Raw genomic sequence first — 71,834 nt, 5'->3', positions numbered from 1 at the left:
GTCCAACCGTCTCCCCACCTGCTTCCACGTGCCTGGAACAGCCACCTCCCCCCACCCCCCGACAAAGGCGCGCACCGGCTGCATTCTCGCAACTTTAATTGGAGGGGAAAAAAAATTACATGAACAAAGAAATCCTCATGCAAGAAGGAAAAAAGGAGCAAATTGGGTGTCCAGGCCCGCGGGACGGGGGTCCGCTTCCTCAGAGGAGGCAGAAGAGCAAAGGAGTAAGGCACTGCTGCCTCGGCCCCGGCCCCTCGGGCAGGCCCAGGACCAGGACGGGACAGGGCAGCGGAGGGGGAGGGTCTGGGCGCGCGCAGACCACACGGAGGGATGTGGAGGTAGGGCCCGGAGAAGGAGGGGCAGGCCCCGGACGGACGAGCCTGGTTACAGCTCCCGAGGCGCTCAGGGAGAACAGGGCCCTGGGAGGAGTTTCCAGTCCCATCCCCGAGAGGCTCGGAGGGGCTTCCTCGCCCCCCCCCCTTGGCACAGCCACCGTCGGAGGGCAGCTTCGGGGTCATCACCCACCCGGAGTGCTGCTGGTGCCCAGGCCCCCTCTCGGAGTGGGTGGGGGCAGCCTCGGCCAGGGTGAGGGGCCAGAGGCCAGGCCAAGGCTGACTGTCACAGGGGAGCCAGGGGGCGCACGGAGAGGAGGTGCGTGTATCTTGGAGCATCCCCGGGGAGGGCGTTGGGGGCGGGGATTCACAGATGGAGATGGTGAGGAGAGATAAATTAAATAAATAGGTGGTCGGGGTATAAATAGTAAAGGGGTCAGGGGCCGTCACGACGCCTGCGCACGAGGGCGGGGGGTATTGCTGCTGCCGGGGTGGGGGGCTTAGTCCTGTCACCCCTCCCCACACAGGGCCCAAGGCAAGGCACTAATGAAGGGGACCCGGGGCGCCGGGGGCATCTTGGCCCGATGTCCTTTCCTGCGCCCCGGGCCCAGGGCTCAGCCCGAGACCCAGGCGTGGGACGCCCCCTTCCCGGGAGGGACGCGAAGACGGCTCAGGACTGAGAAGCCCCCTCCTCACCGGTTCCGCCACCCTTAGCTGTTGCCGGACACGAGGCTGATGATCTGTTCCAGCTTCTGGCGCAACTTATGCTTCCGACAAGAGGCATCTCGGTCCAGAGCGGTGAGCACCTGGGGGAGGAGGGCCCGAGCTGGGCTCTCGAGGAGGGGTTGCCCCTCTCGGCCCAGCCCCCCCACTCCCCAGCAGGAGTGCTGTCCCCCTCTGCCTCCCTCTCCCCACCGGGGCCCTGGGCACGTGGGCGGGGCTGCAACCTCTCTGAAGCCTCAGCAGACATCCTCCCGCTGCTCCTCAACCCCAAATCCTCCCCCAGTGCAGCACTTTCTCCTCCTGGCCACAGCCCGAGCGCAGCCCTGGGGGCCCTCCCAACCCCCTCGGACTCCGCTCCGCTGCCGGCTGCCCCTCTTCTCTGCCCCCTCTGAGTGTCCCAGGGCTCTCAGTGCTGGCGCCGCTTCTCCCTCTACAGTGGCCCATGGCCCCCACCCCTAGCCTGGTTCGCTCATCTGGGCTCAGTGTTTTCAGGGCCCTGTCCTGACTCACACGTTCTTCCCTCCATCCCAGACGTGTCCCCACACTCCAGACTCATATCCCGCTGCCAGACAGACATCTCCACTTGGATGTGAAATAGATGTGTCAAGATGAGGTCCTCCACTGCAGCGTTCAGCCACGTAATAACAGTACCGAGTGAAATAGCCCAACACAGCTACAGAAACCAGAGAAGAAACCTTACATGTACGTTTGTCAAATGTTTTTATAAATACATCTGTGTTCTCTACATGTATAGAATATCAAATCTTTGTCACAATTGGAAAACACTTTTATTTTCCTTCACGTTGCTTCATTTTACCTTTGTTCATGGTCCTGCTCTATGTACAAGTTTAAAATTTTTAAATATGATTAAATGATCATTTTTTTAATAACTTCTGGATTTTGTTTCCCATGAAAACCTCTGCCCATTATAAAATTATGAAAATGTTCATCTGCAGCATCTTGTACCGCTTTAAGTGTTTAATCTCCTGGGAATGTATTTTGGTGAGAAATGACATTGGGATCTAACTTTGTTTTCCCTCCAAAGTGCTAGTCGGCTGTCCCAGCACCGCTTAGTGGATAATCCAGATTTCCCCACCAAATCCTAAACCCCCATCTGGGGTTATTCTTGCACATTTGTCCAACCAGCGGATATGGGTTGGGTGATTCCAGGATGGCCTCTGTGGAAATGAGCTGGAGAATCCTGTAGGGAAGGTAGGGAACGGGGTTGGGAGACAGAGGGAGAGTCAGAGACAGAGTCAGAGAGCCTGTTGCAAAGGAAACCTTCTGGAATGCTGGGAGGGAAGGTCACAGACCGTCAGCTGGGTGACATTTTGGATGTGTCTGTGGTCCTCTGGGCCTTCCAAATCATCTCCAATATCCCCATGACAACTGTGAGGAACCCACTCCTTGCTAACTGGTGTCTTACACTCATGACAGAGCCTTGGTGGGGCGGGAATCCGACTACCACTGTAATTGAGTGGTTTCAGGGTTCTTTTCTAAGTTGGGTTTTCTTGGCATCGCCACACGCTGGCTCCATGCACTAAGCGACCCCACTGGCCAGCTTGCGGGGAGGCTGTAAGGTTCCCTCTGGGTCGGGAGGCAATAAAGTCAAGACTGGGGCTGTGCCTCCCAGGCTCTAGGTTACCTGAGACCATCAGAAGTGCCTGTCCACTGGGGTCACAGTTACAAATGGCTTCATGGCAGCGTCTACCCAAACCCCTGAGTTTCCCCTCCGAGAACAGGCTGCCCCATCGCCCACTGGAAACAGCGGGCTTCACTGCCCCCTCCCCTCCAGTGTGCACGGGGGAGTCGCTCGGCCTTCCCCAACCTGACCCAGTAATAAGTGCAAGTCACCCAAATCACCCTGCATTTCCCGAGTCTGTTGCTTGAAACCCACCTGTGCTAGTCTGCATAGTTGGAGCACCTTGGCTGTTAAGAGACGGAACGCAGCTGGGACTAGGTGAGGGGGCTCACTGCAGGGACAGGGAGGGGCGCACAGAATTGACTGAGGGGCTGACAGGACCCAGAGCACCCCTGGGGGCATCTCGTGGCAGGAACTCAGACTGGCTCTGCAAGGAGCTGCTCTCAGAGACTCAGCTCCAACCACTTTCCATCTCTGTGTGGCTCTGCCTCCACTTCCAACTCCCCGAGAGACTCTGATGGGCGCAGTGTGGGTGACCTTCCCAAGGCTGCAGGGAGAGGACCAGAGGAGGACGCCAGAGAGGAGTTGGGGTCAACGGATTACAGTGGCTTAGCGGTCTGCCACGGGGACACTAAAGTCTCTGGATGAGGTGGGAGTGGGACAGAGAAGGGACTGAGAGCCTGTAGCAGCGTCCCCATAAATGCAAGAGTGGAGAATGGTTCGTTTCCGAGACAGCAATGAGCAAGGGGGCTGGACAGGAGCCTCAGTGGGCAGAGTGTTCTAATTTTTTCCATGAGTTTGTTTTTTTACTGCAGTGAAATTCACATAACGTAAATTAACCATTCTAAAGTGTACATTGCAGTGATATTTAGTACAGTGTTGGGCAACTACCTCCTCTGCATGGTTCCAAACGTTTTCATCAGTTCCAAGAAGACCCTGTACCCATTAAGCAGTCACTCTCTATTCCCCCATCCTTGCCTCTGGCCGCCACTAATCTGCTTTGTGTCGCTGGATTTGCCTCTTCTGCACATCAGTGGAATCATACAGTATATGGATATGGCCTCTTGTGTCTGGCTTCCTTCACTGAGCATGATGTTTCCAACATTTGCTTCCGTGTTTCAGCATGTGTGAATAGTCCATTAGTTTTCGTGCCTGAATAACATTCCATTGTACGGCTATACCACATTTTGTTTATCCGTTCTTCAGCTGATGCACTCGTGACTTGTGCTGGCTATTATGAGTAGTGCTGCTATTCATGTGCAAGTTTTTATTTGAACACCTGTTTTTCATTCTTTTAGTTATATACCTAGGAGTAGAATTACTGACTGGTTCATATAATAATGTTCTGTATACTTATTCAAGAATCAGAATTATATTTAATGCCAAAGCCTGCTACACTCTTAGCCATACGTGTCTAAGTAAATGACGTGCACAACTGCTCTAGCTTTTTCAAGATCCTGTGGTTATTTGGGGTCCTGTGCAGTTCCCTGTGAATTTTTGGATCAGCTTTTCCATTTCCACAAAAAGTGCTGCTGAGATTCTCCTGAGGATGGCATTGAGTCTGTAGACCACGTGGTGAGTATTGCCATGTTAACAGTATGAAGTCTTCCGACCCATGTACATGGGAAGTTTTTTCATTTAATTTCCATCTTCTTTAATTTCTTTGAACAATGTTTTGTAGTTTTCAGTGTACACGTCTTGCACCCCTTCGGTTACATTTACTCTAAATGTTTTCATCTTTTTGTTGCTATTATAGATGCTATTATTTCCTCGATTTCATTTTTGAAGCGTTCATTGTTAGCATGTAGAATTTCAACTGATTTTTGTGTGTTGATCTCATGTCCTGCAACTTTGCTGAATTAGATAAATAGGTCTAGTAGTTGTGTGTGTGCGTGTGCGCGCGTGTGTGTGTATTCTTTAGGGTTTCATAGGTAAGAGCAAATCATCTGTGAATAGAGATAATCATGCTTCTGACATTCCCATTTAGATACTTATTCTTGCCTAATTGCTCTGGCTAGAAATTCCAGTACAATGTTGAATAGAAATGAGGAAAGTGGGCATCCTTGTCTTCTGCCTGATCTTTTTTAAGGCAGGTGTTTACAGCCATAAATTTCCCTCTGAGCACTGCTTTCACTGCCTCCCGTCAGTTTTGGTATGTCATTTTTTCTCTCGTTTTCACTCATCCCAATGTGTTTTCCAACTTACCTGTGGTTTCTTCTTTGACCCCTTGTTTGTTTGAGAGCGAGTCACTTAATTTTCACGCGTTTGTGACTTTGCCAGTTCTCCTCCTGGGACTGATTTCTAGTCTCGTTCTATTGTGGCTGCGGAGCGTGCTATGTATGGTTTCAGTCTTTTAAGCTTTACTGAGACTTGCTTTGTGGCCTGTTCTGGAAAACATTCCACATATTCTGCTGCTGTTGGGTGGTGTATTCTGTACACGTGTGTTAGGTTTGGTTGGTTTATATGTTGTTCAAGTCCTCTGTTTCTTCACTGATCTGCTGTCTGGGTGTTCTATCCGTGATTGAAGGTAGAGTATTGAAGTCACCAACTATTATTGTGGAACTGGCTCTCTCCCTTCAACTCTGTCAGTGCTTGCTTCATGTATTTTGGGACTTATTGTTAGGTGTGTATACGTTTACACTAGTTATATCTTCTTGACAAATTGACCTTTTAATCATTATATGATTTTTGTCTCATGACAGCTTTTGGCTTAAAGTCTATTTTATCTGATATTAATGTAGTCGCCCCAGCTCCCTTTTGGTTATTATTTGCATGGAATATTTTTTTCATCCCTTAACTTTCGACCTGTCTGTGCTTTTGGCTCTAAAGTGAGTCTCTTGTACACAGCCTGTAGTTGGGTTGTGTTTTGTAGGTGCATTTTGCCAGCCTGCTTTCATCTGGAGCATGTGATCCACCTACATGTAAAGTAGTCATTGATGAGAGAGCACTTCCTTTTGCCACTGTGCTTCCCCCGTGTGTCTCATATCTTTTTTGTCTGTCAGTTCCTCCATTAGTGCCTAATTTGGGTTAGATAGGTAGTTTCCAGATACCATCTTTATTCCCTTCTCTTTTATTTCACTGTATATTTTCTTAGTGGTTTCCCTGGGGATTACAATGAACATCTTTTACTTATACAATCTAGGTTGAATCAGTGCCGACTTTGCTTCAAGAGTATACAAAAAGTATGCTCCTCTACAGCTCCACCTCCCCCTCTTATGTGTTTATTGTTGCAATTTACATCTTGATACACTGTGTGCCCATTAGCATTGTTTTATGCTTTTGGTTTTTTAATCATTTATGAAAAGAGAGGAGTTAAAAACCCAAAATACATTAAGATTGACTCTTATATTCGCCTCTGTGTTTACTCTTACTTACGGTCTTTATTTCTTTGTATGACTTCAAGTTACTGTCTAGTGTCCTGTCACTTCAGCCTGAAACACTCCCTTCAGCACTGCTCGCAGGGTTGATCTACTAGCAGTGAATTCTCTCAGATTTCGTTTGTCAGGGAATGCCCTAAGTTCTTCTTCATTTCTGGAGGGAAGTTTTGCCAGATAGAGAATCCTTGGTTGACAATTTTGTTTTCTTTCAGAACTTCCAATATGTCACCCCACTGCCTTCTGATCTCCATGGATTTTGATGATAAATCGTCAGTCTGACTGAGGATCCCTTGTACATAACAAAGTGCTCCTCTCTTCTGCTTTCAAGATTCTCTATTTGTCTTTTGAGTTTGAGTATAATATGTTTTGGCATGGATCTCTTGGTTTTTATCATATTTGGGATTCATTGAGCTTTTTCTTTTTCTTTTTAAACATTTTTTTTTAATTGAGTTATAGTCATTTTACAATGTTGTGTCAAATTCCAGTGTAGAGCACAATTTTTCAGTTATACATGAACATGCATATATTCATTGTCACATTTTTTTCTCTGCCAGCCACCACAAGATCTTGTACATATTTCCCTGTGCTATACAGTATAGTCTTGTTTATCTATTCTACATTTTGAACTCCCAGTCTGTCCCTTCCCACCCCCCGCCCCCTGGGCTCATTGAGCTTTTTCGATGCGTAGATTCACGCTCTCATCAGTTTGGGGCATTTTTTGGCCATTGGTTATTCAAATAGCGTTTTGGGCCCTCTCTCTCTTTCCTTCTCCTGGGACCCCCACAAGGCATATGTTGGCCTGCGTGATAGTGTTCCACAGTGCTCTTAGGCTCCGTTCATTTTTCTTCATTCTGTTTCCCTTTCTGCTCCTCAGACTAAGTAATTTCACTTTTTATCTATCGTCCAGTTTACCGATTCTGTCTTCTGCCTGCTCATATCTGCTACTGAAGCCTTATCATGAATTATTCATTTCAGTTTTTGTACTATTCAGTTTCACATCTTCTGTTGGGTTCCTGTTTATAATTTCTGTCACTCTATTAATATTCTCTACTTGTTGAGACAGTGTTCTCCTCATTTCCTTTAGCTTTTTGAACGTATTTAAGAAAATCAACTTAGCCTTTCTCTAGTAAGTCCAATGTCTGTGTCTCTTCATGACGAGTTTCTGCTAATTTATTTTCCTCCTATGAATGGGCCATATTTACTTGTTTCTCTGCATGCCTCATAATTTTTCATTAAAAACTGGACATCTTGAGTATTACAATGTAGTAACTCTGGAAATTGGATTCTTCCCCATCCTCAGAGTCTGTTTTGTTGCTTTCTGTGGGTTGTGGTTGCGTATTGGTTGGGTGACTTTCCTAAACTATCTTCCAAAAACTATGTTTTATCATGTGTGGTCTCTGAAGTATCTGTTCCTTAAGCTTTTGGTCAGCTGGTGGATTGGCAGAGATTTCCTTAAACACCTGGAGAGGGGGAAAAGGAACGGAAATGAAGAATAAAATACTCTCCTGGTCTCTGCAGATTGGCTCTGTGTTGGGGCACTCCTTCAATGCTTAGCCAGTCTGTTTACAACTCTGCCTTTGTCTCCATTTCTTATGTATGTTTTTCTGAGCCTAAATATCAACTGGAGGAGGTGACAGCTTACAGTACTCTCAAGTCCCTTCTGAGCATGAATCCGGCCCTAGGCATGCACATGACTTTCTAGATTCCACATTATAAGCAGGAGCTTTTCAAAGCCAATATTCCCGAAGGTAACTTTACCCAATGTTTCTTCCAAAGGTTTGCTGTGTCTTTTGTTTGTCCCAGCTATAATCTTTTGCCCCAAGAGGCAGTGGCGTGTTCGTTGTTTTCAAGAAACACTCTCTTAGCTGCTTTTCTGCCCTGAGAGAGTTGAGTTGGGTGAACCAAGGCCAGTGTCTTGAGTCAGTTCTTCAGCGAATCCCCAGATAGGTCCAAACAGACAGAAACAATTCCTTGGGAACAAAGTCTGCTCTTTGCTCCTGCCTCCTGAGCCAAGTATCACATTGGGAACGTAGGCTGCCGTCTTCAAGACTGCTGCTGTACTGGGAAGGGATGTTGGGGGAAGGCTAAAGTTAAGACACCGGGAAGTTCTACTGCTTTTAAGTCACCCTTTCTTGCTTGGTTGCTGGGAACACTTGACGAGTTTTATGAGTTCTGACAGCATTGACTCTGACCATCTTTGCTAACTTTTTCACTGTCTCTGTGGAGGGACAGGCCCTTGGAGCTCCCAACTTCTGCTGCTTTTGCTGAAGTCCTTCTTGGGCTTTCTTTTTCAAGAGGAGAGGAAAGACTGTGCTGAAGAGTAGCCCTGGGAGCGAGGAGAGGCCACTGACCCTGCCTTCGGACCCTGAGGTACATGGGGGGCGAGAAGAAAAGACAGCCTACCTTGGAGAGAACTGCGAGAAGGTAGTGTCCTCAGGGTACAGAGCCAAGCCTCCTTTATGGTGGAAGGTAGAGGGACTGCTTTGAGAAGAGACCGATTACAAATTAAGAGTTCCAGAGGGCCCAGTGAAGGTTGCGGTCTGAGGGGAGAGGCCAGGATGAGGCAGCTGGGTTGGGGGGAAGGATGTCCAGGCTCTGGTGCTTTGAGATGAGGCTTTGATTCCAGTCTCACTAAGGGTTTTAAATATCAAGTAGGAATGCCAGATTTGACAAGTGCCATTTTAGCATCCATTACATGTATTACAAAGTCTTGTCTTTCTGTCAGCTTGTGTGATTGTTTGCCTTGATAGATGTCATAATGTCAATTATTCATAGATTCCTATTTGATGCCTTAACCCTTCAATATACTGCTGGGCTGGATTTGAATGTAGTGAAGATTTTTGCCTCATTATTCTTTTGTGTGTATGCTGCTGTTACCCAATTTTAATTTCAGAGTTATGCTAGCTTGAGGCCATGCTGACTCAGTGGTGAGCCAGAGAAATGTCATTCCTTCCCTTGTAAACTTTTACTATTTGAGTAAGGGGTTAGCGGGTTGACAATCTGACAAATTAAAAGAATTTCCTCTTAAAGTCATCTGGGTTAAAAGCATGTGGTTTATTTTTGGTGGAGGTCCATAGAATCTTCTTCAGTTTCTTCCAGGAATGTTTATCTATTCATCATCACCTCTTCTCGGGTCAATCTTTTAAAATCAGATTTTACTACGTTTTCTGCCTCATCTGAATTTGAGATTTTTGAGTGTAGATCTGTCTATCTAGTGGAATCCTACTAGCCTTTGTGGATTCCATGACGTGAGCTTGAGAAGGAGAGACAGACACAGGGACATGACGCCTTAGATGAGCCCTCACGTGAGAAGGCCTCATGAGCCTTGAACCCTAACTGTGCTTGTGCCTCAAACTCAGCCCATCACGGAGGCCTCCTGAAAGACACATTAACGTCCATGGATTATCATTTGGGAAACTGACACGTGTTTATCGTTGAAAAAGGATGCAGGTATAGACGTCACGCCCCAGAGATAGCCACTGTTGGTTAGCGTTTTCGTGACCATCTTTTCGTGCGTCTTTCTGTGCATATGTACATGTGAGCACGTATGTCTCTGTCTATGTCTACGAAGTAGATGTGTCTAAGTGCGCGCGCACACACACAGAATTTTGCCTAATGGTCTTCGCCGAGACTCTCACGCGGATGAAATTAAAAGGCCCACAGGGGTCCAACCAATGCACAAGTCAACCCACTTCCACCCACTCTCCCCAAACCAGGCCCTATCTTTTCAGTTCTCTTGGTCTTCTCTGCCTGGTGTTCCTTTCCTCCTGGGGAAGCAGGCGGGGCTCCCACCCTGAGGGAGAGCTTCCACTCCGCCCTCCTGCACTCTGTGGTGACCAGGCAGAGCCACAAGTCAGTCTTGTCCTTCCTACCCCAGGTTGGCGTTCCGCCCCGAAACGTCACAAAGGACGATTTCAGCGGTGCTGAAGGTCCCCAGGTTGCCCCTGTCTTGCTGGCACACGTGTTTCCAGTGCCTGTTTGCAGAAGCCAGCAGCATGGTGAAAGGCAACCTGAGTGTCACCCCAGAGTTTCTCCTCCTGGGACTGTCAGAGGTGCCTGAACACCAGCCCTTCCTCTTCTGTCTGTTCCTGACCATGTACCTGGTCGCCGTAGTGGGGAACCTGCTCATTGTCCTGGCCATCAGCGCCACCTCCACCCTCCACATCCCCATGTACTTCCTCATAGCCAGCCTGTCCTGCGTTGATGTCTGCTTCACCTCTGTCACTGTACCAAAGATGCTGCTAAACATGCACGCCCAGAGCCAATCCATCTCCTACGGCCGGTGCCTCGCCCAGATGTATTTTCTCATCTTGTTTCTAGAACTGGACAATGTCCTCTTGGCACTGATGGCGTATGACCGATTTCTGGCCATATGTCACCCTCTTCACTACACCACCACCATGAGCCCCAAGTTCTGCATCATGTCAGTGTCCGTGGCTCTGATTGTCACAAATGTCTATCCCCTGGTCCACACCCTCCTGATGAGTACGCTGTCATTCTGTGCAAGTGTCAGAATCCACCACATTTTCTGTGAGCTCTACGCACTGCTGAAGCTCTCCTGCTCAGATACCCACACCAGTGAGCTGGTCGTCTACACCATGGGGAGCTTTCTTTTTGTCTGTCCCTTCCTCTTTCTCTCTCTCTCTCCTACGTACGCATTTTCTCAGCCATCCAAAGGCTGCGTTCTTCCCGGGGCAAGCTGAAAGCCTTTTCCACGTGCAGTTCCCACCTGGCTGTGGTGTCACTATTCTATGGGACCCTCTTCGGGGTGTATCTGCGCCCTTCCTCCTCCTACACAGCCGAGGACTCGGCGGCCACGGTGCTTGCTGTACGTGCTCGTGGCCCCCATGCTCAACCCCTTCATTTACAGTCTCAGGAATAAAGACATGAAGGGGGCCCTGAGGCACCTCCTGAGCTGGAGGAAGGGCTGGTCTTGGTGACGGTGGGACAGAGATGCCCTGTCTCCTCCTTGCCTTCGGGTTGGAGGGGACTGTCCCTGAGACGGAAGTCTCAGGTGTCCAGCGCCCCCCGAGTCTCTGCTGTCCTCACGTGCATCTGCTCACCAACCAGCCCTCCCTGCGTGACTCTGCTGTGCCAGGCCATGGTGGGGGGTGGGGGAGGGGGCAGCTCGCTTGCGCGAAGACTCGGTTTTCAATTCACTCTATACGTCTTTCTAGATCTATCCAAACCCCGACTGCCCCGTGCAGTTTTACTGCGAGTGGAATGAAACACAAGTAACGCGGCATGTTTTGTGCCGGGCACCGCTTTCAGGGGGCGTATGCAATTATTCAGTGTCCCAAACATTCTGTGATGGAGACGCTGCCATCGTCCGCGTCTTCTAGATGAGGGACGTCGTCAGAGAAGTGGCAGCATTCTCGCTTCGGCTTGGGTGGGACTGGTTTGTTGGATGGAACTGAAGAGGTTCCTGTCGCTCTCAAGAGAACAAAATCTGCAATTGGAGGCTGTCGCCAGTAGGTGGCAGTACATGCACGGGCACGGGCTGTGACGCCCCCAGGAGGCTTGGGAGCTGCGGGGAGAGAGATGGGTGGGGTGCCCCTTCCGACTCCGGCGTGGGTCGTGGTGGGTCAACACACTGCCCGGGCCACAGACATCCCCGCCGACGTCACAGAGTACACTCCCAGTGCAGGCGAAGGCACTGCGTTCACCGCCATTTCTCGACTGGTGCGGGTGACAAGAACTGCAACTGTGTGGCCGAGAGTCTTTTCCAGGATGGACACAGCCATCGTCCGTCCCACGTGCTCTGCTACAAGATGGGCTTTTCCCGCCTCCTCTTGAGAGGTGGGGGTCTGTATCCCCGACGCCCGAATCTGGGCTGGCCTGTGCCTGCTTGCTCCCGTGGAGTAGAGAGGAAGAGATGCCGTGTGACTTCCAAGGCTGAGTCATGGAAGGCGGTGCAGCTTCAGGACTGTTCCCTGGACGAGGTGCTCTGGGATCCCTGAGCTGCCTGTAAGAGGAGGCAGCGTCCGAAGGTCGCAATGATGCGAGGAAACCAAGCTCCTTGGAGGGGCCACGTGGAGGTGCGCTGGTCCACAGAGCCCAGCCTTCCAGTTGTCCCAGCCAGATGGGGGACAGGTGGGTGAGGGGGCCCTCGGAGGATTCTGGCCCCCACCTGCTTGAGTCTTCCCAGCCGAGGCCCCAGACATCACCGAGCGGAGAAACCAGGTGCCTAGTTTGCCCTGTCCCAACTCCTGACCCGCAGGGTCTGTGTGCACAATAAATTGGTGTGGTTATGATACAAAGATACAATAAAAATCAATACGGTTTAGGCATGAGAGAGAGGGTGAAAACTAAATATTTAAAAAGCAAATCAATTTTGACTCCAGATAAAATGAGACAATTTCTAGGAGTATCTTAATTTCCAAAATTGACTTAAGAAGAGATAGATAGCTTCTTGACGCCAGTACTAAAGGGAAAATTTGAAAGGTGGCCAAAGATTTAATCCAAGGAGAAAGAGAGATCGAGTCCAGTTTATTTGATCAAAACTTCAAGAAGCAAAATATTCCCATGTTATTGAAAAGGTTAAAGAACATGGAAAAGATATCAAGTATACCAATTTAATCTTTAAAATCAATATGACTGACATCAATCTGGAAACGAACATTGCACATGTGCTTGCACACACATTCACATACAGAGAGAAAAAGAATCAGAGACCAAAAAAATCACCTGTTAAAAGACTATCACACCACGACTTACTACTCACTTTGCCTTTTTTTAGCACTTACCAATACTTGAAATTTATATATATATATATAAATATAATGTTTTTAATATATATATATATAATTTTAAGCTCTTTTTTCCTTTATCCATGAGTCCGGAGATTTTTTTCTGTCCTATTCATGTGACATTAGTAGGTGTTCAGTAAATATGGTTTGAATGAAGGACTGAAAGAATGTAATTCACTACACCGATATGTTGATTAATACGTATGTGAGGTGGTTACATATTTATCTTAACTGATTTTTCATTGATAATGATAATCAATCATTAATTGATTCTCTTTGTAAATTATCAACAGCAATGCAATAGAAAGTGGACAAGGAAGTGAACAGAAACTCACAGAAAAAGAAATACAAGTGGTTTTTAAACATAAGAAGAGAGAATCAATGTCATTCATAATTTGAGAAATACAAATTAAACTCACACTGAAATTCCCCTTTTCAACTCTCAGACACCAAAATCCAAAAAGATATAAAAATAATTTCCTGAAAAAAGACTCCAGACTTGCAGCGTTTTATGGGAAAGTTCTACTTTTTAATGTTCATGGAATATACACATACCATAATATGGTGTAGTCCAAAGATGGAAAACTCACACATTTTTAAGAAGCTGCTATGACCCTGATCCCGAATCATCTTCCAACAAACAGAGAGGAAACCTATGAGATGTGGCCAAAGTCATATTCATAGGAGAAATAACAACCTTAAAAGGACTCAGTATAAATTGGTGTAGTATGGCAATTCTTGGCGGCTCCTAGGTATCTTCATTGGTGAGATCTGGCTTATAATAGCCTTTATAATAAACAAGGAATTGTAAGTGTGTTCCTAAGTTCTGTGAGCCATTCTAGCGAAATATGGAAACTGGGAAGGGGATCATGGGAACCACCTACTGACAGCCAGTTTGTCAGAAGCATAGAGGGCCCCTGAGACTTGCAAGTGGCATCTAAAGTGGGGGACAGCCTTGTGGGACTGAGCTTTTAACATGTAAGGTCTGAGCCTCTGGTAATCTAGGCTTCTATGAGAAAAATCTTCAAAATCTGCACATATATTTATCAGTTTCAGCCCTCTTCTTTATTTGTAGATCCAAATCCATATCTGGTATGTATTACTTTACTTCAACCTGAAGAACTTCCAGTAACATTTCTTAAGGTTAAGTTCAGTTGGTGAAAACTCTCTGATTTTGTTTTCTGTTTCTGAAAATGTCTGTGTTCCTTCTTTATTTCTGAAATATATTTTCACAGGATGTAAAACTCTAGATTGACAGTTTTGTCTGTTTCAGCACTGTACAAATTTTATTAGTATCTTCTGGTTTTCATAATTTCTGGCAAAAAGACTATAGTAATTCTTTTTTTAAGCTGTGCAATTTTTTATTAAGATATAATTGACAGCTAACATTATATTAGTTTCAGGTGCCAACATAATGATTCAATATCTGTATATATTGTGAAACTTTCTAATATACAATACAGTACTATTAACTCTAGCCACCACGCTGCACATTAGGTCCCTAGGTCTTATTTATTTTATAGCTGGAAGTCTGTACCTTTGGACCACCTTTGCCCATTTTGCCCACCCTCCATCCCCTGCCTTTGGCAACCACCAATCTGTACCTATGAATTCAGTTTTTGTTTGTTTGTTTTAAGATTCCAGGTGTAAGTCAGATCATATGGCATTTATCTTTCTCTGTCTGATTTAGTGGGGATAAATACCCAGAGGTGGGATTGCTGGATCATGTGGTAGTCCTATTTTTGCTTTTTTTAGGAACCTCCATACTGTTTTCCATAGTGGCTGCACCAATTTACATTTCCACGAACAATGCACGAGAGTTCCCTTTTCTCCACACCCTCACTAATCTTTGTTATTTCTTGTCTCTTTGATAATTGCCATTCTAATAGGGATGAAGTGATGTCTCATTGTGCTTTTGATCTGCATGTCCAGGGTAATTAGTGATGCTGAGCATCTTTTGTATGTCCCCGTTGGCCATTTACACGTATTCCTTGGAAAGATGTCTATTCAGGTCCTCTGCCCATTTAAAAAAATCAGACTGTTGTCTCGCTATTGAGCTGTAGGAATTCCTTCTGTATTTTGTACGTGAACCCCTTATCAGATTTGCAAGTGTCGTCTCCCACTCAGTAGGTTGCCTTTTCACTTTGGTGATGCTTCCTTTGCCATGCAGAAGCTTTTAATTTAACACAGTCCCAGTTTATGTTTGCTTTTGTTGTCTTTGGTTTTGGTGTCAAATCTAAAAGAAAAAAAAAAAACTATTTCACCAAGGCTGATGTCAAGGAGCTTACTGCCTATGTTTTCTTCTAGGAGTTTCATGGTTTTAAGTCCTACATGCAAGTCTCAATCCATTTTGAGTTAGAAAGAATTTAAATGTAGCTAGTGTTCTACAGCCCTTGTATATCATGAGGGAGAGAAAAGATACTGGTTATCTTTAGACTTAGAAAAGTGAAATATGCATGTAATAATCTCTAGGGAAAGAAACTTAAAACTAGGAGGGAAAACTGTGTACTTACAAACTAATTAAAAAAATGAAAATATAAAACATACTACATCCAGGAACATCCATGTTGCTGCAAATGGCGTTATGTTGTCGGGTTTTATGGCTGAGTAGTATTCCACTGTATAAATACACCACTTCTTCTTTATCCAGTCATCCGTCGATGGACATTTAGGCTGTTTCCATGTCTTGGCTACTGTAAATAGTGCTGCTATGAACATTGGGGTGCAGGTGTCATCCTGAAGTAGGGTTCCTTCTGGATATATGCCCAGGAGCGGGACTCCTGGGTCGTACGGTAAGTCTATTCCTAGTCTTTTGAGGAATCTCCATACTGTTTTCCACAGTGGCTGCACCAAACTGCATTCCCACCAGCAGTGTAGGAGGGTTCCCCTTTCTCCACAGCCTCTCCAGCACTTGTCATTTGTGGACTTTCGAATGATGGCCATTCTGACTGGTGCGAGGTGGTACCTCATTGTAGTTTTGATGTGCATTTCTCCGATAGTTAGTGATCTTGAGCATTTTTTCATGTGCCTATTGGTCATTTGTATTTCTTCCTTGGAGAATTGCTTGTTTAGGTCTTCTGCCCATTTTTGGATTGGGTTGTTTGTTCTTTTCTTATTATGTCGTATGAGCTGCTTATATATTCTGGAGATCAAGCCTTTGTCGGTTTCACCGTTTGCAAAACTTTTCTCCCATTCTGTAGGTTGTTGTTTTGTTTTGCTTATGGTTGGTTTCCTTTGCTGTGCAGAAGCTTGTAAGTTTCATTAGGTCCCATTTGTTTATTCTTGCTTTTATTTCTATTGCTGTGGTAGACTGCCCTAGGAGAACATCCAAAAGAAATGTAGAACAGTTGTGACAAATAGAAAACCAAAATAAGGTGGTAAGATGCAAATGCAAATATGTCAGTAATTATGTTAATTGTATGGTCTCATTCATCTAGTTGAAAGGCAAATATTGCTATTCAGGATTAAAAATTCCAACCACATGCTCTTTACCAGAAATGTCTAAAATATAAATAAATTTTGAAAGCAGAGGGATTGAAAAAACAAAGAAATTCTAACCAAAAGAAAAATAATAGAATGATAATATATCAAACAAACTAGATTTCAAGGCAAAAAGCAGTAGATGGCGCATCTCTGACTCTAAGGTCCATGAGGACAGACTTGTTTTCTGCTTGTTTCACTGCACCTAGAGCAGTGCCTGGCGTGTAATACATGCTCAATAAATACCTGTGCCTAAATGAACGGATGACCTTCATCCTGATAAAGTATTAATTCACCAGGAGGACATGACTGTCTGAAATGAGTGTGTGCCTAATAACACACCTTCAAAATATGTAAAACAAAAATTGACAGAACTATAGACAGAAAAAGATAAATCCACTATTAGAGTGAGAGATTTACCACCTCTATCTGGTGGTCCACGAAAGGATCAGACTGGGGGGAGGGTGTAGCTCAAGTGGTAAAGTGCGTGCTCAGCATGCATAAGGTCCTGGGCTCAATCCCCAGGACCTCTTCCAATAATAAAGAAATAAATAAACCTAATTACCTCCCCCCCCCAAACCTAAATAAATAAATCACTCTACAAAAAAATTTTTAAAAATTAATTAAAAAAAAAAGATCAGACAAAACAATCAATAGGATACAGGTTCCTGAGAAGAGACCATAAGAGGCAAGGCTGAAAATAGGAAGAACAGTTGGGATGCTTTACAAAAGTCCAGATGAAAGATGGTGATGTCTTGGGCTGTGGTGGTAATAGTAGAGATGGTAATAAGTGTGGAAATTCTGGCTATGTTTTAAAGATAGAAAAAACAGAATTTGCTGGTGGCTTAGATGGATTCTGGGAGAAAGAAAGGATTGAAACATAATTTCAGGGATTTAGACCTGAGCAACTAGGTGACTGGTATTGCATTTATTGAGACTGAGGTAAATGAGGAATCAGGAGGTTTTGACAAGGGCTGTGCTGGTAGGTCAAGAGATGGGTTTTGGGCACATCTCAAGATTGACGTGTCTATGAGCTATCCCAAGCAGGGATGTGAAGCCACAAGTTGGCTATTTAAACCTGGAATTCAGAGAAGAGTCTGGGAACCAAGATATAAAGGTGGGAGTCATCACCATGTAGACGGCATTTGAAGTCATGGGAGTGGATGAGAGAAGATGGAGAAGCGAGACAAAGACTGCCAACTTTGTGAGGGGAATTCAGTGAGGGGAGGTCTTTATGACAGGGGGGAGAAGCAATCGTGTTCTGAGGCAAGGTGCAGTATGGAAGCCCTTTGTTAGCGGAGGTGAGGGAAACAAGGCGTTTGTGAGGGGACAGATGGAAGTAAAGAACACTGGGAGCAGTGTAAGGGGCGTAGTTTGGTGAAGTGAGGCGAGAGAGAGAAGACCACTGTGAAGAGAGAAGGAGCAAAGGTCTCTGTGAAGGGAGCTGATGGAACAAAGGATTTTGTCAGGCGAGATGAGAAATAGAAGGATGTTCTGAGGGAAAGTGAGGGGTGTTATTTCTTTGTGAGTGGAGAGGAGGGAGGGAAGTCCTTTGTGAGGCGAGGGGAGATGGAAAGAATGTTTGAGGTAGATTCAGGATGATGCCTATGAGAGAGGAGGTGAAGGAAAGAAGGTCTTTGTGAGAGAGGTGAGGGATCCAGTCTAAGAGAGCTGGACACCTTATGTCTTATTTCACTGATAAAAAAAAAAAAAAAAAGAAAAAGACAAGCAATAAGAACAGACTATGCAGCTCCAATCAAAAGACTAAAGTTGCATCCAAAAAAATAAAATGCTTAAATCTGACCGAGGAAGTGAAAGACTTATACATGGAAAACTACAAAACATTGACTAAGGAAATTAAAGATGACTTAAAGAAATGGAAAGACACCCCATGTTCTTGGATTGGAAGAATTAGTATTGTTTTTTAAAAAATTATTGAGTTATAGTTGATTTACAATGTTGTGTCAATTTCTGGTGTACAGCACAATTCTTCAGTCATACGTGAATATACATAAATTCATTTTCGTATTCTTTTCCACCATGAGCAACTGCAAGATATTGAATACACTTCCCTGTGCTACACAGTATAAACTTTTAAAATCTATTTTCAGTATCTGCAAATCTCAAACTCCAAGTTTATCCCTTCCCACCCCCCTCCCTCCTGGCAACCACAAGTTTGTATTCTATGTCTGTGAGTCTGTTTCTGTTTTATATGTAAGTTCATTTATCTCATTTTTTTTAGATTCCACATATGAGTGATATCATATGGTATTTTTCTTTCTCTTTCTGGCTTACTAAACTTAGAATGACATTCTCCACGGCATCCATGTTGCTGCAAATGGCATTATGTTGGGGTTTTTTTTTAATGGCTGAGTAGTATTCCATTGCATAAATATACCACAACTTCTTTATCCAGTCATCGGTCGATGGACATTTAGGTTGTTTCCATGTCTTGGCTATTGTAAATAGTGTTGCTATGAGTTAATACTGTTAAAATGGCCATACTACCCAAAGCAAGCTACAGATTTAATGTGCTCCTTATCAAATTACCCATGACATTTTTCACAGAACTAGAACAAATAATCCTAAAATTTATATGGAATCACAAAAGGCCCAGAATTGCCAAAGCATTACTGAAGAAAAAGAATAAAGCTGGGGGAATAACCCTCCCAGACTTCAGACACTACTACAGAGCTACAGTAATCAAAACAGCATTGTACTGGTACAGAAACAGACTTTTGGATCAATGGAACAGAATAAGGGCCCCAGAAATAAATCTACAGACTTTTGGTCAGTGAGTCTTTGACAAAGGAGGCAAGAATATACAATGGAGTAAAGACAATCTCTTCAGCAAATGGTGTTGGGAAAACTGGATAGCAGCATGTAGATCAATGAAGTTAGAACACTCCCTCACACCCTACACAAAAATGAACTAAAAATGGTTTAAAGACTTAAATATAGGACATGATAAACCTCCTAGAAGAAAACACAGGCAAAACATTCTCTGTCATAAATCTTAGCAATGTTCTCCTACGACAATCTACCCAGACAATAGAAATAAAAGCAAAAATAAACAAATGAGACATAATTAAACTTATAAGCTTTCGCACAGTAAAGAAAATCATAAGCAAAACAAAAAGACAACCTACAGAATGGGAGAAATTTTTGCAAAAGATATGAGACTGACAAGGGCTTAATTTCCAGAATATATGAACAGCTCGTACAACTTAATTAGAAAAAAACAAACAACCCAATCCAAAAATGGACAGAAGATCTAAACAAGCTATTCTCCAATGAAGACATACAAATGACCAATAGGCACATGAAAAAATGATCAATATTGCTAATTATCAAAGAAATGCAAATCAAAACTACAATGAGGTATCACCTCACACCAGTCAGAATGGCCGTCATTCAGAAGTCCACAAATGATAACTGCTGGAGAGGGTGTGGAGAAAGGGGAACCCTCCTACACTGCTGGTGGGAATGCAGTTTGGTGCAGCCGTTATGGAAAACAGAATGGGGATTCCTCGAAAAACTAAAAATAGACTTAACCATATGATCCAGCAATCCCATCCCTGGGCATATATCCAAAAGGAACTCTAATTCGAAAAGATACATGCACCCCAACATTCATAGAAGCACTATTTACGATAGCCAAGACATGGAAACAACCTACATGTCCATCGACGGATGACTGGATGAAGAAGATGTGGTATATTTATGCAATGGAATACTACTCAGCCATAAAAATTAGTAAAATAAAATAATGCCATTTGCAGAAACATGGATGGATCTGGAGGTCGTCATTCTAAGTGAAGTAAGCCGGAAAGAGAAAGGAAATACCATATGAGATCACTTACATGTGGAATCTAAGAAAAAGACAAATGAACTTATTTATAAAACAGAAACAGACTTACACAGAAAACAAACCTACGGTTTCCAAAGGGGAAAGGTGGGGGGAGGGATAAATTAGGAGTTTGGGATTAACAGACACACTCTACTATATATAAAATAGATAAACAACAAGGACCTACTGTCTAGCACAGGGAACTATCTTCAATATCTTGCAATAACCCATAACGGAAAAGAATCTGAAAAAAAACGTATGTATATATATGTATAACTGAATGACTTTACTGTACACCAGAAACTAACATTGTAAATCAACTGTACTTCAATAAAAAAAGGGAAAAAACCTCACTCAGAATCTATTCTAACAAAGTTAGATAGACGTACATAAGCACACAACTATATCCGTGGTTTAATTTCTACTTCAAAGGCTACCACCGAGTTCTTCGAGGCCTAGTGCAAATCTCTTTGTGTTTCTTTATACTCGTTCCCTAAGGTACAAAACGGGGATTGTAGCACCTACTACCGATGAGAACAGCAAAATAAATGGCCTCCTTATGTATGTTCAAAATACGGTCATTATCAAATTGGGTGGGAAAAAAACCTGAGAAGGGGGTATGTTGTGTCAGTTAAAAGAGTGGTTCAGGGTGTGCCAGCGTTGGTCATAAACAATAATGAATGGTTATTTACTCCTTAGAGCTTATGGAAGGTAGCAGAAGCAAACTGGCCTGCAGTTACCTATGGCAGCTACATTATACAAACACTGAAGTCACCTTTAAAAAAAGTCTAAATAAGAATCTGCATTTCCAAAACGCTCCTCTAACCTGGCCCAGTAAATTAAGTCAAAACCGATGGTATGAAGTAATGTTGGTCACACCCTCCTCCCCCCTACCCTAAATCCAACTGTTTCATTTTAAGAGAAACATTTGGCCTAGGTTGACTCAAATCTTTGAAAACAATGATTAAAGATTTCTAGAACGTACACTCTGTCTTCCATGAAAAGAATCACTCTAAAATGTGTACTACTTTTAAACAATTTATTCCCTTCCTTGTTGAATTGAAAATAAACAGTGGACACAATTATGTACTCGAACTTGATAGAAATTGTTCTGCCCTTTTTTCCTTCAAAATCACCAGTGTCTCCTCTTGATCTGAATGTTCATTTTCTTTATCAGACTTGTAATTAAAATTTTTTTTTGTTTTTGAAGGGAAGTAATTAGGTTCATTTACTTATTTATTTAATGGAGGTGCCAGGGCTTGAACCCAGGACCTCCTGCGTGCCAAGCACGTGCTCTACCACTGAGCTATACCCTGCCCCCGGAATGTTCATTTTACTATCTAGCCTAAAGTCCATCAGATGCAAGTTAAGTATAAAATTACAGAAGCTCAGCATTAGAAAGGATTTTAAGGGTCATCTAGTCCTGTCTCTTCTATGATTTACACCTCTCTCTTGAACATTCCTGCAAAGCGGTGTTGGAACGATGCCAATAGCCCACAGGAAGTCCATCCCAACTTCAACCAGGCCCTGACTGTTTGCCGTCAGCCTTTTCTGGGGGCATGGCACCCAGAACTGAACACGAGATTCCAGATGCAGTCCAACCAAGAGAAGGAGACTCTGGGGCTGGAAGTATTGAAGGACAGATTGCTTAGAACATATGCCAGCCAAGCCGGCTACACTCCCACAGCTCTAAAGCGCTCAGGAGGTGAGTATCGCAGCCCACTGGCAATGCGTTTCACTCACGACCCTGCACACGCTACTTGCAGTCTTCATTTCCTCATCTTTAAATGAGGTTGGGACGTTGTTGTGAAGATGCATAATGAAATATGTAAAGTTTGGTGTCTGGCCCAAACAAGGTGCACACTGAATGGTCAGCAGCATAATTCTTACCTCAGTTTCAGGAATTGCCAATCTTTAAAGACAGCATCGTGAAATATACTAAGAGGAAAAAGCATGCTTAAAACAATGCACTGCTCTTTGTTGACGTTGAAGTGCTTTTGAGTGATCAAAAACACCAGTTCTTACTTTTCTAGGCCTGTACTTGTTGACAATACGGGAGATCGAACTGAATCCATGCTGGCCTTTGGACATACTGGGGAGGGTTTTCTTTCAGAATAAAAATCTGATATCAGCCCTTTTAGCTGTAATTTGTCTTATAAAGCAGGATGTTAAAATCAACCGGCTATTTGAGCTTGCAAGCCTTTTAGAATCAGATATGTGCAAATTCAGTGCAGTTGCAAGAGTCTTGGCGTTCATACCATAAACCATCGCCTATTCAGAATGATAGAGACATAATTTAAGCCCAAAAGGAAGAATCTTTTTTTTAACTGAGAAGAAGTTAACATAAAATCCACCATTCTAAAGTGAACCATTCAGTGGCATTAAGTACATTCAAAATGTGGTACAGCCATCACCGCTACCTAGCTCCAAAGTATTGGGGGAGGGTGTAGCTCAGTGGTAGAGCCTATGCTTAGCATGCACAAGGTCCTGGGTTCAATCCCCACTACCTCCACTAAAAAGGGTTAATTAAAACATAAATAAGTAAACCTAATTACCCTCCTCCAAAAAAAACTAAAAAAAAAAAAAAGAGAGAGAGAAACAAAAGGTTTTCATCACCACAAAAGACCAAACTAACAAGCAAACAAACCCATTAAGCTGTCACACCCTTTTAGCAGTCATAATCCCTTCCCCCCTGCCCCCAGCCCCTGGCAAACACCAATCAGCTTTCTGACACTATAGTTTTACCTATTTGGGGATATTTCGTATAATGGAATCACACAATATGTGATGTTTTCTGTCTGGTTTCAGTCACTTAGCATAATTTAAAATTTCTTGTATGCTTCTTCTTTGTCCATTCATGTGTTGATGTGCACTTGGGATGCTTCCATGTCTTGGCGATTTTAAGTGGTGCTGCTGTTGATAGCACGGTGTATGTATGTTTTGAATTAACGTTTTTGTTTTTCTCAGATGTATGCCCAGGAGTGGAACTGCTGGGCCATGCGGTGGTTCTGGTTTTGGGTTTTTGAGAAACCTCCATATTGTTTTCCATAGTGGCTGCACACTTACATTCCCACCAACAGTGCACAGGGGTTCCCTTTTCTGCACGTCCTTGCCAACATTTGTTATTTGTGTTCTTTTTGATGATGGCCGTTCTGACAGGTATGAGATGACATCTCATTGTGATTTTGATTTGAATTTTCCTGGTATTAGTGATGTTGAGCAACTTTTCATGTTCCCGTTGACCATCTGCATCTCCTCTTTTCGAAAAATGTCTGTGCAGTTCTTCTGCCCATGTTTTAAATGGGTTGTTTGTTTGCTTTTTAATGGAAGTACAGTTGATTTAAAGTGTTGTATTAGCTTCTGGTGCACAGCATGGGTGGACCTGGAGGGCGTTGTGCTGAGTGACATGAGTCAGACAGAGACAGACAAATACTGTAAGAGATCACATACACGTGGAATCTTAAAAAAAACATACGACAAACTAGTGAGTATAACAGAAAAGAAAGAGACTGACAGATGTGGAGAAGGAACTAGTGGCGACCAGTGGGGAGAGGGGAGGGGGAGGGGCAAGACGGAGGTGGAGGAGCAAGAGGTACAAGCTCTCAGGTATAAACTAAGCTACCAGGATGGACTGTACAGCACGGGGAACACAGCCAGCATTGCATAATAACTATAAATGGGGTACAACCTTTAAAAATTGTGAATTGCTGTATTGTATACCTGTGCCATATGATATTGCACATCAGCTATACTTCAGTTTTAAAAATATGGTATTATAGTATAAATAAATAAATAAAAATGGTTTGAATAAATAGATAAAGTTTTTAAAATAAATAAATAAATAAACCTAATTGCCCCAGCCCCCCAAAAAAGAAAAAAATGTAACAGGAAAAAAAATTGTAACAGGATTTACTAATCATTCCTCACATTCCATTCATCCCCTATTTTTAGGTGCCAAATTTTAAATGCCTACATGAACTTCCAGCTAAGGATAGTAATTCTTAGTATTCTAACAGTTCAGTGAGGCCAAGGGACTTTCACCAGTGGAATGTGAATGGTAATGATGTGGTTTATTTCCAGGTCAGCATAATGTGTTTGAGGTTTTTTCCCATGTTGTCACATGTATTGGTACTTCACTCCTTTTCATGACTGCTTAATATTTCACTGTTTGGAATAGACCACATTCTGTTTATCTGTTCATCCACTGATGGACATTTATGTTGTTTCCACCTTTTGGTAGTGTGAATAGTGCTGCTATGAACATTGCTGTACACGTTTGTTTGAGTACGTGTTTTTAATTCTTTGGGATCTACAGCTAGGAGTGGAGTTGCTGGGTCAGACGGCAATTCTGCGCTTCAGCTATTGTGGAACCACCACACTGTCCTCCACGGTGGCTGTACCATTTGTATTTCCACCTTGAATGTAGGAGGGTTCCAATCTCTCCACATCCTTGTTATTTTCCTTGGTGCTTTGTTTTGTTTGTATGCTTTTTTGCTTTTTTTAATATATATTTTTATCGAAGTATAGTCAGTTTACAATGTTGTGTCAATTTCTGGTGCACAACACAGTGCTTCAGCCATACGTGAACATACATATATTCGTTTTCATATTCTTTTTCACCATAAGTTACTACAAGAAATTGAACATAGTTCCTTGCAGTATACAATATAAGCTTGTTTATCCTTGTGTGTTGATCTTGTACTCTGCTACTTTGCTGATTTTGTTTAATAGGTCTACTGGCATTCCTGTGAATTCTTTGGAAATTTCTCTATAAAGGACCATGTGGTCTGCGAACGGTGGTAGCTTTACTTCTCCCTTTCCAATTTGGGCGTGTTTTCTTTCTTGTTTAATTGCTCTGGCTAGGTCTTCCAATACAAGGTTGAACAGAAGTAGTAGATCTTAAATGTTCTTAACACACAGACAATGGTAATTCTGTGAGGTAATGGAGTTGTTAACTAATTTTTTGTGGTAAGCATTGTTGACATATATGTGGGGGGGGGGTGTGTGTGTATGTGTGTGTGTTAAATCATGACTTTGTATACCTTACATTTACACAATGTGGTGAGCCAACTATATTGCAGTAAAGCTGGGGGAGGAAAGGGGCGGTGAGTGTGGGCATCAATGTCTTGTTCCCGTTCTTAGGAGAAAACTTGTCAGTCTTTTCACGATTGAGTATAATGTTATTTGTGGAATTTTCGTAAATGATCCTTATCATGTGAGGAAGTTCCCTTTATTCTAGTTTTCTGAGAACTTTTATCATGAAATATATTTTCATGATAACTGTTAACAAAGATTCTGGTGTGCTGTGTGAACTTTCAGTCTATGGCTTATTCACAGTCCATGGCGGTGTCAAGCCGCCTATTTTTGTGGGTAATCTCTTATGCAGCCACAGTAGCTGGAATGGACAGCTATGGTTACTGCAGCCAAACAGCAAAATAATGTCCGCTCTTCTTTCCTGCAAACTGACTGTGTACGGCTCCTTCTTCCATTCACTTTACTCATGTTCGCTCCAGTTTCTTCTCATGACAACCCAGCCAGGTAGGAACTCTTCCCGCCTCTAGTCTCCAGACCACAAAGTCTAGGTCCAGAGCTGGTAGGCTGTTGGTCAAAGGTCACACAGTTCTCCAGGGAAGGGGCTACGACTGGATCCCTGCAGCTGAGCTCCAGAGCTTGCGTCCTGCGTGGAGCCCACCCCTGATTCTTCTTCCAGGACCCCACCCGTACTGGGTGCACAGTGAGGCCCAGGGCCCGGAGCACAACAGCAGAGGATGGTCTTATCAGATTTTAGTAGTTATCTAGGACATGTGCTGAGGGACCTTAAAGAGGTCTACAGTGTTTGAATTATTTTCCTTGAAGTAAGATTACTTTGGGAATCATAAAAAAAAAAAAAAAAAAAAAGAATCAAGTTGCAGACTATTGAAAGGACGCCAGCCATGTCTGCCTCCTGAGCCCAGGCCCTGACCGAGGTCAAACATTATGAGAGAACTTCAACCTGAAATGGAACTGAAGGAGAGAAAATGGAAAATCTGACGCACACGCCCTCAGGAAAACAAAACTCAAGCCCTGAGAGACTGATTCCCCATAAATGCCTGATTTACAGAAAATGATAATATTGGAATTTTCTTAAAGGAAAGGTCAGGGGTTGCCTCCTATCAACCTTGGCAAGTTTTGCTAGTGGTTTCTAGAGGCTTGAACAGGAAGTGACCCAGGTCAGGCTGGTTTCACCATATAAGGCAAATTGAGTTTTGTGTGTATGACTGGACTGGTTTTGTCAGCTTGGGAAATTTCAGTGCTAGTCTCCATTTGTTTTTCCTTTTAACAGACTATAACTGAATTGTCCCCTCTTTCCATTTCCTACCCATAAATACAGCCTACCTCAAACCCTCAGTGGACTCACCATTAGCTTGCCTGTAGTTTGCGTGTCCCAAATTGCAATTTTTCTGCTATTTCCGAATAAACTCATCTCTTTTTTTTTTTTTTTGAAAATTTTGAGTTTGCCTCCGTTGACCTCTTTATTTGCATTAGTAACACAAAGCTCCAGCCTCCCAAACTGAAAGGATGCTTGCGTCTCTTCTCGCTGGTGCCAAGAGAAGGCCGGGATTGACATGACCTTATTTTCTTAGAGTCTGGAGCACCTTTCAGACATTCAAGCACAAGTACTCGGACCTGAGATTCTGAGCAAGCGACAATGCATCTCAGGGCAGCAACAGAACAGATCAGCAAAAACATTAGAAGCATTAAATGAAAACAGCAGTTCTTATTTCAAACAGTTTTCACGAGGTTCGAGCTCTTACTGTGAGCAAGTGCCAGCCCCAGCGGTGAACTCTCACCATCCTGCATGCCCGACATGAACAGGGCAGCAAAAGAGATGGTGACAAGGCCAGGTCTGGAGTGCCAGGGAGAAGGACAGAATTTGTTCAGGACAGGAGAGACCAAGACAGGAGGAATAGGAAATACGGTATAGCCCACCTGAAACCTATCAGTCTTTCCTCATCCCCACCTGCCACCGTTCAATGGCTACTTACTGCCAAGATTCCTCACATGTATGTGGATACATATGTGTTTTTACCTTCGTTGGCTTTTCATTTTAAAACTGACAACTGCTCACCATAAAAATCCCATGATACAAAAGCATAAAAGGCGGAAAATGTAATTCCAGACATCCCCTTCCCGCAGTCTTTTCCTGTGGCAGGAAGCATTTGAAGATGTCCGCGTAGACTCGCATCCCTGCTGTGCACACCCAGTACCAGCTCCTGCCCTTGAGGACAGGACTGTGAGTGGGACGGCGCGAGCAGCCCGCCACGTGTGTGGCTGTCAAGTGATGTCAGCAACTCTCCTCTCACAAACCAGCAACTTCTTCCTTCATCAAGCTTTTCTCTAGTGGGACATTTTTTACTTGTTTCTGGAGTCCTGTACGTGTTGATTCCGACAGTTTTTGCCAGCTCATTGGTTGCATTTGGGGAGGAATGGAGCCCTTTGTTAGCAACATCATCCAGAACATCCATGCATTATATTTTAATCACTAAATAGCCAAACTGCCAGAAATGAACAGAATTGAACAGAAGCATGATGGAAGAATGAGGAGCGGAAGCAGGGTGGATAGTGCACAGAAGAGCTGAATTCTATTCATCAGTAATTAATCTCTAACAAATAAAAGTCAAGACAGAAAGACAAAAAGAGGACAAAGGAGCAAAAAAGAGAGAGGGAGAAAGGGAAAGGGTCAGTGAGAAGGAAGAATAATGGTGGGAAGGAAGGAAGAAAAGGAGAAGGGAAGGAAGGGGAAAGAAAGAAGAGAGAGAGAAAGAAGGAGGAGGAGGAGGAAGGAAGGAAAGAAAACAAACAGATCCCTGTTGTAGTCACTACAGCTGCCACATGCTTGTCAGGTGAGATTTTTCATCATCAGTCTTCATCGTCATCATCATCACGACCACCACCACCATCCCCACCGACAGCACCTCCCTCCCTCCAGCCCACAACGTCGGAGCTCTCCAAGTCCCACAGTGGCAGACTGTATGTAAAGGCATATGGAGTACCAGGACCCGGACTTCCCTCCCAGTTGAAACACTCCCAAAACCCAGACAACAGATATAAACTACAGGTTAGGAGACGTTGGCCATCAGGTGGTGAAGGACAGTGATCTCTGGGAGCTGGGAACAAATGAGTAAGTCCTGCCATTGCCCCAGCTCACTGTCAGGAGAGGGAGTTTCCTGGTAGAGCCCCACAGACACCCTGAGTTTAGGAGGTGGAGCTGAAATTCTGAGCCCTAGCGCTGGCGAGGCAGAGGGCCGGAGAGGAGAGAGCAGCAGACGGAGAGAGCCCTGCGTGCGGGTACACGGTCTGCTACGATTCTCAGACCACCGATCAGCACAAGTGTATGAGGAAGCTATGTGGGGACTCTCAGAAAGGATAAAAGGTAACGATGCCCAGCGCTCAAGCAGGACAGGGACTAGTGGCTGTCCCCACTGGTCAGAATGGCAAACCTCATAATTTCAGGAAGCATCAGGCAAGAGTTCAGCGCCCTCTGCCTCAATAGTGTGGGGAAAAAATGAATCCTATACTGCAGCAAATCTTCAAAGCAAGGATCAGGAGGTTCAAACTGTTTCCATGTCACTTAACAGCATCCCGGAGCAAAGCTATGACTATATTTAGGAACATAAAAAGTAACCAGCACCCAAAGTAAGATCATACTGTCTGGCATCCAATCTAAATTTATCATCATGCAGAGAAGTGGGAAAATCCAACCCATAATGAGAAGAGAAATCAAGCAATAAAAGGCTTCCAGATGGGAAAGAAAGAAAAACTGCCTTTATTTGCAGACATGATCACCTAAATAGAAAATCTGATGGATTCTACGAAAGAGCTACTAGGTAATCAAGGAATTTAGCAAATTTGCAGGAACACCACATTTTAGGGCTACTGTAAGAATGCATACAAATTAAAAACCGGAGGCTTAATTCTCCCTGTTAAAAATAAGGGAAGAAGTGCCCCCCTTTTTTTCTTGAAGCATTTACTTTAGAAAACTTGCAAATTCTTTCTGTGTCTCTTTGAATGTATGCCTATATTTTAAAGGCTAAAAAAAGCCTCTTTTCAGCTTTATGACCCAGGAATGTCTTTTAAAGACCTAGGAAACATCTTTTTGGAATGTAAACGTCAAGTAAGATAATACTCCTTTCTCCCAGTTTCTGTGGGAGGGTAGAAGCCTGACTTCAGTGGGGATCTGGTTCCAGATTGTAAAATTAGCTCCTGTTATAAAGATATGAGATGTTTATCCTTCCCTTGGATAAAGCCAATTGTAGTAGTATGCCCAAGCTACTACAAGAGAATACTGATCCCTCGACCCATGCTGAGCGGGCTAAACAACAGGAATTTATTTTCTCACAGTTCTGGAGGCTACAAGTCCACGATTGAGTGCCAGCAAATTCAGCTTCCGGTGAGAACTCTCTTTCTGGCTGGCAGACGGCCACCTTCTGTCATTGCCTTTCCTCAGTGTACATGCAGAGAGAGAGAGATGAGAGAGCGAGAGAGCGAGAAAGAGAGAGAGAGAACACTCTCAGGCATCCTCCTATAAGAACAGTAATCTTTATTGGACCAGGGCCTCATTCTTATGACCTCATTAACCTTAATCATGTCCTTGAAGGCCCCATCTCCAAATACAGCCATACTGCCATACCAGGGTTAGGGCTTCAACTATGGATTTGGAAGGGGCAGGGGTGGGGTGGGGCACATTCAGTCCAAAACACCAAGTAACTAAACATACAGTTGCCACAGTTTCCAGGCAAACTTAGGATGAATTCTATGTGAGACTTAGTGGTGTCAAGTCCTCTTACTTGAGGACATGTGTGTAATGAGTGGTAGCTGTTTGGTTATAAACAAAAAAGGCGAGACTTGTCTTTGGAATCTCTTAGCAGATTGCCTGTGCCGTGCGTCACATCCTATGCAACGCCTACTCAGTAATAAAACTAGCTTTCTTCTACTTTTGTGGAGACACTTTCTGGGTTGGCAGAAGATTTTGTTCTATTATTTATTTCTTAGCTACTAAAAGTACCTGAAATGCGCCCTCTTCATAGTTGAGGAGAGAGGGCAGAGTGGCAGGGAAACAGGTATTGTACATACCATTGTACATCCATTTCAAAGAGGCTCCAACAAAGGTTTCAAGATACAAAAGGACCTGGGAGTATAGAGAAGCCACTGGAAAGCCAAGATTGGGTTTCTTTTTTTGTTTTGTTTTTTTGGTGAGGGATTGAACCCAGGACCTCACACATGCTATGCAGGCACTCTGCCACTGAGTTAGACCCCTACCCCCAAGACTGGGTTTCTTATCAACCTTCTCTTCTCAATTCCTGGAGTCAACTTTTCCTGCGCTTGTCCATTGCTGCATTTTTCATTAGTCACATAGACATTCATTCCCTGGAGTGATCAGAAGGAAAACACTATCCCAGCATCCTGGTGGCTCCACGTGGCAGTGCTGAGGTGGGTGTGATACCATGGCTAAGAAGAGTGGGTGCTTGAATCAAATAGACCTAGATTCAAATCCAGCCTCCACCACTTCCTAACAGAGTGATCTGGAGAAAGTTACTTAGTCTCCGAGCCTCAATTCCTCACCTACAAAAGGTATAAGGTTAACACTGAGCTTACCAGGTTGTTGTGAGAATTATATGTACACAAGGGGATTTAGGGTTTTAATTACATTTTCCCAAGATTATACTACACTGCCTTCCCCTCACCCCTGAAACACTTAACCAAGTGTCCCAGCACTTTTATTCTCCGATCTGAAACAAGGCTGGTAAAGCACAAAATCCTTATTCTAGTGTTTCTGGAGTCTTTCTTCTGCTCATACAAACTGAGGTGAGTTTTTTTTTTGTTTTTTGTTTGTTTGTTTTTTATCGTGGCAGGAAACAGATCCTGCAGTGAGAGGGATGTGAGAAAACCAGCATTTTGGTGGGGGTAAGCACATTTTCTGGAGAGCAATTTTGTATTGTAGATATACCTCGCAGAATCTATATTAAGAAAACAACCATTCATGCAGAGACTTATGTACAAGAATTCCGTTGAAACATTATGTACAATGGGGGAAAAGTGAGAACAATTTAAGTGTTGAGCAATTACATTATAATGCATCTTTTATGCATCCATTCTTCAGATGTTTCTGAAGAATTTTTAGAAAGAGGTCAAGCCAAGATGTTGGATGAAAAAACTTCAGGAAAAAAAGTAATGCCAAACTTGAAAAACCCTACTTCTTTATATGATTGTCATACATTTACTGCATACCTACAACTCTAAAACTATAAAAGTATTCCGAAATGCCGACAGTAGTCAATGACAAACAACAGGCCCGAAATAATTTTCAGTGTCTTCCATTTCCTAAATTGTCAATTGTTTTGTACTACTTGAATATCTGAACCCGAGAACCTCCCCTCCCACCCCAGGACAAAGGCGAGAAAATCTGGATGCTGAAAAGAAACACAGACATGAAATATTAGCTCAGTTTTATTATTTATGATTAGCAGTATTTAAGCACCAATCAAAACAACTGGGCACAGAGTGCCCAAGTACCCATACAGGAAACAGCTAGGGGGTGGCAACTACTGGAAAGATCATGGCTCTCGGGAAGGATGCACTGCCTAGGACAGGACACTCTTGTGATCTCAACCCCCTTTTCCGGGCTGAGTCTTAGCAAAAAATGGAGGCACAAAGTGCTGCATGGTCTGCACCACTATGGAAAGCCGGTTGAGCAAGGAGGCGACGGAAATTTGCAAGATGCCAGAGTCTTCAGCAGTTAATCGGCTAAAAGCGAAGGGAAAAGAAAATCACTCTAAAGGTGATGGCTCCTGGCCTTCCTCACTCCAACCCCTACACCCCACAGGTGGCCATTCGCCATGCTCTTCCGTGTCTCCCTGAGCAAGGCCCTCAGGCTGCGACAGACCCAGTGCCCCACGCCCCTCCTTGGACCAAGCCTACAGTCTCCCCATCTCTAATAGAGCTCCCTTCAGCAGAGATGGGCCCAGCTTCCCGCTCCCCACCCCCTCGCCCGTCTAGACAACTTACATAACCAGGTCACTACCGATCACCGTGAGCTCCCTCTGAACATCCCCGAGGTAGGGTTCAGCACCCGGGGTCAGGTACCTGCGGGCCACCTCCGCATCCATGCAGGACAGGAAAGGCACCATGAGGGTGCTGATGGAGATTCGGTTCAGGTGCCATCCACATGGACTTCATGGTTCGGGGCCCCTGTCCCGTCTGAGGCCCGCCTTCTTCCCCGCCTCCCCTCAGGTAACCCCCGAACCCTCAGGCCACCCCCCTCCGTCCAGGCAACTCCGCTTCTCCCACAGGCTGCTTGGTCCAGCCACCTTTGGTCCCCCTACTCCCTTCTGTCCCTCGTGGTGCAGCCCAACCTCTGAACCCTCTCCTGCTCACTCTCCGGCACCGCTGCCCCTCACGCTGCCCATCCTCCAGCCCCTACCGACCCCGGGGGCACCTCGTAAAGGATACAACTCGAGCATCGGGCTTCGCGGGGCTCCACTCAAGGCGGAGGCCTCTTCACCCTGCGCTGCGGCCAGCGACGCCCCCTCGACCTGGGGGGCTCCCGCGGCCGCAGCGCCCTCCTCTCCTGCGCCGTCCCAGCCTCCATGGCCTGTGGGGCCTCCAGGGCCACTGGGCGTCCCTGCACCGCCCGCCGCTCCGCCCGCGCCGTCGTGTGGGGCCTGCATGGCTGCCGCGCCGTCCCCCTCAGACACCCGACGCGGAGACACCGCTCTCTCCGCCCACTGCTGGCCGACTGAGGCTCCTCGCGAAGCTCCGCCCCTTCGTGCGCAAAGATACCCAGTGCGCCTGCGCAAACTCACCTCAGGCGCGCCTCCTGGCGTGTGATTGGTTGCCGCCCAGCCCGCCCCACCGCCCACGGGCCGCCCCGGAGACCCCGTCGGCTCGGCGGCGCTGGAGAGGCTGCGCTCCCTCACGAAGCCCCGCTCCCGAGCACTGCGCGCTCCCCCGAGTGCGCCTGCGCAAACACAGCTTCGCGAGGAAGCCGAGGGGTGTGGGCGGGGGTACATGTCAAACGCGCGTCAGTGAAGTGGTTTAGAAAATAAAATAAAATAAATTCTAATAATGGCCGCATTGAACACTGCTCCCAGATTTCTGGCAACTTAACACTCAGCTCCCCAGAGCCCGCATGAGGCAGCTCCCGCTCAGCACTGCTGGTCGGGTCCCTTCCCCTCCTCGCACATCTCCAGACAGTCCTTTCGTTAAACGCCCCTCGGTTCAACACTTTTAATCTTCCTGCTGGTGCCCCGACTAGCACTCCAAGGGTAGATGCGGGCATCTGAGCATTACTTGGGGCACCTCGTGTATCAGTCAGGGCTCATTTGCAGATACCTCAAACCTGTCCGGCGGGTTTTACCCAGGGAATCGAACACCGAACCAGGCGCTGGCTTTACACGGGGAATTGAACACACAGAACCAGGTGCTTACAGAATCATTTAAAGAGCGCCAAGAATGGAATGTAGGCTGAGCTCTGGGGACGACCCAGAGCGCCACAGAACTGACCTCTCAAGGGAGCTGGTACCCAGGCCACAAGGAAGGAGGAGAATCGGCAAGCTGCTGACCCCACCCGTGGTTCTGGGAACCCCTGCCTCTGGCGATGGTCCAAGTCCCAGGACGTTGGCTGGCTTCCAGAGCCACACTGCGGCGGCTAGACCCGCACGGGCCACAAGGCAGGAAGCCTTGGACCCAGGGGCGTGCTGCCGAACCTCTAACAATGGGCTCCCCAGAGGCTTCACGGACCTCCGTGGTGTACACACTCCCACCGCGGCCGATTTCGGGCTACCAACGTGACGTCACCGAATGCCGAGCTGCAAAGAGATGCCACCCGTCGGCTGTCCGAGGTGGCGAAGCGCACCACTGCTCTCACCCTGCCTCTCACCCCACACAGACACTCTGATGCTCACACGGAAACCCACGTCTCCGTGACTCCCGGCAAGAGCACCCAGAAGCAGATTTCCGTCTCACGTGGCCTTCCAGACCACATGTGAGTGCGACGAGCTGGCCAAACTTGACCGCATCCAGAATGCCAGTTCCAAAAGGGCCCAGGGAGATGCAGCTTTTATTTCTCCAACGTGTGCAGCAGAAGGAGGCTCACCACACGAAGGCTGGACCAGAAGCTGAGGGGCCAGGCCACAGAATCCACCACAGTGCTCCCTTTGACTCCTCCACATCTATACCTCTGCTTTTAATACGTAGTAACAGCAAACACTCACTACGTTCCAGATGCTGTTTCAAGGGCTTTAACGTGTGTTAATCCATCATGCAAGCTTTCCGACAACAATGCCAAAGTCAGTCTCCTGTCTACCACGATGCGTCTCTCCTCCAAACAAACACAAACACACCCACTGTCTCCCCGACACCAGCGGCTCACAGTCTTACCCTTCTCAGTGGGGCGCGCCTGCCACCTCTAGTTCATTCATCGTATCGTGGGGACAGCCTATAGGCCGTGGATTGAACTATGAAGTTAACTTCCACCAACTCATCCGCTATAAAACAGCAGAGGGAAGTTAGGGAGAGGAGGAGGAGACCGGCTAACGCAAACTTTTATAACGTATGAAACAAGAAATAAAATGGGCACAAGCATTACAGTCCTCGTTTCTGCAATTAGGCATGAGGCCAGAGGTGGTATTTTTCCATTTCTGCCGTGGACTATCCATTCCCTTGTACCTATTGCCCTCAGCCAGCATCCAGCTGATCAGCATGGGGTGCGCCAAGCCGTCATTCCTGAGGGGCTGAGCCCTTGCGGGTCCCGTCCAGAAGGACTTGCCCCCACCTTCCGCCAAATGTTACTGTCCTACGTAGTGGTACTAGGAGGGACTCCCCCAAATTCTCTGGGTCCCAGGCACGCCTTTCCCCAGCCCTGCTCCGTAGCAGCAGGGCTCTCCTCTTGGTCATCAGGCTCCGTCACCCCAGCCAACACCACGACGCCCTGGCTCGTTGGTTCAGTAGCGCACGGAGCCCCAGATGGCCAGGGAAATGCCTCAGATCTAGGTCTGTGGAGCCTCTGTGTGCAGACTGCGATGGTGACTAGGTCTTGAGTAGGTCCATGGACGGTAGCGTGCCGTGCTGGAAGCCATGGCGGGAGGGAGGGCAGGTCCATACACAGAAAAGGAGTCTATTCCAGAGAGAAACACTTGCCGCCCCCCTGCATGAGGAAGGGGTCTAATATAAGCAACCTTCTACCAGGTAGCTGGCTGGTCCCTCTGCAGAGAGACGCTCCTAGGGCCTTGCTGTCATTAAGCGGGGTAAGCATCACGAGAAGTGCCCAGAGCAGCCTTACTGAGCTGAAGCCCAGGTTACATCATCCTTCCCCGAAGTGCTTTCCCAATTATGCTGCCACTTGCTTCCCTAAAGTCACAAGCGTCATTGAGGAACAGAAAAGAGAGCTGGTTTCCCTTTAGTGGGAAGGAGAGATGAAGTAGACCTTCCTTCTGTCTTCCTTTGAAACATGCCCTTATTTCATGTGCCAGTGGGGCTGCGCACAGATTTAGGGGTTGGGGGGGCGTGAAGCCCTGGTGCAGACGCCCCAAAAGTTGAGTCCCTGAGATGGAGAGAGGAGGAAGGAAGCATTCCCTGAGGGAGAGTCAGCACTGTTCACAGAGAGATGCTGAGCTTCTAGAAGTCTGTGCCTCTAGGTTTCTGAGTTGGTACCCACATACGTGCCTACAAAGACGTCTGCCGGAAGAAATCGGAAAATGACAGGCAAACCTATCTGTCTTGTCGGTGAGGATGGTGTGGAAGCAAGTGGGTGACTGGCGGCCCGAATGGCTTGTGTCTTGAGGAAGCATCTCACTATCTCACTGAGCAGAGTCACCAGAGAGACCCCAGGGCTCAGTTTGTCTCTGTCAGTCCCGTTATTTGTCACTTTCTAGTTGGCAGCTGGGTTTAATCTCTTAGGCATGTGTCAGAGTGACCTTCAGCGAGACACCAGAAGCACAACCTGCAGGGCCTCCTTGACCTCGGTCAGGGCCTGGGCTCAGGAGGCAGACATGGCTGGCGTCCTTTCAATAGTCTGCAACTTGATTCTTTTTTTTTTTTTTTTTTTTTATGATTCCCAAAGTAATCTTACTTCAAGGAAAATAATTCAAACACTGTAGACCTCTTTAAGGTCCCTCAGCACATGTCCTAGATAACTACTAAAATCTGATAAGACCATCCTCTGCTGTTGTGCTCCGGGCCCTGGGCCTCACTGTGCACCCAGTACGGGTGGGGTCCTGGAAGAAGAATCAGGGGTGGGCTCCACGCAGGACGCAAGCTCTGGAGCTCAGCTGCAGGGATCCAGTCGTAGCCCCTTCCCTGGAGAACTGTGTGACCTTTGACCAACAGCCTACCAGCTCTGGACCTAGACTTTGTGGTCTGGAGACTAGAGGCGGGAAGAGTTCCTACCTGGCTGGGTTGTCATGAGAAGAAACTGGAGCGAACATGAGTAAAGTGAATGGAAGAAGGAGCCGTACACAGTCAGTTTGCAGGAAAGAAGAGCGGACATTATTTTGCTGTTTGGCTGCAGTAACCATAGCTGTCCATTCCAGCTACTGTGGCTGCATAAGAGATTACCCACAAAAATAGGCGGCTTGACACCGCCATGGACTGTGAATAAGCCATAGACTGAAAGTTCACACAGCACACCAGAATCTTTGTTAACAGTTATCATGAAAATATATTTCATGATAAAAGTTCTCAGAAAACTAGAATAAAGGGAACTTCCTCACATGATAAGGATCATTTACGAAAATTCCACAAATAACATTATACTCAATCGTGAAAAGACTGACAAGTTTTCTCCTAAGAACGGGAACAAGACATTGATGCCCACACTCACCGCCCCTTTCCTCCCCCAGCTTTACTGCAATATAGTTGGCTCACCACATTGTGTAAATGTAAGGTATACAAAGTCATGATTTAACACACACACATACACACACACCCCCCCCCCACATATATGTCAACAATGCTTACCACAAAAAATTAGTTAACAACTCCATTACCTCACAGAATTACCATTGTCTGTGTGTTAAGAACATTTAAGATCTACTACTTCTGTTCAACCTTGTATTGGAAGACCTAGCCAGAGCAATTAAACAAGAAAGAAAACACGCCCAAATTGGAAAGGGAGAAGTAAAGCTACCACCGTTCGCAGACCACATGGTCCTTTATAGAGAAATTTCCAAAGAATTCACAGGAATGCCAGTAGACCTATTAAACAAAATCAGCAAAGTAGCAGAGTACAAGATCAACACACAAGGATAAACAAGCTTATATTGTATACTGCAAGGAACTATGTTCAATTTCTTGTAGTAACTTATGGTGAAAAAGAATATGAAAACGAATATATGTATGTTCACGTATGGCTGAAGCACTGTGTTGTGCACCAGAAATTGACACAACATTGTAAACTGACTATACTTCGATAAAAATATATATTAAAAAAAGCAAAAAAGCATACAAACAAAACAAAGCACCAAGGAAAATAACAAGGATGTGGAGAGATTGGAACCCTCCTACATTCAAGGTGGAAATACAAATGGTACAGCCACCGTGGAGGACAGTGTGGTGGTTCCACAATAGCTGAAGCGCAGAATTGCCGTCTGACCCAGCAACTCCACTCCTAGCTGTAGATCCCAAAGAATTAAAAACACGTACTCAAACAAACGTGTACAGCAATGTTCATAGCAGCACTATTCACACTACCAAAAGGTGGAAACAACATAAATGTCCATCAGTGGATGAACAGATAAACAGAATGTGGTCTATTCCAAACAGTGAAATATTAAGCAGTCATGAAAAGGAGTGAAGTACCAATACATGTGACAACATGGGAAAAAACCTCAAACACATTATGCTGACCTGGAAATAAACCACATCATTACCATTCACATTCCACTGGTGAAAGTCCCTTGGCCTCACTGAACTGTTAGAATACTAAGAATTACTATCCTTAGCTGGAAGTTCATGTAGGCATTTAAAATTTGGCACCTAAAAATAGGGGATGAATGGAATGTGAGGAATGATTAGTAAATCCTGTTACAATTTTTTTTCCTGTTACATTTTTTTCTTTTTTGGGGGGCTGGGGCAATTAGGTTTATTTATTTATTTATTTTAAAAACTTTATCTATTTATTCAAACCATTTTTATTTATTTATTTATACTATAATACCATATTTTTAAAACTGAAGTATAGCTGATGTGCAATATCATATGGCACAGGTATACAATACAGCAATTCACAATTTTTAAAGGTTGTACCCCATTTATAGTTATTATGCAATGCTGGCTGTGTTCCCCGTGCTGTACAGTCCATCCTGGTAGCTTAGTTTATACCTGAGAGCTTGTACCTCTTGCTCCTCCACCTCCGTCTTGCCCCTCCCCCTCCCCTCTCCCCACTGGTCGCCACTAGTTCCTTCTCCACATCTGTCAGTCTCTTTCTTTTCTGTTATACTCACTAGTTTGTCGTATGTTTTTTTTAAGATTCCACGTGTATGTGATCTCTTACAGTATTTGTCTGTCTCTGTCTGACTCATGTCACTCAGCACAACGCCCTCCAGGTCCACCCATGCTGTGCACCAGAAGCTAATACAACACTTTAAATCAACTGTACTTCCATTAAAAAGCAAACAAACAACCCATTTAAAACATGGGCAGAAGAACTGCACAGACATTTTTCGAAAAGAGGAGATGCAGATGGTCAACGGGAACATGAAAAGTTGCTCAACATCACTAATACCAGGAAAATTCAAATCAAAATCACAATGAGATGTCATCTCATACCTGTCAGAACGGCCATCATCAAAAAGAACACAAATAACAAATGTTGGCAAGGACGTGCAGAAAAGGGAACCCCTGTGCACTGTTGGTGGGAATGTAAGTGTGCAGCCACTATGGAAAACAATATGGAGGTTTCTCAAAAACCCAAAACCAGAACCACCGCATGGCCCAGCAGTTCCACTCCTGGGCATACATCTGAGAAAAACAAAAACGTTAATTCAAAACATACATACACCGTGCTATCAACAGCAGCACCACTTAAAATCGCCAAGACATGGAAGCATCCCAAGTGCACATCAACACATGAATGGACAAAGAAGAAGCATACAAGAAATTTTAAATTATGCTAAGTGACTGAAACCAGACAGAAAACATCACATATTGTGTGATTCCATTATACGAAATATCCCCAAATAGGTAAAACTATAGTGTCAGAAAGCTGATTGGTGTTTGCCAGGGGCTGGGGGCAGGGGGGAAGGGATTATGACTGCTAAAAGGGTGTGACAGCTTAATGGGTTTGTTTGCTTGTTAGTTTGGTCTTTTGTGGTGATGAAAACCTTTTGTTTCTCTCTCTCTTTTTTTTTTTTTTAGTTTTTTTTGGAGGAGGGTAATTAGGTTTACTTATTTATGTTTTAATTAACCCTTTTTAGTGGAGGTAGTGGGGATTGAACCCAGGACCTTGTGCATGCTAAGCATAGGCTCTACCACTGAGCTACACCCTCCCCCAATACTTTGGAGCTAGGTAGCGGTGATGGCTGTACCACATTTTGAATGTACTTAATGCCACTGAATGGTTCACTTTAGAATGGTGGATTTTATGTTAACTTCTTCTCAGTTAAAAAAAAGATTCTTCCTTTTGGGCTTAAATTATGTCTCTATCATTCTGAATAGGCGATGGTTTATGGTATGAACGCCAAGACTCTTGCAACTGCACTGAATTTGCACATATCTGATTCTAAAAGGCTTGCAAGCTCAAATAGCCGGTTGATTTTAACATCCTGCTTTATAAGACAAATTACAGCTAAAAGGGCTGATATCAGATTTTTATTCTGAAAGAAAACCCTCCCCAGTATGTCCAAAGGCCAGCATGGATTCAGTTCGATCTCCCGTATTGTCAACAAGTACAGGCCTAGAAAAGTAAGAACTGGTGTTTTTGATCACTCAAAAGCACTTCAACGTCAACAAAGAGCAGTGCATTGTTTTAAGCATGCTTTTTCCTCTTAGTATATTTCACGATGCTGTCTTTAAAGATTGGCAATTCCTGAAACTGAGGTAAGAATTATGCTGCTGACCATTCAGTGTGCACCTTGTTTGGGCCAGACACCAAACTTTACATATTTCATTATGCATCTTCACAACAACGTCCCAACCTCATTTAAAGATGAGGAAATGAAGACTGCAAGTAGCGTGTGCAGGGTCGTGAGTGAAACGCATTGCCAGTGGGCTGCGATACTCACCTCCTGAGCGCTTTAGAGCTGTGGGAGTGTAGCCGGCTTGGCTGGCATATGTTCTAAGCAATCTGTCCTTCAATACTTCCAGCCCCAGAGTCTCCTTCTCTTGGTTGGACTGCATCTGGAATCTCGTGTTCAGTTCTGGGTGCCATGCCCCCAGAAAAGGCTGACGGCAAACAGTCAGGGCCTGGTTGAAGTTGGGATGGACTTCCTGTGGGCTATTGGCATCGTTCCAACACCGCTTTGCAGGAATGTTCAAGAGAGAGGTGTAAATCATAGAAGAGACAGGACTAGATGACCCTTAAAATCCTTTCTAATGCTGAGCTTCTGTAATTTTATACTTAACTTGCATCTGATGGACTTTAGGCTAGATAGTAAAATGAACATTCCGGGGGCAGGGTATAGCTCAGTGGTAGAGCACGTGCTTGGCACGCAGGAGGTCCTGGGTTCAAGCCCTGGCACCTCCATTAAATAAATAAGTAAATGAACCTAATTACTTCCCTTCAAAAACAAAAAAAAATTTTAATTACAAGTCTGATAAAGAAAATGAACATTCAGATCAAGAGGAGACACTGGTGATTTTGAAGGAAAAAAGGGCAGAACAATTTCTATCAAGTTCGAGTACATAATTGTGTCCACTGTTTATTTTCAATTCAACAAGGAAGGGAATAAATTGTTTAAAAGTAGTACACATTTTAGAGTGATTCTTTTCATGGAAGACAGAGTGTACGTTCTAGAAATCTTTAATCATTGTTTTCAAAGATTTGAGTCAACCTAGGCCAAATGTTTCTCTTAAAATGAAACAGTTGGATTTAGGGTAGGGGGGAGGAGGGTGTGACCAACATTACTTCATACCATCGGTTTTGACTTAATTTACTGGGCCAGGTTAGAGGAGCGTTTTGGAAATGCAGATTCTTATTTAGACTTTTTTTAAAGGTGACTTCAGTGTTTGTATAATGTAGCTGCCATAGGTAACTGCAGGCCAGTTTGCTTCTGCTACCTTCCATAAGCTCTAAGGAGTAAATAACCATTCATTATTGTTTATGACCAACGCTGGCACACCCTGAACCACTCTTTTAACTGACACAACATACCCCCTTCTCAGGTTTTTTTCCCACCCAATTTGATAATGACCGTATTTTGAACATACATAAGGAGGCCATTTATTTTGCTGTTCTCATCGGTAGTAGGTGCTACAATCCCCGTTTTGTACCTTAGGGAACGAGTATAAAGAAACACAAAGAGATTTGCACTAGGCCTCGAAGAACTCGGTGGTAGCCTTTGAAGTAGAAATTAAACCACGGATATAGTTGTGTGCTTATGTACGTCTATCTAACTTTGTTAGAATAGATTCTGAGTGAGGTTTTTTCCCTTTTTTTATTGAAGTACAGTTGATTTACAATGTTAGTTTCTGGTGTACAGTAAAGTCATTCAGTTATACATATATATACATACGTTTTTTTTCAGATTCTTTTCCGTTATGGGTTATTGCAAGATATTGAAGATAGTTCCCTGTGCTAGACAGTAGGTCCTTGTTGTTTATCTATTTTATATATAGTAGAGTGTGTCTGTTAATCCCAAACTCCTAATTTATCCCTCCCCCCACCTTTCCCCTTTGGAAACCGTAGGTTTGTTTTCTGTGTAAGTCTGTTTCTGTTTTATAAATAAGTTCATTTGTCTTTTTCTTAGATTCCACATGTAAGTGATCTCATATGGTATTTCCTTTCTCTTTCCGGCTTACTTCACTTAGAATGACGACCTCCAGATCCATCCATGTTTCTGCAAATGGCATTATTTTATTTTACTAATTTTTATGGCTGAGTAGTATTCCATTGCATAAATATACCACATCTTCTTCATCCAGTCATCCGTCGATGGACATGTAGGTTGTTTCCATGTCTTGGCTATCGTAAATAGTGCTTCTATGAATGTTGGGGTGCATGTATCTTTTCGAATTAGAGTTCCTTTTGGATATATGCCCAGGGATGGGATTGCTGGATCATATGGTTAAGTCTATTTTTAGTTTTTCGAGGAATCCCCATTCTGTTTTCCATAACGGCTGCACCAAACTGCATTCCCACCAGCAGTGTAGGAGGGTTCCCCTTTCTCCACACCCTCTCCAGCAGTTATCATTTGTGGACTTCTGAATGACGGCCATTCTGACTGGTGTGAGGTGATACCTCATTGTAGTTTTGATTTGCATTTCTTTGATAATTAGCAATATTGATCATTTTTTCATGTGCCTATTGGTCATTTGTATGTCTTCATTGGAGAATAGCTTGTTTAGATCTTCTGTCCATTTTTGGATTGGGTTGTTTGTTTTTTTCTAATTAAGTTGTACGAGCTGTTCATATATTCTGGAAATTAAGCCCTTGTCAGTCTCATATCTTTTGCAAAAATTTCTCCCATTCTGTAGGTTGTCTTTTTGTTTTGCTTATGATTTTCTTTACTGTGCGAAAGCTTATAAGTTTAATTATGTCTCATTTGTTTATTTTTGCTTTTATTTCTATTGTCTGGGTAGATTGTCGTAGGAGAACATTGCTAAGATTTATGACAGAGAATGTTTTGCCTGTGTTTTCTTCTAGGAGGTTTATCATGTCCTATATTTAAGTCTTTAAACCATTTTTAGTTCATTTTTGTGTAGGGTGTGAGGGAGTGTTCTAACTTCATTGATCTACATGCTGCTATCCAGTTTTCCCAACACCATTTGCTGAAGAGATTGTCTTTACTCCATTGTATATTCTTGCCTCCTTTGTCAAAGACTCACTGACCAAAAGTCTGTAGATTTATTTCTGGGGCCCTTATTCTGTTCCATTGATCCAAAAGTCTGTTTCTGTACCAGTACAATGCTGTTTTGATTACTGTAGCTCTGTAGTAGTGTCTGAAGTCTGGGAGGGTTATTCCCCCAGCTTTATTCTTTTTCTTCAGTAATGCTTTGGCAATTCTGGGCCTTTTGTGATTCCATATAAATTTTAGGATTATTTGTTCTAGTTCTGTGAAAAATGTCATGGGTAATTTGATAAGGAGCACATTAAATCTGTAGCTTGCTTTGGGTAGTATGGCCATTTTAACAGTATTAACTCATAGCAACACTATTTACAATAGCCAAGACATGGAAACAACCTAAATGTCCATCGACCGATGACTGGATAAAGAAGTTGTGGTATATTTATGCAATGGAATACTACTCAGCCATTAAAAAAAAACCCCAACATAATGCCATTTGCAGCAACATGGATGCCGTGGAGAATGTCATTCTAAGTTTAGTAAGCCAGAAAGAGAAAGAAAAATACCATATGATATCACTCATATGTGGAATCTAAAAAAAATGAGATAAATGAACTTACATATAAAACAGAAACAGACTCACAGACATAGAATACAAACTTGTGGTTGCCAGGAGGGAGGGGGGTGGGAAGGGATAAACTTGGAGTTTGAGATTTGCAGATACTGAAAATAGATTTTAAAAGTTTATACTGTGTAGCACAGGGAAGTGTATTCAATATCTTGCAGTTGCTCATGGTGGAAAAGAATACGAAAATGAATTTATGTATATTCACGTATGACTGAAGAATTGTGCTGTACACCAGAAATTGACACAACATTGTAAATCAACTATAACTCAATAATTTTTTAAAAAACAATACTAATTCTTCCAATCCAAGAACATGGGGTGTCTTTCCATTTCTTTAAGTCATCTTTAATTTCCTTAGTCAATGTTTTGTAGTTTTCCATGTATAAGTCTTTCACTTCCTCGGTCAGATTTAAGCATTTTATTTTTTTGGATGCAACTTTAGTCTTTTGATTGGAGCTGCATAGTCTGTTCTTATTGCTTGTCTTTTTCTTTTTTTTTTTTTTTTTATCAGTGAAATAAGACATAAGGTGTCCAGCTCTCTTAGACTGGATCCCTCACCTCTCTCACAAAGACCTTCTTTCCTTCACCTCCTCTCTCATAGGCATCATCCTGAATCTACCTCAAACATTCTTTCCATCTCCCCTCGCCTCACAAAGGACTTCCCTCCCTCCTCTCCACTCACAAAGAAATAACACCCCTCACTTTCCCTCAGAACATCCTTCTATTTCTCATCTCGCCTGACAAAATCCTTTGTTCCATCAGCTCCCTTCACAGAGACCTTTGCTCCTTCTCTCTTCACAGTGGTCTTCTCTCTCTCGCCTCACTTCACCAAACTACGCCCCTTACACTGCTCCCAGTGTTCTTTACTTCCATCTGTCCCCTCACAAACGCCTTGTTTCCCTCACCTCCGCTAACAAAGGGCTTCCATACTGCACCTTGCCTCAGAACACGATTGCTTCTCCCCCCTGTCATAAAGACCTCCCCTCACTGAATTCCCCTCACAAAGTTGGCAGTCTTTGTCTCGCTTCTCCATCTTCTCTCATCCACTCCCATGACTTCAAATGCCGTCTACATGGTGATGACTCCCACCTTTATATCTTGGTTCCCAGACTCTTCTCTGAATTCCAGGTTTAAATAGCCAACTTGTGGCTTCACATCCCTGCTTGGGATAGCTCATAGACACGTCAATCTTGAGATGTGCCCAAAACCCATCTCTTGACCTACCAGCACAGCCCTTGTCAAAACCTCCTGATTCCTCATTTACCTCAGTCTCAATAAATGCAATACCAGTCACCTAGTTGCTCAGGTCTAAATCCCTGAAATTATGTTTCAATCCTTTCTTTCTCCCAGAATCCATCTAAGCCACCAGCAAATTCTGTTTTTTCTATCTTTAAAACATAGCCAGAATTTCCACACTTATTACCATCTCTACTATTACCACCACAGCCCAAGACATCACCATCTTTCATCTGGACTTTTGTAAAGCATCCCAACTGTTCTTCCTATTTTCAGCCTTGCCTCTTATGGTCTCTTCTCAGGAACCTGTATCCTATTGATTGTTTTGTCTGATCTTTTTTTTTTAATTAATTTTTAAAAATTTTTTTGTAGAGTGATTTATTTATTTAGGTTTGGGGGGGGGAGGTAATTAGGTTTATTTATTTCTTTATTATTGGAAGAGGTCCTGGGGATTGAGCCCAGGACCTTATGCATGCTGAGCACGCACTTTACCACTTGAGCTACACCCTCCCCCCAGTCTGATCCTTTCGTGGACCACCAGATAGAGGTGGTAAATCTCTCACTCTAATAGTGGATTTATCTTTTTCTGTCTATAGTTCTGTCAATTTTTGTTTTACATATTTTGAAGGTGTGTTATTAGGCACACACTCATTTCAGACAGTCATGTCCTCCTGGTGAATTAATACTTTATCAGGATGAAGGTCATCCGTTCATTTAGGCACAGGTATTTATTGAGCATGTATTACACGCCAGGCACTGCTCTAGGTGCAGTGAAACAAGCAGAAAACAAGTCTGTCCTCATGGACCTTAGAGTCAGAGATGCGCCATCTACTGCTTTTTGCCTTGAAATCTAGTTTGTTTGATATATTATCATTCTATTATTTTTCTTTTGGTTAGAATTTCTTTGTTTTTTCAATCCCTCTGCTTTCAAAATTTATTTATATTTTAGACATTTCTGGTAAAGAGCATGTGGTTGGAATTTTTAATCCTGAATAGCAATATTTGCCTTTCAACTAGATGAATGAGACCATACAATTAACATAATTACTGACATATTTGCATTTGCATCTTACCACCTTATTTTGGTTTTCTATTTGTCACAACTGTTCTACATTTCTTTTGGATGTTCTCCTAGGGCAGTCTACCACAGCAATAGAAATAAAAGCAAGAATAAACAAATGGGACCTAATGAAACTTACAAGCTTCTGCACAGCAAAGGAAACCAACCATAAGCAAAACAAAACAACAACCTACAGAATGGGAGAAAAGTTTTGCAAACGGTGAAACCGACAAAGGCTTGATCTCCAGAATATATAAGCAGCTCATACGACATAATAAGAAAAGAACAAACAACCCAATCCAAAAATGGGCAGAAGACCTAAACAAGCAATTCTCCAAGGAAGAAATACAAATGACCAATAGGCACATGAAAAAATGCTCAAGATCACTAACTATCGGAGAAATGCACATCAAAACTACAATGAGGTACCACCTCGCACCAGTCAGAATGGCCATCATTCGAAAGTCCACAAATGACAAGTGCTGGAGAGGCTGTGGAGAAAGGGGAACCCTCCTACACTGCTGGTGGGAATGCAGTTTGGTGCAGCCACTGTGGAAAACAGTATGGAGATTCCTCAAAAGACTAGGAATAGACTTACCGTACGACCCAGGAGTCCCGCTCCTGGGCATATATCCAGAAGGAACCCTACTTCAGGATGACACCTGCACCCCAATGTTCATAGCAGCACTATTTACAGTAGCCAAGACATGGAAACAGCCTAAATGTCCATCGACGGATGACTGGATAAAGAAGAAGTGGTGTATTTATACAGTGGAATACTACTCAGCCATAAAACCCGACAACATAACGCCATTTGCAGCAACATGGATGTTCCTGGATGTAGTATGTTTTATATTTTCATTTTTTTAATTAGTTTGTAAGTACACAGTTTTCCCTCCTAGTTTTAAGTTTCTTTCCCTAGAGATTATTACATGCATATTTCACTTTTCTAAGTCTAAAGATAACCAGTATCTTTTCTCTCCCTCATGATATACAAGGGCTGTAGAACACTAGCTACATTTAAATTCTTTCTAACTCAAAATGGATTGAGACTTGCATGTAGGACTTAAAACCATGAAACTCCTAGAAGAAAACATAGGCAGTAAGCTCCTTGACATCAGCCTTGGTGAAATAGTTTTTTTTTTTTCTTTTAGATTTGACACCAAAACCAAAGACAACAAAAGCAAACATAAACTGGGACTGTGTTAAATTAAAAGCTTCTGCATGGCAAAGGAAGCATCACCAAAGTGAAAAGGCAACCTACTGAGTGGGAGACGACACTTGCAAATCTGATAAGGGGTTCACGTACAAAATACAGAAGGAATTCCTACAGCTCAATAGCGAGACAACAGTCTGATTTTTTTAAATGGGCAGAGGACCTGAATAGACATCTTTCCAAGGAATACGTGTAAATGGCCAACGGGGACATACAAAAGATGCTCAGCATCACTAATTACCCTGGACATGCAGATCAAAAGCACAATGAGACATCACTTCATCCCTATTAGAATGGCAATTATCAAAGAGACAAGAAATAACAAAGATTAGTGAGGGTGTGGAGAAAAGGGAACTCTCGTGCATTGTTCGTGGAAATGTAAATTGGTGCAGCCACTATGGAAAACAGTATGGAGGTTCCTAAAAAAAGCAAAAATAGGACTACCACATGATCCAGCAATCCCACCTCTGGGTATTTATCCCCACTAAATCAGACAGAGAAAGATAAATGCCATATGATCTGACTTACACCTGGAATCTTAAAACAAACAAACAAAAACTGAATTCATAGGTACAGATTGGTGGTTGCCAAAGGCAGGGGATGGAGGGTGGGCAAAATGGGCAAAGGTGGTCCAAAGGTACAGACTTCCAGCTATAAAATAAATAAGACCTAGGGACCTAATGTGCAGCGTGGTGGCTAGAGTTAATAGTACTGTATTGTATATTAGAAAGTTTCACAATATATACAGATATTGAATCATTATGTTGGCACCTGAAACTAATATAATGTTAGCTGTCAATTATATCTTAATAAAAAATTGCACAGCTTAAAAAAAGAATTACTATAGTCTTTTTGCCAGAAATTATGAAAACCAGAAGATACTAATAAAATTTGTACAGTGCTGAAACAGACAAAACTGTCAATCTAGAGTTTTACATCCTGTGAAAATATATTTCAGAAATAAAGAAGGAACACAGACATTTTCAGAAACAGAAAACAAAATCAGAGAGTTTTCACCAACTGAACTTAACCTTAAGAAATGTTACTGGAAGTTCTTCAGGTTGAAGTAAAGTAATACATACCAGATATGGATTTGGATCTACAAATAAAGAAGAGGGCTGAAACTGATAAATATATGTGCAGATTTTGAAGATTTTTCTCATAGAAGCCTAGATTACCAGAGGCTCAGACCTTACATGTTAAAAGCTCAGTCCCACAAGGCTGTCCCCCACTTTAGATGCCACTTGCAAGTCTCAGGGGCCCTCTATGCTTCTGACAAACTGGCTGTCAGTAGGTGGTTCCCATGATCCCCTTCCCAGTTTCCATATTTCGCTAGAATGGCTCACAGAACTTAGGAACACACTTACAATTCCTTGTTTATTATAAAGGCTATTATAAGCCAGATCTCACCAATGAAGATACCTAGGAGCCGCCAAGAATTGCCATACTACACCAATTTATACTGAGTCCTTTTAAGGTTGTTATTTCTCCTATGAATATGACTTTGGCCACATCTCATAGGTTTCCTCTCTGTTTGTTGGAAGATGATTCGGGATCAGGGTCATAGCAGCTTCTTAAAAATGTGTGAGTTTTCCATCTTTGGACTACACCATATTATGGTATGTGTATATTCCATGAACATTAAAAAGTAGAACTTTCCCATAAAACGCTGCAAGTCTGGAGTCTTTTTTCAGGAAATTATTTTTATATCTTTTTGGATTTTGGTGTCTGAGAGTTGAAAAGGGGAATTTCAGTGTGAGTTTAATTTGTATTTCTCAAATTATGAATGACATTGATTCTCTCTTCTTATGTTTAAAAACCACTTGTATTTCTTTTTCTGTGAGTTTCTGTTCACTTCCTTGTCCACTTTCTATTGCATTGCTGTTGATAATTTACAAAGAGAATCAATTAATGATTGATTATCATTATCAATGAAAAATCAGTTAAGATAAATATGTAACCACCTCACATACGTATTAATCAACATATCGGTGTAGTGAATTACATTCTTTCAGTCCTTCATTCAAACCATATTTACTGAACACCTACTAATGTCACATGAATAGGACAGAAAAAAATCTCCGGACTCATGGATAAAGGAAAAAAGAGCTTAAAATTATATATATATATATTAAAAACATTATATTTATATATATATATATAAATTTCAAGTATTGGTAAGTGCTAAAAAAAGGCAAAGTGAGTAGTAAGTCGTGGTGTGATAGTCTTTTAACAGGTGATTTTTTTGGTCTCTGATTCTTTTTCTCTCTGTATGTGAATGTGTGTGCAAGCACATGTGCAATGTTCGTTTCCAGATTGATGTCAGTCATATTGATTTTAAAGATTAAATTGGTATACTTGATATCTTTTCCATGTTCTTTAACCTTTTCAATAACATGGGAATATTTTGCTTCTTGAAGTTTTGATCAAATAAACTGGACTCGATCTCTCTTTCTCCTTGGATTAAATCTTTGGCCACCTTTCAAATTTTCCCTTTAGTACTGGCGTCAAGAAGCTATCTATCTCTTCTTAAGTCAATTTTGGAAATTAAGATACTCCTAGAAATTGTCTCATTTTATCTGGAGTCAAAATTGATTTGCTTTTTAAATATTTAGTTTTCACCCTCTCTCTCATGCCTAAACCGTATTGATTTTTATTGTATCTTTGTATCATAACCACACCAATTTATTGTGCACACAGACCCTGCGGGTCAGGAGTTGGGACAGGGCAAACTAGGCACCTGGTTTCTCCGCTCGGTGATGTCTGGGGCCTCGGCTGGGAAGACTCAAGCAGGTGGGGGCCAGAATCCTCCGAGGGCCCCCTCACCCACCTGTCCCCCATCTGGCTGGGACAACTGGAAGGCTGGGCTCTGTGGACCAGCGCACCTCCACGTGGCCCCTCCAAGGAGCTTGGTTTCCTCGCATCATTGCGACCTTCGGACGCTGCCTCCTCTTACAGGCAGCTCAGGGATCCCAGAGCACCTCGTCCAGGGAACAGTCCTGAAGCTGCACCGCCTTCCATGACTCAGCCTTGGAAGTCACACGGCATCTCTTCCTCTCTACTCCACGGGAGCAAGCAGGCACAGGCCAGCCCAGATTCGGGCGTCGGGGATACAGACCCCCACCTCTCAAGAGGAGGCGGGAAAAGCCCATCTTGTAGCAGAGCACGTGGGACGGACGATGGCTGTGTCCATCCTGGAAAAGACTCTCGGCCACACAGTTGCAGTTCTTGTCACCCGCACCAGTCGAGAAATGGCGGTGAACGCAGTGCCTTCGCCTGCACTGGGAGTGTACTCTGTGACGTCGGCGGGGATGTCTGTGGCCCGGGCAGTGTGTTGACCCACCACGACCCACGCCGGAGTCGGAAGGGGCACCCCACCCATCTCTCTCCCCGCAGCTCCCAAGCCTCCTGGGGGCGTCACAGCCCGTGCCCGTGCATGTACTGCCACCTACTGGCGACAGCCTCCAATTGCAGATTTTGTTCTCTTGAGAGCGACAGGAACCTCTTCAGTTCCATCCAACAAACCAGTCCCACCCAAGCCGAAGCGAGAATGCTGCCACTTCTCTGACGACGTCCCTCATCTAGAAGACGCGGACGATGGCAGCGTCTCCATCACAGAATGTTTGGGACACTGAATAATTGCATACGCCCCCTGAAAGCGGTGCCCGGCACAAAACATGCCGCGTTACTTGTGTTTCATTCCACTCGCAGTAAAACTGCACGGGGCAGTCGGGGTTTGGATAGATCTAGAAAGACGTATAGAGTGAATTGAAAACCGAGTCTTCGCGCAAGCGAGCTGCCCCCTCCCCCACCCCCCACCATGGCCTGGCACAGCAGAGTCACGCAGGGAGGGCTGGTTGGTGAGCAGATGCACGTGAGGACAGCAGAGACTCGGGGGGCGCTGGACACCTGAGACTTCCGTCTCAGGGACAGTCCCCTCCAACCCGAAGGCAAGGAGGAGACAGGGCATCTCTGTCCCACCGTCACCAAGACCAGCCCTTCCTCCAGCTCAGGAGGTGCCTCAGGGCCCCCTTCATGTCTTTATTCCTGAGACTGTAAATGAAGGGGTTGAGCATGGGGGCCACGAGCACGTACAGCAAGCACCGTGGCCGCCGAGTCCTCGGCTGTGTAGGAGGAGGAAGGGCGCAGATACACCCCGAAGAGGGTCCCATAGAATAGTGACACCACAGCCAGGTGGGAACTGCACGTGGAAAAGGCTTTCAGCTTGCCCCGGGAAGAACGCAGCCTTTGGATGGCTGAGAAAATGCGTACGTAGGAGAGAGAGAGAGAAAGAGGAAGGGACAGACAAAAAGAAAGCTCCCCATGGTGTAGACGACCAGCTCACTGGTGTGGGTATCTGAGCAGGAGAGCTTCAGCAGTGCGTAGAGCTCACAGAAAATGTGGTGGATTCTGACACTTGCACAGAATGACAGCGTACTCATCAGGAGGGTGTGGACCAGGGGATAGACATTTGTGACAATCAGAGCCACGGACACTGACATGATGCAGAACTTGGGGCTCATGGTGGTGGTGTAGTGAAGAGGGTGACATATGGCCAGAAATCGGTCATACGCCATCAGTGCCAAGAGGACATTGTCCAGTTCTAGAAACAAGATGAGAAAATACATCTGGGCGAGGCACCGGCCGTAGGAGATGGATTGGCTCTGGGCGTGCATGTTTAGCAGCATCTTTGGTACAGTGACAGAGGTGAAGCAGACATCAACGCAGGACAGGCTGGCTATGAGGAAGTACATGGGGATGTGGAGGGTGGAGGTGGCGCTGATGGCCAGGACAATGAGCAGGTTCCCCACTACGGCGACCAGGTACATGGTCAGGAACAGACAGAAGAGGAAGGGCTGGTGTTCAGGCACCTCTGACAGTCCCAGGAGGAGAAACTCTGGGGTGACACTCAGGTTGCCTTTCACCATGCTGCTGGCTTCTGCAAACAGGCACTGGAAACACGTGTGCCAGCAAGACAGGGGCAACCTGGGGACCTTCAGCACCGCTGAAATCGTCCTTTGTGACGTTTCGGGGCGGAACGCCAACCTGGGGTAGGAAGGACAAGACTGACTTGTGGCTCTGCCTGGTCACCACAGAGTGCAGGAGGGCGGAGTGGAAGCTCTCCCTCAGGGTGGGAGCCCCGCCTGCTTCCCCAGGAGGAAAGGAACACCAGGCAGAGAAGACCAAGAGAACTGAAAAGATAGGGCCTGGTTTGGGGAGAGTGGGTGGAAGTGGGTTGACTTGTGCATTGGTTGGACCCCTGTGGGCCTTTTAATTTCATCCGCGTGAGAGTCTCGGCGAAGACCATTAGGCAAAATTCTGTGTGTGTGCGCGCGCACTTAGACACATCTACTTCGTAGACATAGACAGAGACATACGTGCTCACATGTACATATGCACAGAAAGACGCACGAAAAGATGGTCACGAAAACGCTAACCAACAGTGGCTATCTCTGGGGCGTGACGTCTATACCTGCATCCTTTTTCAACGATAAACACGTGTCAGTTTCCCAAATGATAATCCATGGACGTTAATGTGTCTTTCAGGAGGCCTCCGTGATGGGCTGAGTTTGAGGCACAAGCACAGTTAGGGTTCAAGGCTCATGAGGCCTTCTCACGTGAGGGCTCATCTAAGGCGTCATGTCCCTGTGTCTGTCTCTCCTTCTCAAGCTCACGTCATGGAATCCACAAAGGCTAGTAGGATTCCACTAGATAGACAGATCTACACTCAAAAATCTCAAATTCAGATGAGGCAGAAAACGTAGTAAAATCTGATTTTAAAAGATTGACCCGAGAAGAGGTGATGATGAATAGATAAACATTCCTGGAAGAAACTGAAGAAGATTCTATGGACCTCCACCAAAAATAAACCACATGCTTTTAACCCAGATGACTTTAAGAGGAAATTCTTTTAATTTGTCAGATTGTCAACCCGCTAACCCCTTACTCAAATAGTAAAAGTTTACAAGGGAAGGAATGACATTTCTCTGGCTCACCACTGAGTCAGCATGGCCTCAAGCTAGCATAACTCTGAAATTAAAATTGGGTAACAGCAGCATACACACAAAAGAATAATGAGGCAAAAATCTTCACTACATTCAAATCCAGCCCAGCAGTATATTGAAGGGTTAAGGCATCAAATAGGAATCTATGAATAATTGACATTATGACATCTATCAAGGCAAACAATCACACAAGCTGACAGAAAGACAAGACTTTGTAATACATGTAATGGATGCTAAAATGGCACTTGTCAAATCTGGCATTCCTACTTGATATTTAAAACCCTTAGTGAGACTGGAATCAAAGCCTCATCTCAAAGCACCAGAGCCTGGACATCCTTCCCCCCAACCCAGCTGCCTCATCCTGGCCTCTCCCCTCAGACCGCAACCTTCACTGGGCCCTCTGGAACTCTTAATTTGTAATCGGTCTCTTCTCAAAGCAGTCCCTCTACCTTCCACCATAAAGGAGGCTTGGCTCTGTACCCTGAGGACACTACCTTCTCGCAGTTCTCTCCAAGGTAGGCTGTCTTTTCTTCTCGCCCCCCATGTACCTCAGGGTCCGAAGGCAGGGTCAGTGGCCTCTCCTCGCTCCCAGGGCTACTCTTCAGCACAGTCTTTCCTCTCCTCTTGAAAAAGAAAGCCCAAGAAGGACTTCAGCAAAAGCAGCAGAAGTTGGGAGCTCCAAGGGCCTGTCCCTCCACAGAGACAGTGAAAAAGTTAGCAAAGATGGTCAGAGTCAATGCTGTCAGAACTCATAAAACTCGTCAAGTGTTCCCAGCAACCAAGCAAGAAAGGGTGACTTAAAAGCAGTAGAACTTCCCGGTGTCTTAACTTTAGCCTTCCCCCAACATCCCTTCCCAGTACAGCAGCAGTCTTGAAGACGGCAGCCTACGTTCCCAATGTGATACTTGGCTCAGGAGGCAGGAGCAAAGAGCAGACTTTGTTCCCAAGGAATTGTTTCTGTCTGTTTGGACCTATCTGGGGATTCGCTGAAGAACTGACTCAAGACACTGGCCTTGGTTCACCCAACTCAACTCTCTCAGGGCAGAAAAGCAGCTAAGAGAGTGTTTCTTGAAAACAACGAACACGCCACTGCCTCTTGGGGCAAAAGATTATAGCTGGGACAAACAAAAGACACAGCAAACCTTTGGAAGAAACATTGGGTAAAGTTACCTTCGGGAATATTGGCTTTGAAAAGCTCCTGCTTATAATGTGGAATCTAGAAAGTCATGTGCATGCCTAGGGCCGGATTCATGCTCAGAAGGGACTTGAGAGTACTGTAAGCTGTCACCTCCTCCAGTTGATATTTAGGCTCAGAAAAACATACATAAGAAATGGAGACAAAGGCAGAGTTGTAAACAGACTGGCTAAGCATTGAAGGAGTGCCCCAACACAGAGCCAATCTGCAGAGACCAGGAGAGTATTTTATTCTTCATTTCCGTTCCTTTTCCCCCTCTCCAGGTGTTTAAGGAAATCTCTGCCAATCCACCAGCTGACCAAAAGCTTAAGGAACAGATACTTCAGAGACCACACATGATAAAACATAGTTTTTGGAAGATAGTTTAGGAAAGTCACCCAACCAATACGCAACCACAACCCACAGAAAGCAACAAAACAGACTCTGAGGATGGGGAAGAATCCAATTTCCAGAGTTACTACATTGTAATACTCAAGATGTCCAGTTTTTAATGAAAAATTATGAGGCATGCAGAGAAACAAGTAAATATGGCCCATTCATAGGAGGAAAATAAATTAGCAGAAACTCGTCATGAAGAGACACAGACATTGGACTTACTAGAGAAAGGCTAAGTTGATTTTCTTAAATACGTTCAAAAAGCTAAAGGAAATGAGGAGAACACTGTCTCAACAAGTAGAGAATATTAATAGAGTGACAGAAATTATAAACAGGAACCCAACAGAAGATGTGAAACTGAATAGTACAAAAACTGAAATGAATAATTCATGATAAGGCTTCAGTAGCAGATATGAGCAGGCAGAAGACAGAATCGGTAAACTGGACGATAGATAAAAAGTGAAATTACTTAGTCTGAGGAGCAGAAAGGGAAACAGAATGAAGAAAAATGAACGGAGCCTAAGAGCACTGTGGAACACTATCACGCAGGCCAACATATGCCTTGTGGGGGTCCCAGGAGAAGGAAAGAGAGAGAGGGCCCAAAACGCTATTTGAATAACCAATGGCCAAAAAATGCCCCAAACTGATGAGAGCGTGAATCTACGCATCGAAAAAGCTCAATGAGCCCAGGGGGCGGGGGGTGGGAAGGGACAGACTGGGAGTTCAAAATGTAGAATAGATAAACAAGACTATACTGTATAGCACAGGGAAATATGTACAAGATCTTGTGGTGGCTGGCAGAGAAAAAAATGTGACAATGAATATATGCATGTTCATGTATAACTGAAAAATTGTGCTCTACACTGGAATTTGACACAACATTGTAAAATGACTATAACTCAATTAAAAAAAAATGTTTAAAAAGAAAAAGAAAAAGCTCAATGAATCCCAAATATGATAAAAACCAAGAGATCCATGCCAAAACATATTATACTCAAACTCAAAAGACAAATAGAGAATCTTGAAAGCAGAAGAGAGGAGCACTTTGTTATGTACAAGGGATCCTCAGTCAGACTGACGATTTATCATCAAAATCCATGGAGATCAGAAGGCAGTGGGGTGACATATTGGAAGTTCTGAAAGAAAACAAAATTGTCAACCAAGGATTCTCTATCTGGCAAAACTTCCCTCCAGAAATGAAGAAGAACTTAGGGCATTCCCTGACAAACGAAATCTGAGAGAATTCACTGCTAGTAGATCAACCCTGCGAGCAGTGCTGAAGGGAGTGTTTCAGGCTGAAGTGACAGGACACTAGACAGTAACTTGAAGTCATACAAAGAAATAAAGACCGTAAGTAAGAGTAAACACAGAGGCGAATATAAGAGTCAATCTTAATGTATTTTGGGTTTTTAACTCCTCTCTTTTCATAAATGATTAAAAAACCAAAAGCATAAAACAATGCTAATGGGCACACAGTGTATCAAGATGTAAATTGCAACAATAAACACATAAGAGGGGGAGGTGGAGCTGTAGAGGAGCATACTTTTTGTATACTCTTGAAGCAAAGTCGGCACTGATTCAACCTAGATTGTATAAGTAAAAGATGTTCATTGTAATCCCCAGGGAAACCACTAAGAAAATATACAGTGAAATAAAAGAGAAGGGAATAAAGATGGTATCTGGAAACTACCTATCTAACCCAAATTAGGCACTAATGGAGGAACTGACAGACAAAAAAGATATGAGACACACGGGGGAAGCACAGTGGCAAAAGGAAGTGCTCTCTCATCAATGACTACTTTACATGTAGGTGGATCACATGCTCCAGATGAAAGCAGGCTGGCAAAATGCACCTACAAAACACAACCCAACTACAGGCTGTGTACAAGAGACTCACTTTAGAGCCAAAAGCACAGACAGGTCGAAAGTTAAGGGATGAAAAAAATATTCCATGCAAATAATAACCAAAAGGGAGCTGGGGCGACTACATTAATATCAGATAAAATAGACTTTAAGCCAAAAGCTGTCATGAGACAAAAATCATATAATGATTAAAAGGTCAATTTGTCAAGAAGATATAACTAGTGTAAACGTATACACACCTAACAATAAGTCCCAAAATACATGAAGCAAGCACTGACAGAGTTGAAGGGAGAGAGCCAGTTCCACAATAATAGTTGGTGACTTCAATACTCTACCTTCAATCACGGATAGAACACCCAGACAGCAGATCAGTGAAGAAACAGAGGACTTGAACAACATATAAACCAACCAAACCTAACACACGTGTACAGAATACACCACCCAACAGCAGCAGAATATGTGGAATGTTTTCCAGAACAGGCCACAAAGCAAGTCTCAGTAAAGCTTAAAAGACTGAAACCATACATAGCACGCTCCGCAGCCACAATAGAACGAGACTAGAAATCAGTCCCAGGAGGAGAACTGGCAAAGTCACAAACGCGTGAAAATTAAGTGACTCGCTCTCAAACAAACAAGGGGTCAAAGAAGAAACCACAGGTAAGTTGGAAAACACATTGGGATGAGTGAAAACGAGAGAAAAAATGACATACCAAAACTGACGGGAGGCAGTGAAAGCAGTGCTCAGAGGGAAATTTATGGCTGTAAACACCTGCCTTAAAAAAGATCAGGCAGAAGACAAGGATGCCCACTTTCCTCATTTCTATTCAACATTGTACTGGAATTTCTAGCCAGAGCAATTAGGCAAGAATAAGTATCTAAATGGGAATGTCAGAAGCATGATTATCTCTATTCACAGATGATTTGCTCTTACCTATGAAACCCTAAAGAATACACACACACGCGCGCACACGCACACACACAACTACTAGACCTATTTATCTAATTCAGCAAAGTTGCAGGACATGAGATCAACACACAAAAATCAGTTGAAATTCTACATGCTAACAATGAACGCTTCAAAAATGAAATCGAGGAAATAATAGCATCTATAATAGCAACAAAAAGATGAAAACATTTAGAGTAAATGTAACCGAAGGGGTGCAAGACGTGTACACTGAAAACTACAAAACATTGTTCAAAGAAATTAAAGAAGATGGAAATTAAATGAAAAAACTTCCCATGTACATGGGTCGGAAGACTTCATACTGTTAACATGGCAATACTCACCACGTGGTCTACAGACTCAATGCCATCCTCAGGAGAATCTCAGCAGCACTTTTTGTGGAAATGGAAAAGCTGATCCAAAAATTCACAGGGAACTGCACAGGACCCCAAATAACCACAGGATCTTGAAAAAGCTAGAGCAGTTGTGCACGTCATTTACTTAGACACGTATGGCTAAGAGTGTAGCAGGCTTTGGCATTAAATATAATTCTGATTCTTGAATAAGTATACAGAACATTATTATATGAACCAGTCAGTAATTCTACTCCTAGGTATATAACTAAAAGAATGAAAAACAGGTGTTCAAATAAAAACTTGCACATGAATAGCAGCACTACTCATAATAGCCAGCACAAGTCACGAGTGCATCAGCTGAAGAACGGATAAACAAAATGTGGTATAGCCGTACAATGGAATGTTATTCAGGCACGAAAACTAATGGACTATTCACACATGCTGAAACACGGAAGCAAATGTTGGAAACATCATGCTCAGTGAAGGAAGCCAGACACAAGAGGCCATATCCATATACTGTATGATTCCACTGATGTGCAGAAGAGGCAAATCCAGCGACACAAAGCAGATTAGTGGCGGCCAGAGGCAAGGATGGGGGAATAGAGAGTGACTGCTTAATGGGTACAGGGTCTTCTTGGAACTGATGAAAACGTTTGGAACCATGCAGAGGAGGTAGTTGCCCAACACTGTACTAAATATCACTGCAATGTACACTTTAGAATGGTTAATTTACGTTATGTGAATTTCACTGCAGTAAAAAAACAAACTCATGGAAAAAATTAGAACACTCTGCCCACTGAGGCTCCTGTCCAGCCCCCTTGCTCATTGCTGTCTCGGAAACGAACCATTCTCCACTCTTGCATTTATGGGGACGCTGCTACAGGCTCTCAGTCCCTTCTCTGTCCCACTCCCACCTCATCCAGAGACTTTAGTGTCCCCGTGGCAGACCGCTAAGCCACTGTAATCCGTTGACCCCAACTCCTCTCTGGCGTCCTCCTCTGGTCCTCTCCCTGCAGCCTTGGGAAGGTCACCCACACTGCGCCCATCAGAGTCTCTCGGGGAGTTGGAAGTGGAGGCAGAGCCACACAGAGATGGAAAGTGGTTGGAGCTGAGTCTCTGAGAGCAGCTCCTTGCAGAGCCAGTCTGAGTTCCTGCCACGAGATGCCCCCAGGGGTGCTCTGGGTCCTGTCAGCCCCTCAGTCAATTCTGTGCGCCCCTCCCTGTCCCTGCAGTGAGCCCCCTCACCTAGTCCCAGCTGCGTTCCGTCTCTTAACAGCCAAGGTGCTCCAACTATGCAGACTAGCACAGGTGGGTTTCAAGCAACAGACTCGGGAAATGCAGGGTGATTTGGGTGACTTGCACTTATTACTGGGTCAGGTTGGGGAAGGCCGAGCGACTCCCCCGTGCACACTGGAGGGGAGGGGGCAGTGAAGCCCGCTGTTTCCAGTGGGCGATGGGGCAGCCTGTTCTCGGAGGGGAAACTCAGGGGTTTGGGTAGACGCTGCCATGAAGCCATTTGTAACTGTGACCCCAGTGGACAGGCACTTCTGATGGTCTCAGGTAACCTAGAGCCTGGGAGGCACAGCCCCAGTCTTGACTTTATTGCCTCCCGACCCAGAGGGAACCTTACAGCCTCCCCGCAAGCTGGCCAGTGGGGTCGCTTAGTGCATGGAGCCAGCGTGTGGCGATGCCAAGAAAACCCAACTTAGAAAAGAACCCTGAAACCACTCAATTACAGTGGTAGTCGGATTCCCGCCCCACCAAGGCTCTGTCATGAGTGTAAGACACCAGTTAGCAAGGAGTGGGTTCCTCACAGTTGTCATGGGGATATTGGAGATGATTTGGAAGGCCCAGAGGACCACAGACACATCCAAAATGTCACCCAGCTGACGGTCTGTGACCTTCCCTCCCAGCATTCCAGAAGGTTTCCTTTGCAACAGGCTCTCTGACTCTGTCTCTGACTCTCCCTCTGTCTCCCAACCCCGTTCCCTACCTTCCCTACAGGATTCTCCAGCTCATTTCCACAGAGGCCATCCTGGAATCACCCAACCCATATCCGCTGGTTGGACAAATGTGCAAGAATAACCCCAGATGGGGGTTTAGGATTTGGTGGGGAAATCTGGATTATCCACTAAGCGGTGCTGGGACAGCCGACTAGCACTTTGGAGGGAAAACAAAGTTAGATCCCAATGTCATTTCTCACCAAAATACATTCCCAGGAGATTAAACACTTAAAGCGGTACAAGATGCTGCAGATGAACATTTTCATAATTTTATAATGGGCAGAGGTTTTCATGGGAAACAAAATCCAGAAGTTATTAAAAAAATGATCATTTAATCATATTTAAAAATTTTAAACTTGTACATAGAGCAGGACCATGAACAAAGGTAAAATGAAGCAACGTGAAGGAAAATAAAAGTGTTTTCCAATTGTGACAAAGATTTGATATTCTATACATGTAGAGAACACAGATGTATTTATAAAAACATTTGACAAACGTACATGTAAGGTTTCTTCTCTGGTTTCTGTAGCTGTGTTGGGCTATTTCACTCGGTACTGTTATTACGTGGCTGAACGCTGCAGTGGAGGACCTCATCTTGACACATCTATTTCACATCCAAGTGGAGATGTCTGTCTGGCAGCGGGATATGAGTCTGGAGTGTGGGGACACGTCTGGGATGGAGGGAAGAACGTGTGAGTCAGGACAGGGCCCTGAAAACACTGAGCCCAGATGAGCGAACCAGGCTAGGGGTGGGGGCCATGGGCCACTGTAGAGGGAGAAGCGGCGCCAGCACTGAGAGCCCTGGGACACTCAGAGGGGGCAGAGAAGAGGGGCAGCCGGCAGCGGAGCGGAGTCCGAGGGGGTTGGGAGGGCCCCCAGGGCTGCGCTCGGGCTGTGGCCAGGAGGAGAAAGTGCTGCACTGGGGGAGGATTTGGGGTTGAGGAGCAGCGGGAGGATGTCTGCTGAGGCTTCAGAGAGGTTGCAGCCCCGCCCACGTGCCCAGGGCCCCGGTGGGGAGAGGGAGGCAGAGGGGGACAGCACTCCTGCTGGGGAGTGGGGGGGCTGGGCCGAGAGGGGCAACCCCTCCTCGAGAGCCCAGCTCGGGCCCTCCTCCCCCAGGTGCTCACCGCTCTGGACCGAGATGCCTCTTGTCGGAAGCATAAGTTGCGCCAGAAGCTGGAACAGATCATCAGCCTCGTGTCCGGCAACAGCTAAGGGTGGCGGAACCGGTGAGGAGGGGGCTTCTCAGTCCTGAGCCGTCTTCGCGTCCCTCCCGGGAAGGGGGCGTCCCACGCCTGGGTCTCGGGCTGAGCCCTGGGCCCGGGGCGCAGGAAAGGACATCGGGCCAAGATGCCCCCGGCGCCCCGGGTCCCCTTCATTAGTGCCTTGCCTTGGGCCCTGTGTGGGGAGGGGTGACAGGACTAAGCCCCCCACCCCGGCAGCAGCAATACCCCCCGCCCTCGTGCGCAGGCGTCGTGACGGCCCCTGACCCCTTTACTATTTATACCCCGACCACCTATTTATTTAATTTATCTCTCCTCACCATCTCCATCTGTGAATCCCCGCCCCCAACGCCCTCCCCGGGGATGCTCCAAGATACACGCACCTCCTCTCCGTGCGCCCCCTGGCTCCCCTGTGACAGTCAGCCTTGGCCTGGCCTCTGGCCCCTCACCCTGGCCGAGGCTGCCCCCACCCACTCCGAGAGGGGGCCTGGGCACCAGCAGCACTCCGGGTGGGTGATGACCCCGAAGCTGCCCTCCGACGGTGGCTGTGCCAAGGGGGGGGGGGGGCCGAGGAAGCCCCTCCGAGCCTCTCGGGGATGGGACTGGAAACTCCTCCCAGGGCCCTGTTCTCCCTGAGCGCCTCGGGAGCTGTAACCAGGCTCGTCCGTCCGGGGCCTGCCCCTCCTTCTCCGGGCCCTACCTCCACATCCCTCCGTGTGGTCTGCGCGCGCCCAGACCCTCCCCCTCCGCTGCCCTGTCCTGTCCTGGTCCTGGGCCTGCCCGAGGGGCCGGGGCCGAGGCAGCAGTGCCTTACTCCTTTGCTCTTCTGCCTCCTCTGAGGAAGCGGACCCCCGTCCCGCGGGCCTGGACACCCAATTTGCTCCTTTTTTCCTTCTTGCATGAGGATTTCTTTGTTCATGTAATTTTTTTTCCCCTCCAATTAAAGTTGCGAGAATGCAGCCGGTGCGCGCCTTTGTCGGGGGGTGGGGGGAGGTGGCTGTTCCAGGCACGTGGAAGCAGGTGGGGAGACGGTTGGACTCTGGCTCAGCTGGACCCGCTGTGCGGGAGGAAGGGTGACTCACTGCAGGGTTTCTGAGGATTTGAGGAGGTCCAGGGCCCTGCCACTCCATCAGCAAGTCCTGGTGGCTCCATCTTCCAGGTCCATTCAGTCTGTTTCTTTCTCCCCACCTCCACGGCCCCCAGACGGGTCCAGGCCGCCCTTGTCTCTTACCTGGAAGCCAGTGTCCCCGTTTCTGCCCCAGCCGCCCTCGGCCTATTCTCGACATGGGAGGCACTGGGCTCCTGGTAAGAAACAGAGTGTATCCTGTCCCCACGGGGCTCAAAACCGTCCAGTGGCTTCACAGCACCCAAACGCCTTCATATCTGTCAACTCTTTACTGTCCCAAGTGCATTGCAATGACTGTGCTCCCAGCTACCATTTATTCCCCATGTGTTAGGAAGGGTGAAAGGAGACTGGGGCCGTCCGGAAATGTTCTGGACCAAGAGTATGGTAATTGACAAGACCTGGGTTTGAGGTCACGACCTGGTCATGGAGAGATTGTGTTTGTGACCATTCTGTTCCAGGCAGGCACTGTTCCAAGAGCTGGGGGTACTGCAGGGGTAGTAAGTAACGCAGAGGGCGGGAAAGGCGGGATGCAATTTTTAGTGTCACCATGAAAGCTTCTGCTGAGATAGAAGTGTCTTTTGAGGACCTGAAGGAGATCAGGAAGTAAGCCAGCTGGAACCCAGGGGAAGAGAGTTCCTGACAGGAAAGAGCCAGGGCAAAGGCCCTGAGGCAAGAGTGGGCCTGGCATTTTTGAAAGGCTAAGGACGCCAGCGTGGCTGAACCAGAATGAGCATGTGACAGAGTGGGAGTGGGTGAGGTCAGAGGGGAAATGGGCTGGACCACACCTGGATTCTCAGTCCACTCTAAGGTCTTTGGCTTTGTCTCTGAGCAAGAGTCCCTTTTGGAGACTTTTTAACAGAAGAGTGATGCGATCTGACATGTTTTAAAGTATCCCAGCAGCTTTGGTTCATCTGTCAGGCCAAGGCAGTAGACTGATTCTAGGCTTTGCTGGGTGAGGGAGGGAGGATCACACTGAAATCAGGCCCTCAAGCCCGGCATGCTGTAGATCGAGAGCTGCAAGCCAAGAGGATGCTGGAGATCTGCAGAGGGTCCCCCTTGAGTCTTCAGGGGACACCGAGCAACAAAAGTGTGTGAGGAAACTACCCCAGGCCCGGGAGAGGGCTGCCAGAAAGGGTGAAAGGTAGCTTTGTGCAGTGTTCCAGCAGGACCTAGGTGACCCCTGTCCCCAGTGGCCAGAATGGGAACCTTGTCATTCAAGAGGCATGAGGAAGGGCACTCAGAAGGGTACTCAGAAGGGTCTTGCCTCCGTTGTCGGAAGGTAATTCTACACTAAAAGCTGCCCTAGTACCACGTAGCAAATCTTAAAAGCAAGATTCTAAAGAATCAAGTTGTTTCCAAGCAACCACAGCACTTGAAGATGAAGTCCAAGAATATGTTTAGAAATCCAAAAATATATAGCACCCAAGGTAAACTATACAAGGTCTGTTATCCAATCAGAAAAACATTTGATATGCAAATATTAACTAAAACCCAACCCACTGTAAAGAGATCAGTCAATAAAAGGCATCCAGATTGGAAAGGAAGAAGTAAAACTTCCCTTTATTCCCAGATAACAAGATCATCTATGGAGAAAGTCAAACGGAATCTACAAAAGAGTGACTAGAACTAATTTGTGAGTTTAGCAAGACTGCAGGGTATTTTAGAGGGAGCTAACTCCCGTGCCCAAACACTTAAGCAATTGTCCCAGCCCTTTTCTTCGCTGATCTGAAACAAGGCCAGTCAGCCACAAAATTCCTATCTTCTCATGCACACTCAGTTTATTTGGGCAGGAAACTAACTCAATGGTGACACAGACATGGGGAAACCAGAATTCTGGCGGGAGAGTGCATTTTCTGAAGAGCCACTGTGTGCTGCAGATCAAGAGTTTAAAAAAAAATAAACAGAAAAATAAACTTCTATCTCAGTATGTCTACCTTTTGGAATCTATCTTGAGGAAATAACCATTCACGCAAAGACATGTACAAAGAGTCCATTGAATCGTTACCTATAGTGAGAAAAAAAGAGCAATTTGAACTGTCACCAATTACATTATAATGCCTCTTTTATGCATCCATTCAAAAACATGGTTTGGAAGGATTTTTAGAGAAAGGCTCGTATGTTAAATGAAAAGAATTTAAAACTAAGAAAATATTCCAAAACGTTGATAGTATTTAGTGCTGGGTGGCAAGACTTAATTAATTTTCATTTTCTCCCATTTCCTACATTGTCTTCAATGGCCTAGTACTACTTTAGTATCTGAATCCCAGACCTCCACTCCCTCCAATCTAAGGAGAAAAGAAAGTAAATAAGCAGATTCTGTAGCTGAAAAAACACTCAGACACAGAACAGTAGTTCAGTTTGATTTTCTGCAGTAACAAACATTTAATCATCTCCCTTCCCCAGCAACAAGGAAACAAAACAAATGGGCCCTGAGCACCCATGGGCCCATATAGGCCAAAAAGAAAAAGCAGACTCCAAGAATAAAGTGGTATCTACTGCGGGAATCAATGCCTTGGGAAAGGAAGCACTGCCTGGCATGGGACACAAGGTTGGGCTTCAGCCCCCTTTTCCTGGCAGAGACTTAGGGGGAAACAGGGGTCCAAAGCGCTGCATGTTCTGCACCACCAGGGAAAGCTGGTCAAGAAAGGAAGTGAAGGAAAGTCCAAGGAGGCGAGTATCTCGAGCAGTCCATCTCCTAAAAGTGAGGGGAGAGGAAAATCAAGCTGGCAGTGAGAACTCTTGCCGAGACCCGGTCCAGCCCACCCTCCCTTTAGACCCCACACTGAGCGGTTTCGCATCTCCATTAAAACAGTCCCCGGTCTGAGGTGGGCTCTTAGCGTATCCCGCACCCCCACCCCCAGCCCAGGGGCCCTTCTAGAACTGACACGACCAGGAAGCTGCCTATCACTGCCAGTTCCTTCCGAATGGCATGCAGATGAGGTTCCACACGAGGAGCCAGGGACCTGCGGGCCACCTCTGCCTCCATGGGAGACAGGAACGGCACTCTCATGGTGCTGCAAAAGTGGTTAAGGTTCCATCTGTCAACAACAGACCAGTCATCTGCCTGTGCCTCTGGTCTCGAGCCTCCAGGCCTGCTTTCCCCCCAGGCAGCCCTCAGACCGCTCACAGCCCCCCACCCCCACCCCCTGTGCCCAGTCACAGGAGGCCCCGGGGGCCTGTTCATCTCCTCAGTCCAACCACGGCCCCGCCACTGTCTCCCCAGCCCAGTCTCCTCCTACCCCCTCCGGCCTTCTTCTCTGCCTCTTGCACCCTCAGGCCGTCCCCCACCCCCAACACACACTCACTCTCACACAAACACACACACACACACACACACACACACGCCTGCGCGCGCGCGCGCGCACGCTGCTCTGACCTCTGACCTTCCTCCTGATGTCCGGCCTTTCCCTTCTAGCTGCTACCAATCCCTACTTGCGCCCCTTCCTGAACAGCCTCACCCCTCGTGCTCCCCCGGCCCACTCCACACTCCTTGGCCACAGTCCGTTCCTCCTAAAAGATACAATTGATGAACTAGGATCCTTGGCCGTCTGGCGGCAGGCGCGGGTTCTCCGCCTCGCCCTCTCCCGAGAGGTGCAGCACCAGCACCACCGCCTCCGCGCACACCACGCTGACCAGCAGGGCCACCAGGAACACCCCGCTCATAAGGATTTCCGCGGCCACCATGGCCTCCAGCACCGCCCGCCGCTCCGCCCGCGCCGTCGTGTGGGGCCTGCATGGCTGCCGCGCCGTCCCCCTCAGACACCCGACGCGGAGACACCGCTCTCTCCGCCCACTGCTGGCCGACTGAGGCTCCTCGCGAAGCTCCGCCCCTTCGTGCGCAAAGATACCCAGTGCGCCTGCGCAAACTCACCTCAGGCGCGCCTCCTGGCGTGTGATTGGTTGCCGCCCAGCCCGCCCCACCGCCCACGGGCCGCCCCGGAGACCCCGTCGGCTCGGCGGCGCTGGAGAGGCTGCGCTCCCTCACGAAGCCCCGCTCCCGAGCACTGCGCGCTCCCCCGAGTGCGCCTGCGCAAACACAGCTTCGCGAGGAAGCCGAGGGGTGTGGGCGGGGGTACATGTCAAACGCGCGTCAGTGAAGTGGTTTAGAAAATAAAATAAAATAAATTCTAATAATGGCCGCATTGAACACTGCTCCCAGATTTCTGGCAACTTAACACTCAGCTCCCCAGAGCCCGCATGAGGCAGCTCCCGCTCAGCACTGCTGGTCGGGTCCCTTCCCCTCCTCGCACATCTCCAGACAGTCCTTTCGTTAAACGCCCCTCGGTTCAACACTTTTAATCTTCCTGCTGGTGCCCCGACTAGCACTCCAAGGGTAGATGCGGGCATCTGAGCATTACTTGGGGCACCTCGTGTATCAGTCAGGGCTCATTTGCAGATACCTCAAACCTGTCCGGCGGGTTTTACCCAGGGAATCGAACACCGAACCAGGCGCTGGCTTTACACGGGGAATTGAACACACAGAACCAGGTGCTTACAGAATCATTTAAAGAGCGCCAAGAATGGAATGTAGGCTGAGCTCTGGGGACGACCCAGAGCGCCACAGAACTGACCTCTCAAGGGAGCTGGTACCCAGGCCACAAGGAAGGAGGAGAATCGGCAAGCTGCTGACCCCACCCGTGGTTCTGGGAACCCCTGCCTCTGGCGATGGTCCAAGTCCCAGGACGTTGGCTGGCTTCCAGAGCCACACTGCGGCGGCTAGACCCGCACGGGCCACAAGGCAGGAAGCCTTGGACCCAGGGGCGTGCTGCCGAACCTCTAACAATGGGCTCCCCAGAGGCTTCACGGACCTCCGTGGTGTACACACTCCCACCGCGGCCGATTTCGGGCTACCAACGTGACGTCACCGAATGCCGAGCTGCAAAGAGATGCCACCCGTCGGCTGTCCGAGGTGGCGAAGCGCACCACTGCTCTCACCCTGCCTCTCACCCCACACAGACACTCTGATGCTCACACGGAAACCCACGTCTCCGTGACTCCCGGCAAGAGCACCCAGAAGCAGATTTCCGTCTCACGTGGCCTTCCAGACCACATGTGAGTGCGACGAGCTGGCCAAACTTGACCGCATCCAGAATGCCAGTTCCAAAAGGGCCCAGGGAGATGCAGCTTTTATTTCTCCAACGTGTGCAGCAGAAGGAGGCTCACCACACGAAGGCTGGACCAGAAGCTGAGGGGCCAGGCCACAGAATCCACCACAGTGCTCCCTTTGACTCCTCCACATCTATACCTCTGCTTTTAATACGTAGTAACAGCAAACACTCACTACGTTCCAGATGCTGTTTCAAGGGCTTTAACGTGTGTTAATCCATCATGCAAGCTTTCCGACAACAATGCCAAAGTCAGTCTCCTGTCTACCACGATGCGTCTCTCCTCCAAACAAACACAAACACACCCACTGTCTCCCCGACACCAGCGGCTCACAGTCTTACCCTTCTCAGTGGGGCGCGCCTGCCACCTCTAGTTCATTCATCGTATCGTGGGGACAGCCTATAGGCCGTGGATTGAACTATGAAGTTAACTTCCACCAACTCATCCGCTATAAAACAGCAGAGGGAAGTTAGGGAGAGGAGGAGGAGACCGGCTAACGCAAACTTTTATAACGTATGAAACAAGAAATAAAATGGGCACAAGCATTACAGTCCTCGTTTCTGCAATTAGGCATGAGGCCAGAGGTGGTATTTTTCCATTTCTGCCGTGGACTATCCATTCCCTTGTACCTATTGCCCTCAGCCAGCATCCAGCTGATCAGCATGGGGTGCGCCAAGCCGTCATTCCTGAGGGGCTGAGCCCTTGCGGGTCCCGTCCAGAAGGACTTGCCCCCACCTTCCGCCAAATGTTACTGTGCTACGTAGTGGTACTAGGAGGGACTCCCCCAAATTCTCTGGGTCCCAGGCACGCCTTTCCCCAGCCCTGCTCCGTAGCAGCAGGGCTCTCCTCTTGATCATCAGGCTCCGTCACCCCAGCCAACACCACGACGCCCTGGCTCGTTGGTTCAGTAGCGCACGGAGCCCCAGATGGCCAGGGAAATGCCTCAGATCTAGGTCTGTGGAGCCTCTGTGTGCAGACTGCGATGGTGACTAGGTCTTGAGTAGGTCCATGGACGGTAGCGTGCCGTGCTGGAAGCCATGGCGGGAGGGAGGGCAGGTCCATACACAGAAAAGGAGTCTATTCCAGAGAGAAACACTTGCCGCCCCCCTGCATGAGGAAGGGGTCTAATATAAGCAAACTTCTTCCAGGTAGCTGGCTGATTTCTTTGAGGGATGACTCCATATATGGGACTCTACTTTTGGTAGGTTGGGCACGCAGTAGTAATAGTACCCAGGTCAGCCTTGCTGAGGTGAAGACCATGTTGTTGAGTCCATGCATAGCTTCCACTTGTGTCCTCCACGTCCTCTTTTTTCACGAGCCCACCAAACAAGAATTGGGCAGCTGGGAAAAGGAGGTGACTGACGTCCACAGAACAGATCATCTTATCTACCTGACTATTGAAAGACTCCCCTGCGGTGGCTACTGCTTGGTGAGCATTCCCAAGGGATGCACATTTCCTCACTCTGTGGGCCCATTCCTGGAAATCCAGTTGTACGTCTCTTTCCCAGCCCACCTTGCTGTCAATTTTCCGGTCCTCTTCCTTCAAAGTCCTGACCATTTTAACAAGCTATCACATACTCCTCAATGACCACAGTAGGTACACACTTTTATCCACCTCCTTCCAGGCAGAGTGAACAACAAGATGCACTCCTTGAACTTGTGCCCATAGAGAGAATTGTGAAAATGTGTTGAATGTGGCTTAAGCGGTCAGCCCGAACTGACTAACACACACAACACACGCAAATAAACACACACACACACACACACACCACACACACACACACATTTTGCCTTTCAATCATACTTAAGTGTACAACTGATTAGCATCAATTATACTCACAAGGTGGTGTAACCACCACAACTATCTGTTTCCAAAACCTTTTTATCACCTCAAACAGAAGCTCTTTAGCCATTAAGCAATAACTTTTTATTAGCATAGTCCCCAGCTCCTGGTAACTTCTAATCTGCTTTCTCTCTATGAATTTGCCTATTTTATATATTTTATATAAGTGGAGTCATACAATATTTGGTCTTTTGTGCCTGATCTTTTACTGTCTCTATAGTTTTGTCTTTTTAACAACGATAGAGTCATACACTATGTTACCTTTTCAGACTGGCTTCTTTCACCTACCAACATCCATGCGCAGTTTCTCCATGTCTTTTCATAGCTTGGTAGCTCATTTCATTTTATGGCTCAATAATAGCCCATGGTAGAGATATAGTACAGTTTGTTTATTCATTCACCTACTGAAAAACATCTTCTTTGCTTCCAATTTTTGGCACCTATGAGTAAAGCTGCTATAAACATTTGTGTGGAGGTTTCTGTGTGGATGTAAGCTTTCAAATTTGTTGCATAAATACCAACATGTAAAGGTCTTGTCTGACAGGTTAAGAGCTTGGAAGTTGTCACTCCTCTCCTGACAACAAATAAAAAGTTGAATAAACTGAAAAGCAACAACTCTTCTTAGATCCAGCAGAGAACAGAGGTTACCAGGGAAACTGCTGCTCCAAAATCTGAAGAGATGGATGGAGAGAGAATCACAGCTTCCTAGGAATCAAAGATGCTGCTGGATCCTGGTAGGAACACTGAGACGATAACTGAGAAGGACTTGTAAAAGGACATCCTAGAGACACAGGCTCACTCACTAATAGCAATCACTTTTCTTTTTATTCTCTAGAAGAACTATTCTGGATAATTTGTTTTTAAATATATTGAAATGGGTTTATTGATTCAATTGTCTTACTATTTTTGACTTTTTGCTGTACCCATAATTATGTCTTTTCATTCCTAACATTTTTATTGGTAACTTACATCTTTTTTCTTTATTGATTTTCCAGCAGATTGCCTTGTTTGTTTCTATTTTCAAAGATGCTGGGTGAATCTTTTTTCCTTTAAAAAAAATTTCTTTATTAATTTCCTTAATTTCCGTCTTTTAAGCTCTCATCTACTTTTTTTTTTTTTTTTTTTTGGCTTCACTCAGTTCATTTTTAAAACACATAGATTTGAAGGCTTAACTAATTAGGTTTTAGTCATTGTTATTTTTCCTACTGTGCACAAAGAATGCTGCCTGTCATTTCAGTAAACAAAGGATGTTGTAGCCATCAAGCCATCAAGCCATCAACCACTGCAGCCTCCTCCAACAGTGCCCTGTGAGGGGAATCTAGGATGGAGAAAAACAGGATACTGGCCCCAGATGCATATCAAAGGAATAGTTTCAATAAACCCAGACTCTTGCATTCTTCATACATAGAAAAGCAATAAAAATCTTAACTTGAGATGTCTGTTTTTGTGATTAGCAGTAATCTTTTGATGTTCTAATACTTCTTTAAGCAAAAACTCCTATATATCATGGCTCCTCCCTTACCTCTTTGAAACAGTTCCTCAGAACTATCCAAGGTTGTTTCCGGGCTATAGTCCTCAGTAAGGTCCTCGAATAAACGTAAGTCTCAACTTCTAGGCTGTGCATTTTTTCAGTTGACCTATAACATTGTGTAAGTTTACGGTGTGTAATGTGATGATTCGCTACACACATACATTATGAAATGATTACCACAATAAGGTTACTTAGCACAGGCATCACCTCGCATAATTACCATTTCTTTTTTGTGGTGAGAACATTTAAGATCTACTCTCTAAGCAACTTTCAAATATATAATACAGTATTGTTAACTATAATCAACATGCTCTACGTTAAATCCCCAGAACTTCTTCATCTTATAACCTCCTGGTTATAACCTTTATTATGACCTTTGTTCCTTTTGACCAACATCTCCCTATTTCCCCCACACCCCAACCTTTGGCAACTACTATTCTATTCTCTATTGCTGTAGGTTCCACCTTTTTAGAATGCACATATAAGTAAGATCATGCAGTACAGTACTTGTCCCTCTCTATCTGAACTTATTTCACTTAGTTTAATACCCTGAAGATTCATCCATGTTGTAGCAAATGGCAGGATTTCCTTCTTCCTCGTGGCTGAATAATATTCCTCTGTGTGTGTGTGTGTGTGTGTGTGTGTGTGTGTGTGTGTGTCTTATCACATCTTATTGATTCGGTCTCCTTACTGTTATTGGTCTGTTCATATTTTCTATTTCTTCGTGATTCAGTCTTGGTTAGTTGCCTGTTTCTAGGAATTTATTCATTTCCTCTAGATTATCCAATTTGTTGGCATACAGTTGTTCATTGCAGTCTCTTATGACCCTATGGACTTCTGTGGTATCAGCCGTAATGCCTCTTTCGTTTATAAAATTTCATTTATAATTTTATTTATTTGAGACTTATCTCTTTTCTTCTTGTTAGTCTAACCAAAAATTTGTCAGTTTTATCTTTTCAAAAACCAACTCTCTGTTTTGTTTATCTTTTCTAT

General features: G+C 45.3%; 1 protein-coding gene, 1 non-coding gene and 2 pseudogenes across 3 annotated transcripts; 1 reads left to right on the top strand and 3 right to left on the bottom strand.

Annotated features, from left to right (window-relative positions):
* Positions 1 to 10,069: 10,069 nt before the first annotated feature.
* Positions 10,070 to 11,014, top strand: LOC141576264 (olfactory receptor 1D2-like; annotated as a pseudogene).
* Positions 11,015 to 31,638: 20,624 nt separating this feature from the next.
* LOC105081000 (EKC/KEOPS complex subunit LAGE3) lies at positions 31,639 to 32,936 on the bottom strand. 2 transcript variants are annotated; one of them, XM_010970156.3, is made up of 3 exons: positions 32,643 to 32,936; positions 32,199 to 32,327; positions 31,639 to 31,937 (listed from the first exon to the last, which is right to left on the bottom strand). In XM_010970156.3, exons 1-3 carry the CDS (start codon positions 32,858 to 32,860, stop codon positions 31,799 to 31,801), a joined length of 486 nt encoding a protein of 161 aa, XP_010968458.2. In that variant the 5' UTR covers positions 32,861 to 32,936; the 3' UTR covers positions 31,639 to 31,798. The 2 variants fall into 2 exon arrangements, with proteins under 2 accessions (XP_010968458.2, XP_074215540.1); XM_074359439.1 differs by having other exon boundaries at positions 32,277 to 32,327.
* Positions 32,937 to 51,255: 18,319 nt separating this feature from the next.
* Positions 51,256 to 52,200, bottom strand: LOC105081149 (olfactory receptor 1D2-like; annotated as a pseudogene).
* Positions 52,201 to 64,719: 12,519 nt separating this feature from the next.
* On the bottom strand, positions 64,720 to 66,181 carry LOC105081101 (uncharacterized). The gene is made up of 3 exons (XR_012504768.1): positions 65,883 to 66,181; positions 65,247 to 65,375; positions 64,720 to 65,056 (listed from the first exon to the last, which is right to left on the bottom strand). It is a non-coding gene; the product is annotated as an uncharacterized LOC105081101 (transcript).
* Positions 66,182 to 71,834: the final 5,653 nt, after the last annotated feature.

Source organism: Camelus bactrianus, chromosome X, assembly GCF_048773025.1.
Source record: "Camelus bactrianus isolate YW-2024 breed Bactrian camel chromosome X, ASM4877302v1, whole genome shotgun sequence".
Taxonomy (NCBI): Eukaryota; Metazoa; Chordata; class Mammalia; order Artiodactyla; family Camelidae; genus Camelus; species Camelus bactrianus.
Note: the sequence above shows the minus strand (reverse complement) of the source record. Positions and strands in the feature narration are given on the sequence as shown.

What these genes read in the sequence shown, in the direction of transcription:
- LOC105081000 (XM_010970156.3), bottom strand. Translation starts at nt 32,860, where the DNA reads ATGCAGGCCCCACACGACGGCGCGGGCGGAGCGGCGGGCGGTGCAGGG. An exon ending in CGAAGCCCGATGCTCGAGTT is followed by an intron (nt 32,328 to 32,642) that starts GTATCCTTTACG and finishes AATCTCCATCAG; the next exon opens with CACCCTCATGGTGCCTTTCC. An exon ending in ATCGGTAGTGACCTGGTTAT is followed by an intron (nt 31,938 to 32,198) that starts GTAAGTTGTCTA and finishes CTTCGCTTTTAG; the next exon opens with CCGATTAACTGCTGAAGACT.